Source organism: Diprion similis, chromosome 7 (genome assembly GCF_021155765.1).
Source record: "Diprion similis isolate iyDipSimi1 chromosome 7, iyDipSimi1.1, whole genome shotgun sequence".
Lineage (NCBI taxonomy): Eukaryota > Metazoa > Arthropoda > Insecta > Hymenoptera > Diprionidae > Diprion > Diprion similis.
The window spans coordinates 3,219,078-3,291,000 of NC_060111.1; the positions used below are offsets into that span (position 1 = coordinate 3,219,078).

General features: G+C 43.1%; 3 protein-coding genes across 3 annotated transcripts; 1 reads left to right on the forward strand and 2 right to left on the reverse strand.

The window, feature by feature from the left end:
- Positions 1–24,429: 24,429 nt before the first annotated feature.
- LOC124408196 lies at positions 24,430–29,473 on the forward strand. The gene is made up of 6 exons (XM_046884946.1): positions 24,430–24,508; positions 25,058–25,989; positions 26,801–27,003; positions 28,096–28,373; positions 28,533–28,596; positions 28,990–29,473. The coding sequence occupies exons 1-6, from the start codon at positions 24,503–24,505 to the stop codon at positions 29,355–29,357; spliced, it is 1,851 nt and encodes a 616-aa protein (XP_046740902.1). The 5' UTR covers positions 24,430–24,502; the 3' UTR covers positions 29,358–29,473.
- A 4,712-nt stretch (positions 29,474–34,185) lies between these two features.
- LOC124408096 (L-threonine ammonia-lyase) lies at positions 34,186–38,013 on the reverse strand. Its single transcript, XM_046884780.1, has 6 exons — positions 37,637–38,013; positions 36,730–36,849; positions 36,266–36,624; positions 36,023–36,185; positions 35,612–35,904; positions 34,186–35,001 (listed from the first exon to the last, which is right to left on the reverse strand). The coding sequence occupies exons 1-6, from the start codon at positions 37,745–37,747 to the stop codon at positions 34,635–34,637; spliced, it is 1,413 nt and encodes a 470-aa protein (XP_046740736.1). The 5' UTR covers positions 37,748–38,013; the 3' UTR covers positions 34,186–34,634.
- A 1,482-nt stretch (positions 38,014–39,495) lies between these two features.
- On the reverse strand, positions 39,496–54,633 carry LOC124407927. Its single transcript, XM_046884540.1, has 10 exons — positions 54,619–54,633; positions 54,053–54,342; positions 53,631–53,931; positions 52,586–52,680; positions 45,801–45,907; positions 45,294–45,583; positions 45,019–45,196; positions 44,026–44,195; positions 39,829–43,955; positions 39,496–39,756 (listed from the first exon to the last, which is right to left on the reverse strand). Exons 1-9 carry the CDS (start codon positions 54,631–54,633, stop codon positions 39,852–39,854), a joined length of 5,550 nt encoding a protein of 1,849 aa, XP_046740496.1. The 3' UTR covers positions 39,496–39,756; positions 39,829–39,851.
- Positions 54,634–71,923: the final 17,290 nt, after the last annotated feature.

A 71,923-nucleotide genomic window follows, 5' to 3' on the forward strand; every position in this document is an offset into this window, starting at 1 on the left:
CCGACAGAAATCACCACCGCTACCTTTCTCCAAAGACTTTACCGATCATCTTGTTCAACCGGTTCGAAGATCTGGCACCTTACGGTTATATGCTGTTTCATAATGATAACAGTATTATAAGAGCAAGAAAATTGATAGCTCCACCTGCCAAAAAAAAAAATGAAGCAACAAAATGTGCCGCCTTCTACTCCTAACTTTGGGATTGTTCTTTTTTTAGCTTTCCTCCCTTTCCTCACCCCCTCACGTTTACTGATCTCGTGTCGGTTCTTTAGACCACGCGGCCACCGTACGATGCGAGTCCTTTGTCCCTTTACCGAATTATCATTCGTCCGGTGAGCACGAGAGTATAAGCTTCGAGAGAGTAACAAAAGGCGAGGAAAAAAAAATTTGGTGTGCATTTTTTCCCATTATTTATTCATTTTTTTTCTTTTGGTTTTGAAAAAAAAAATATGAAGCCAAGTTGCCTCGCCGGCAGCCATCGTTCACCCTTTGTCATATAGTCTTGACGCAGGCAAACGATACGGCTAATTTGGTCAAAACGATAAAAAATATGCTCTAGGGTGGCCGGTTTCTTTTCTTTCTTTTCTTTCCTTGTCTTCTTCGGTGCCTTTGTCCATCCTGTGAATTGGCCGGGGTAATTAAGTGATTATCGCCGAGACGTCTCTATGAGAGAAACTGGTTGAACACCAATCAGGAACACCGATCAACCGCGGGTCGAAATGTTGGACCTGAATTTCGGCGAAGCGTAAATTTTGCCATATACAATTAAGGCCAGGCGAAATTGTTTGCAAAACCGCAAGCTTGGATATTTCGAATCCAGATACAGTGATGCCAATTATTTCCTATATTAGCGGTATCGACTGATTAGAATCTGTATCACCGTCTAGAGGTCTATAAATTGTCAACGGTTACAATGTTGTCGTTTTGGGTGGTTTGAATCGCTTTGAGATCAACACTGACATTCCACAACGACTATTAAATATCATCTCTGTGAGGTCTTTTGGACCGGAAATTCCCAAACGGACGGACCTTTTAACGGCTACACGAACAGAGGGTGAGATCAGCACTGAAACTAAAAGACCTGGAGGTGTGATAAACGAAGCCAAGAACCAACGATCCGAGTCTCTATGGCGTTGAATCGGCGATCGCAAAAGTCGAAGAACCTTCCGCAGACCCTGTTAGCAGTCTGACAAATGCTTTGCCCAACAACCGACTCGTCCTTCCGATTCGGAGTGTTAGGATTGGCCCAATAAAACCTAACGAGCTGCCATATAAGTCCAGGATTATGGTTGTATTCCTTCTAGTAATTGTTACCACTACTGTTTATTAAGATTGTTTTGAAGGTTTCCTGACGAGATCAGAGTTGCTTTCTGCATAGTTTCACTCGAGGACAATACATTTCTGCAACAACGCCCTGCAGGATGTAATCTGGAATTGATGTACCTCAACTGCATCGAGAAAAAGACAAAGCGAGATTGTTGTACAGAGTAGAATGTTCTCAGTGCCTCGAGCGTGGTTTTGAAAGGGAGTTAGAAGCGAGCTGTAAACCGTGAACCGTAAATTTCTGCAAACTATGGTGTAACTGGATGCTATGGGGAAAGAGCGGGATACTCGGATCTGGAAATTGCGTCAAAGTGTGGGATAAGTAATTATAAGTACGCGTTTCAAGACGGGCGTTAACGACGCAATCGAGGGAGGCTGATGTCGTTATCGGAATTCCAAGACTCGGTTCCTTGTCGTTTGTGCATTACGCAACCCGCCAACGTGCAAAAAGCGCTTTCGTCAAAAGGAACTGGAAATTTCATTCCGTCACGGGTGGTTGCAGGGATCGAGATGGAAGGAAGGACGAAGTAAAAGAAGCGAGACACTGCCGCGAGACGTACTCAAGTAAGAGATATATTGAAATTTAAATACTCGAGTGCAGCTCGAGGTTTTCTACAGCTCGTAGCTCTCCGAGCTGCATAAAGAAAGTAAAGTGTTAATGAGCGTAATTTGCACCAGAGATTACACTACATCTCGTTCAGTTTTTTCTCAAACGGATCACCGATCCTTTTGGTGCTTAGAACAGAGCCAGCTAGTCTCTCGATTTCACCAAATGGCTAATCCCTCGGGCGAATCTTACGCCTATTATCACTTCGAGGTAAAAAGAAGAAGTGAAAGAAGATGAGGGGAGACGGACGGAAGAAGGGATATCGGAGGTGTCGTAACCTTCGCTGTAATAGAATACACCTCAACGAACACTCGAGACTCGTTTGTCGAGCCTAACGACCGCCTTCACATCGTACTTCCTCATCTTCTTCCGATCCTAAAACACCAAGAGCGAATTCCACGATGGTTTATGACGTCGGTTCACCATGGATGTCAGCCAAATTCACGGAAGAGGCAAAGCTGGTTCCGTGGTCGTCAAGCACCTGAGACCCATGAGGTGGTCCGAGAGAATCTCTCGCAACTGCATGTTGAACCTTTTATCAATTTGTTACAGAAAGATGTGTACTGGACCTCGAAGGTATAATACTGGATGTTCGTTACAGCTGGTAACATTAATGTGGAGAGGAATAAGCCGGGTCCATTACTGAGGGCTCCGGAGGCGGATGGAGTGGCAGGACCACGAGGCAAAAAACGAAAAAACCGAAGCGACTAACTGGAGTTAGAAAATGCGCTGCAGCTGCCAACGACCTAATTGACTTATTCCACGGAGAGACAATTGCCTCGTGCAGTCTCGACGGAAAGCAACGATCCTTGTTGGGTTACACTCTCTTTTTCTTTGCTTCTTTATTTCATTCTTTCCTCACATAACCGGTCATTTCGATGTCCCAGTGTGCATAGGTGAACCGATGGTTCGTATTCTCGGGATTGAATCGCTCTTTGACGAAGACGAGGTGTAATTTTCACCTAGCACTCGAGTCTTCATGTGGTAACTTTGGGGAAACTTGGGTGACGCCACTCCCTGGCTCGACGTTCGGTGTCGGAAAACCCTGACGGCGTTGTAATTAAAGAGCTCCCTCATGCTATGCCGCCATGTCTCGAACGGTGTGCATACACACACGTGGCAAATGGTGACAGTGATTACTGCAGTTCCGCATAAACGGCGTGTTTCACGGGTTATACAAGTCTCTGAAACAGCTTCCAGCCACTACCTGCACCTCCTCATGCTCCGGCTCAAACTCCGACGAATAGTGTGCGGTGGACAGAACCAACGGTGTGTGTATTATATGGAGCAATTACTTAATCGCATCCCGGCTCCCAGACGTCTTGATGAACTCATCATCAGCCCGTTCTTGTCTTCAGCTGCACGCCAGAGGAATTGAAAAGCACGAATTATACCGACGAGAAGTTCGAGGCTGTGTCGGTGCAGCTGTGAGCATGAAATTTTCCGGGAAGACTTGGAAGCTTTGGTAGAATCTCGTGTGTGCATCATGCGTCTGGAATGGTCGGGAGTGAGTAATTATACCCCGTAGTGAGAAAAAAACAGATGAGAACCAAAAATGGAAATGAACTGGATCGTGATTACTAGTGCCAGTGGGCAGAGGTGTGGGGTGAAACACCTGCTTGATCGAGGGCTGCGGTTGATGGTAATTAGTCGATAGATCAAGCGTCTTTGAAGTTGTCTGTGAGCTGCAGGACGACGATATAACGAAGGCGGGCTTGTGCCGGAGATTATAAAAATTCGTAGCAAGTAGTTTCGGTCGACGAAAAATTGTACTGGTCGAGATCGGCCCGGCAATAAATCGTCAATTATTAAATCAGCCGACGCGATCGGCGATCGGCTGTATTGAGTAATTAAAAAATCCATACACGCCAGGCACGCGGACGCCTCCTGGAGGCCGGGAAAAGACGTCGACGAGGACTAACGAGCCCCGACGAACGAGAACCGCCTTTGAATCGTCGATCGCCCGCGGCCCGTTGGACCGACCTGGCGCTTCTAATTTCGAGTTTAAGATACACCTCGTGCAGTCGCGCGGTATTAAGTCATTACAGCCGGGGCCCGGCCTAATGATACCCTTGCCCGAGAGACGGTCCGACTAACCAAGGCCCGTCCATCAGACCGTCTCTGGCGTGCCTCGACAGCGCGGGTTCTCAACTGCGTCGAGCCCCGCATAATTTTACGGTCAAAGCCCACACAACCAGAGAACAACAGATCGACGATGCAGCTGCACGTCCTGATCCAGGACGAGATAAAGTCCCGAATCAGGAGATCGAAGATCCTGCCATCGCGCCTGGTGGTCCAACGATCGATCGGCGTCGATACCGACAGTCGGTAATGTCACTTCGCCTTGCGGATTACCATACGTCGATAACTAAAGCGACTCTCGTTGTCAATACGCCCGATAATGGAAAAGAGAAGTGTCACAGAGCTGTTTCGCCAGGTGATCGATCCATTCCAACTTCCGGAATCGTTGATATAGGTATGTCAGTTTACCGATCCCGTTGAAATTCACCGTTAGGTCGTCACTGGATCGTTTCAGTTCGAGTACAACGTTAAATTCGATATCCTGGACCAAGATTGCATGCGATTATCGGCTCGAAATCGGCCGCTTGTGGCCGGATTCCAACCGATGGACTGGTAGTTTGGTTTCGCGTTATCGCTGGCTGATCGAATAGGCCTGATAATTCATCTGTAATAAAGATACGCGATCGACAGTTTTCCACGGCATGACGACAGATTGAAACTGATCAATCAGACAGCAGACAGACATCTCGCTAATCGCAGCACTGATCTGGATGAGATGTATTTTGAAAATTTTCATGTATCAAATCATATAATTTTTTTAAAGAATCCATCGTGTTATTTGTTGAAAGCAATAATCATCAGGTATATGACTAAATCAAAAATCATGTAATCAATTCCACGGTGAATTCCTTTAAAGCATTCTGTGATCTGACACGCATGAAAATTTTCATCAGGAAAGCGAAACATCGAAGTTGAATAAGAAACTCTGAGCACAATGGTCGAAGTATCGTTTGAAACTGCTTCGGCGAGCGATCGATCGATGCCTGCGTTTCGCGCGAGCGAAAAAACGTCGAAAAATACTCAACGTTGTTGCCGAAGGTTCGGTAGGGGAAGCTTTTGATCGCGAAAGGCATTAACGCCGGTGGGCCGCAACTCTTCCGGCGTTATGAGGCCAGCCGGGGGAACCCCTGGGTCGTCATTTTCACTCGAGCCGACGTAATTGCATGCTGCTGCCGGCGGTAACATCGTCGTCCGTTGGGATAACGCAGTTACCTCGTTGTTTCTGTCAGCCTATCGCCGCCTGTGTGCCGCTACACGCCAACACGCCTATATACATTGAAACTGACAGTGTACCCAGCGCACACACACACACATACACACACACACCTATTTGTATTTGTATATATATACATATACATATATATATTTTAAACAATAATTACTGATCGGATAAGATTTCATTAAGCCAAGCTGAAAATTATACCGGGTTACGAGATGAGATTATGCAAATTATTACGAGATTGGCACCGCTTGGGCCGTTGCAGAATATAACAAACCAGTATTTACCCTACTTCCATTCTGAGTCTCGCGTAGTATCTGATTACCCAATCATCGGATAATTAATCTCAGAAATGAAAGGAAAATGAGAGGAAATCGGCGAAGCGTGATAAAGTTTGTTATTCATAATATTTACAGTATAATCTCCATAATGTTTATATCTTCTTCTTCATTTCGTCGAAAGTAATACCTAATATTCAACACCTCAGCCGTTAACACCAATGCATTAATAAGTATCTGAATTTTCTTTCCATTCTCTGGGTTTTTAACTTCGGGAAATATGACGGGATCGGGGAATATCGTGGAGAGGAAAATTCGAACACACAGCAGTGGTGCATTAATATCGGGCACTGACAACGGCAGCAATACGTCTCTATCCGGAAATGCGATTTTTCTCCTTATCTCCGGGCTCTATAAGTTCTCTGCCGTTGAGTCTGCAATCTCGTCGCAGAGCTGCAGAGCTGCAGAACGTGGAACCTGGATTTTCAGTCTAACCCGGCGCACTCCACGCCAGAAATGGGAACAAATTTCATCAGCATCAATCCCGAAGCCAGACGTCATATCGGTCGAGAGTTTTCCGTCTATTTAATCGAACAATACGGATCGGAAGAGGGTGGAGGGGGGGGGGGGGGGGGGGGGCAGAGTGACTGACAACTGTACGCAGTTTTAATAGACGATACATCACATTCGTTTTATCTCCGCCGGCTGAACTTCCAGTGGCCGATGGAAGGAAAACTTCCATATCAATTTCGTGTTTCCTTGTTTCGTGAAAAAAAAAATCGGCTGATCGGGGCATAACCGGAATCACAAATTATTTAAAACTACAGCGATGTTGTCGACTGATCGTTATGGTGGTTGTTTTTTTTTTTTTTTTTTTTTTTGTTTTCGTTCGTTTCCTTTCCACTCTGCGAACCCTTTCCATCGCGTGCGACTAGTTTTTGACCTGCTGATTCACCCATCAACGCTATATACTATAGCCATGTTTCACGGGCAAACGGCTCGATGGATTGGGACTAATAGACCTCGTCATCATGATGATGGTAGATATAATGTGCCGACGGTAATTTGCCACACTATCCCTGTGGGAAAAAGCTGAAACAACATCGCTGATCGATCTCCGTGGAAAAGTTTATTTTTCATAAATATGCCTCAATCACTCTAGGGAATGGAACTGATCAGAGTTCATTGAGATCATTCCATCGCGAAAAATTGTCCGATCAAACGAGCATCTCGAACGGCGGTAATTTTTTTTTAATCTGCAATTCCCAAACCACTGTAGAAGTGGTTAAGTATGTACCAGATGTACAGTCTAGTTGAAAAAGAAGAAAAAAAATTCAGAAATCAAAGATTAAGTCATAGAGATACGAAATCAACAATTGATCTGAATTCTGATAAGTTTTATCAAAGAACCAATCTCTTGATATGAAAGAAAAAGAAGAAGAAGAAAAAAAAAATGATCACCACGAATATGGATCGGTATAGTTGAGTGAATGATAATCTATGGATGGATTATATTATCAAGCACTTGTTTTGTAGTGCCAAATTTTTATTGCTCGTCCAATTACAATGAATGATATCTCAATATATTCGTCAATCAATTCCGCGCAAATCACCTGATAAGACAGAAGCAGAGCATCAGTCTACTGGGTAATATAACCAGCTATACATACAAGGTAATTTTTAGACAGTTCATTTGCAAACAAAACGATCTCTGATCAACAAAAACCTGACGAATGGTGCAGTTTTTTGATTGAACGAGAAGAAAAACATCATTAATATGTTCCTGAGGTCGTAGAAATCTTAAAATGAGTGATTTTTTTTTATCTTCTAGTTCCCACATTACTAAGGTGGGACGTACCTTTGATCCAATCGAACCTAATTAGCCTTATATCCGTCGATCCAGACGTGGTTTGAATCGAATCATACACCTGAAGCATCCTCAAAGTGGACGAAACAAGTACAATTAAGTGCAGTCAAGATTGTCAGCGTCGCTAAATCTCAGGCTTCGGTGCGAAAGAGGTTCAGCCCTTGTTCGAGTGCTCATTTGCCTAGTCAAAGGCGACTCCCTTCAGTTCATTTCGAGGCGTTCCTGGAGGAGTTGTCAGGATACATCCCGGTTCGCACAAGACACGCTGAGGCTTCGACGAAGGGGAGCATCGACGGATAAAGCGTTTCCCGCACCACTTGCCCACCCTTGTCTTAACCACCACCTCCCGGTGAGACCTGAGAGTAATACCGTGTCGTCGCATCCCTTTCACCGCGGGGATGAATTAAACGCGGTAAACAGGACGTGGCGCCTCGGTACAGAGAGTACCGGGTACCTTCTCCTTTCCGTTTCCGCAAGTCTAGTCCTCCCACTCGGTGAAACCTCGACTAGATAATGCAGGTCCTTGGCGTCTTACTCGAGTCCCGATTCTCCGTATAGCGAGACCGGAAACAGCGACTCTCTCCATCTCTCTCTCCCTCTCTTAATACCAACAATCTGTTACACCCGAGCTAATCCTCGCGCCCTCCAAGCCTCATGATTTAATCCTACTGTTTTTGCGGTAAATTCCGGTAGGCTATGCGAAAGCTAATCCTGCAGGCACGGATTTATAATGCGGATGTTCACCGAGTGTCACCCTGGACGAGGTGTACTAAACACAATTCCCCTTTTGTTAATCGACCAAAGTTTACCAATCCATGTACCCCAAGAAGTGTGACCGAGTTTTGGCGTATTTTAATTTTTACACGAGAAGAGCGATTGTTTTTAGTTTTAGGCAGTTTAAGGGCGTGTTTAGTTAACGCGTGTTTAAAGGCTGACCAGGACCCCAAGAAACTCGAGCGTAGGCAGAGGACGCTGTTGCAACAACCTCTAATTTCCTCTCCGTCCGTTTCAACTCCTCCCCAAAGCCCACTTTCCCATCATCCCTTGGGCCATTCGAAGCTCTGACTTCCTCGCCCTTTTTCTCGTTGCCCATCCCCTGCAGCCGGTTACGCGTGGAAACAAATCAGAGACTTTTTTATTGCATCTACTAATGGGAACCCGGCTCGGCACGATGCTCCGAATCTCTACGAACTATCCGGTCTAGTGATACACTTTTTACGGAGCCTGTAAGCCGGCTGGGACTTCCGAATAAAAGTTTGACCATTCGCGACGCGTCACGATTGCGAATTCGATTCGAAGGATTGTTTTCCAAGCAGTATGTACTCGTGCGAATTTCGATTCTCTTTCGATAAATTAAAGCTGACGTAATGGCAGTAGGTGAACAATTTTATTTAGAGTTGGAAGAAGGTCAGCAAGACGACATTACCGACGTTATCAATTTTTTACCGACATTACACTCATATATTACCGGCATGCGCGAAATGTCGCCAAAATGAGATTTCGTTGTTCTTCATAATCGAAAACCAGATCAGCTGCCATTTCGTCATTTCTCCATCAAATCTCATGGGACTGGACTCAAAATGTGTGTTTCATCACCACCGAGTGGCATCATACCGGATAGGTCGATCCATTCAGTGCAACTGTGAAAATTTGGCCAATTTCTGTGAGTGGTAACCAATCTGTAAAATTTATTTCAAAGTTTTGAAAAAGTAAAAAGACGCTCCACTTTTTGCCAAAATAAGGCATTAACTGGCCAAGTTTCACTCTGATCGCTTGATCGGTATAGGAGTTTTGCATCCCCGCGTTTTCGAGGTGTACAACGGGTCTTTATAAGCACCTTAAGCCCAAACCTCGTAAAACGAAATCAACTTCTATGCTATCCACTATTAATTGACAGCCCAGTAAAAATTCAGGTTGACATGTAGCCAAGAATTGACTTGAAACACTTCATCAGTGTCCGGAAATTGGTTGACTTGATTTTAGGCCTAAGCCTTCTAAAATCAAGACGTGCCTTGTTTCCAAACCGAGCTGTTTCCGGACGCATGCATCAGGCAGAACCGTCAACTTCTCATGGACCATAAAAGTAGATGTAAAATGTCTTCATGACTTCCTAGCTTGAAGCGGGGAAGTAATACCGGTAGGTAGGTAATACGGCTCTCTTTGGGTCGGCGTGGCTGCAGCAACCGGCACGTGGCATAAACTTTATGATGATGAGAGCCGACGTCCCGGGTTCGAGGACGAGGGCGAACCAGCGCTGCAAGCAGGACTGCAAGGCCTCCTGGGATTAATACGCCTCGAGTTATCATCTCCGCTCATCAAATTATCCCCGGATATAGCACCCTCCCCCCTCATTCTGGAACAGCCCTCCTCCTCCACTCGGAAATTTCTTTTCGCGTAGTCACGTACTCTTCGACCGCGGAAAAACCGGCAGGAATATGTGTGCAAGTTCAAGCACCTGCGCCTCGACTCTTACATACCTCCTAGCCACTTTGCCGGAATTACTTGAAGCGTTGAACGATCTCACCCGATTTCAAACCCCCCTTCTACAGTCTCGCCGGATGCAAAGCGCCGAATTTGCAACACAATCACGCGCCGACATCCCTCGATTAGCCCCTTCAACAGAGGGGTCTTTGCCTCCTCGTTGATACCAGGATCTGCTGTTCACCCCTTACGCGCCGTTCAATCCTCCTCTTCTTCCCTTCTCGCCTTCCTAAATCAGACGGATTATTTTTGTTTTTTTTTTTCGCCAGCGATTAGGTGTAGTAAGGTAAAGGTATCAGTTATTGACTCTCTTGTTTTCCAAAATTATAAATTATGAATTTCTCAATAACTAAAGCCAATTGCCAGAGGGTTAAGGACTACAAATTCATTTTTTGATAGTTTTGGAACTAAGGATTAAACAGATGCAATTAAATTTTGTAATACCATGATTGGATTGACTGAATAATATGACCATGTTTTTACTCCTGCATCACCGATGATCACCTCGTGATAATTCAAAGTCCAGATTCCGATCACAACGTTGGATTGACTCGCACGAGGTTGTACTGAGAATACGAGGTGACGAAGAATCAATCCAAGAACTGATCTGATGAATCTGGCTGCTCCTTGTCACGTGTAGAAAATAGCCAGGCAATCGAGAAGATGAATTTGGATGTCCGTTGGCGCCGGGCATGTTTCAAAGGAACTGTGCTAATCACTTTGATCGGCGTGGCCGGAGGGTGCACGTATATCGGAGGTCGAACACGTCGAGATAAAGGAGGCGCGACCGTTGACGAGGGGCAGGAGTTAAGGGAGCTGAAAAATAGCATCTCGCTGTATAAGAGGGATAGAAAGAGAAAATCTCCCAGAGATCGACGCTGTGTATAATCACATTAGCGGCTCCATTAGCCGGCGACTAGCACGAAAATTTGCCGCACGTTTGATCGCCCGCGGCCTGCAGAGAAACGCGAAATGAGAATCGAAAGGCCATTCATCCGTCTTTCTAACCAAAAGCTTCTAGAGGTTTTCCTAATTACTCCACTCAGGATCCTCGGCTCCTAATTCATCCTCGTCTAATTTCAGCTTATGCAACGTGATTCAAATGTGATGAAAATCCGAGGGTGAGTTGTAAGAGGAGTTAGTGAAAAAGGCACGAATGGATTCATGAAAGAAAATGAAAACAAATAAAACTTGATGATATTTTAAGGGGTGGATTTTTCCTCTAATGACAAGTTGCTCTCAATTGTAGTCCGCATTCCACGCCAGGGAATCCTCTCTTGGGATCGAATTTTTCCAGCCATCTTGTAACGTCCTGATGCTGCCACCGTTCGCGGAGTGAATTATGAAATATCGAGAGGCGGATCACCGAGGATACACACTTACAGAGGTACGGAAGTTGTTGTGAATTCAAAGTCGAGTTGATGTCGTGTATATTGATTATCCGTTTAGCCGGCCAGCACTGCAATGCACCATTTTGGTAGGCCGGTACAGAACGACGTTGTATACCTACCGTCAGCTTCACCGGCTAACCACCCTTGCATTCCGTGAGGTATTCGCCGATGCGTTTTCCACGCCGCAAGTCAAGTCTGCGAAATCTCGATCATCGCGTAGCTTTTGCCGATCACGAGTTGAGGCTGGTTTCTTAATTCGGATTCAAAAAACGCGAAGTGATAGATAAGGGGTAACATCGACGAGCTAAAGCGACTGAAAAGTGTTCTGTTCCCTTTCGTTTCTGGTTAAGGATGCTTTGGATCCATGGTCCGAGTAAAAAAATCTTCGGCAATTCGTTATTTTCACGTTTAATGACGGAGTGAGGATAACGTGAAGAACATTTGTGATGACATAACGTAAATTTTAGCTTCAGTTGATGACGATGACGTCAGTTATAGACTTCAGAGAAAAAGAGCGTGGAATAACAACTGTCTAGAGGGTTAACTCAGTCTATGCTCAAGTCTATCTTTATAGTTAGCCTCTCTCTCATTGGCTTGATATACTTGTCTCCCTTGTCTCAAATTGTCGATATCTTAGCTTGTATCGTCCAAACTTGCTCAGAAACATTTCTATCGCGTAATAAAGTGGTTAGTTGATTGCCGTTCAACATCATTGACGCGAATAAGATTTCCGGTGATTTTTCTAACGGCTCTTTTTCTCTTCCTAACTTTTTATCCGGACTGTGGGTCCGGTTCATCCTTAATATTAAAGAGCAAGGATGGTGTTCCGGTTCGTTCTTGTGCGCGGTGCGATGCCGATCGTAAAACGAAGCTTCCATTCGTTCGTTCGTTCGTTCGTTCGTTCGTTCGTTCGTTCGACCGATTGATTACATGAATTATAGATGCGGCCCATTTCTCTTGATAGTATAGCCCCTCGTTTGAAACGCCGTCCGCCTTTCGATCCTGCAGAGGTACCTCACCTCACCTCACCTCACCCACACACAACAGGCGTTCACGTCCTTTCCACGTCGTTAACGCGTCCCAGGAAGAATTAAGCTCCCACGTTTACTGCCCCCGTCTTATTCCCGTAAATACCGAGGAGTTGCCGCTTCGCGCTGAGCCATTGTTCCAGCCTCGATTCTCGAACTTTTGTGTGCTTGCGCTGAATCGATTCTTCAGAGATCCCTCTTACCGTTCACCAGTTTAGATCCTTTTGAACAAAGGTACCCACGTTTTAGTTCAGCGGATAATTGTGTAAATTTCCCTCCTCTTTCCTGCGAAAATTGCACGCGTCTATCCTTAAAGATCGCCAAAAGGGATAAACGATTTTCGTGTAATTTGAGCGATTCAAGCCTGTCGAGGAAAGTTTGGAAGCAAATGGAAGTGAAGAAAAGCTTTGGATAAAGTAAGAGAAGAATAGTTTGCTAATTTCCTAGAATCTATTCCACTATTCATTAATTCTAATCCATTTCAACCAATATTTTTATCCCTCACTAATCCAAGCAGTCTTTGATTTTCCTGCCAGTGAAGCTTTTTTCTTTCATGTCTGGCGAAAGAAATGTGCATAAAAAAAAAAGGAAAATCGAAATCTCACTGTGCAGGGCAATCAAACGATATAAGATAAAAACCCCGTCAGTCAATCATTAGAATATTAATGATGTTAACCGCTCGTGGGTGCAAAGTACAAGTTCAGACGGCTCAAGTACCCGACTCGTGTACAACGAACGAGCTTTTCACCCCCATCCGGCACTCGGAGAGCGTTGCACCCTGCAGACGGTGCAACAAGAGAAGCGGCAGCAGGGTGCCATGGGTACTTTCTCGTTAAAAATGCACGCGTCGCAAAGCCCTCTCTTGCCTTAACGTCGACACAGGTTGTCATGCGGTCGCCTTGTAAGCTCGAACCCCGAGGGATCGATGACGACGCGAAGAGGTGAAAAATTTTCCCGTTTCGTAGAAGATGCGTCGCGCAATGATTCTGCTTTCGCCAAGTATAGGTATACGCATGGGGTGGTTCTTGAAAAGGTCAGTTTCGATTTCCGAACACCTCGTCCCCCAATCGGCTCCAGATAATCAAAAAATAATTCTCCAATTTTTTCAGATTTTTTATCTTATTTCTAACCCTAAGAGGGTGGATTTCCGGGGCAGGCACATCAAGTCTACTTAACGGATTTAGACGGAATTTGATATAGAGGGGTTTTTTGGATCGCTGATTCCGAATCTGAACTCAAAATTTTGAAATTCAAAATGAGGATCTAATATTCTCGAACAAAACATAAAACGTCACTTGATATTGCTGTATTGGATCCACCATTTTGAATTCTGTAATTTCGAGTTCAGATTCATAATAAGCGACCTCAAAAACCCCCGGATATCAAGTTTCATCAAAATCAGATAAATTTTTTGATTTCGCTCCACCATATTGGATCCTCCATTTTGAATTTTCAAATTTTTGAGTTCAGATTCGTAATCAGCGACCCTAGAAACCACTCCGTACCAAATCTCATCTTAATCCGTTCAGTAGACTCGATGTGCCCCTGAAGGGGTTGAATTTAATCCACCCTCTTTGGGGCACGAGTTAAAATTGAGATAAAAATCTGAAAAAATCAGGAAATTATTTTCGAATCTCTTGCCCACCGATTCGGAGGGCGTGCAGGTAAAATTTTGAAACCAACCTTCACAGACAGGTAAGTTTTAAATCACACCCTCGTGTTTGATTCGAAACGCCGAACGGCAGCGATTTTCGCAAGACTCGGAAAAAGCTGCGGACCCCAGGAGCTTCCTGCACGTCGCGATATATCAGTCTGGGGAAAACCGGAACCGGAAACCGTCAATCATAGGACTAAGTTACCGCCACCGCGGCCAACTCAGCCCCCTTTCACCCCCGGAAAAGATCCCCTCGTATCGCGCCGTATGCGGCGAAGTATATAACGTACCAACGTATAAACTAGTTTGTGAACCCCGTTCCGCATACCGGCCTTAAAATATGCTCGCCAACCCAAACCCATCGATTTATGCTTTTTCATCGTTTTATTTCATTTTCTTCCCCAGCTGTTTACTTACCTTTTCTACAATTTTTTATTCCTTATCTCAAACCCGAACCATAAATAACTGACCACCTGTCCGACCTTCTAATACACGGACCTCGTACATCTTTTATACTTTCCCTCCCTTCTGCGTACACATATGCGGTAAATACATGAAGTATTGCCAAGGGTTGACCGTAATCGCATATTTTTTCAGAGCCGGGGTTTGACTCTCGGGAATTTTTATGTCTGCATATTTTTTTTTTTTTTTTTTTTTTCTCTTTTCTTTTATTACCCTTTTTTACAGTAATTGGATCGCTTCGTTCCAATTTAATCTATCGTAAGCACACAATTCAAAGTGATCTAAATACCCAGTATCTTGGTAATGATAATTCGACAGAGTGAGGGAAAAAAATAAATAGTTACAAACACTTGCTACTGCTTTATTTATTTATTTATTCATTTATTTTTGTGATTTTACAGTATTTCATAGAAATCTTTGCATTAATCAAGCCTTCACCGACTGCGGCACGGTTACGTTTTCCTCAAATTCGGTGACTTTGTTTTGGGCGGATTTTTGAGCGGAGTTAAAAGTGTTCTGCATCGTTTCTTTGGCCGTTTCGATTACGCGAGTAGCCTTCTCCTGCATCTGATCGAGCGCACCTTGAACTTTCTCTTTAAACATGTCGTATATCTCTCGCATCTGGTCCGTAGACTGCGGTGCTGGTTTTGCTGAGACCTAAACACGTGCAATAAGAACAAAAATTTTTAGTCAACCACTCGGTTCTTTTCTCTTCTGAGAACCGATTCTGCAGCTGGAATAACTTTACAGCTTTGGAACAACCGGCTTTAGACTGGCCATGAGCCAGCCCTCGAACTTCTCGTTCTTTCACTGCGGGTTCAAAGTTTATAGAGAAAAAAAGGAATGATATCCAATTCGAATTTCGAAATACAAATTGAGATTTGTGATCGACGATTTAAAAGCCCTCGGATACCATTTTACATGAAAATATAACGATTTTTTTTATTTTGAACCACTGTAACGGATCTAACATTACAAATTTACAAAAAACTTTCGCCTATGAATTCCTATCAAAATCGGAATATTTCCAGTTTTTTTTTTCTTCACCATATTGGCTCGCTATTTTGTATTTCAAACGAAAAAAAAAAAACAAAATAACGTCGATTCGAAAATTATCTAAACTACAAAACGTGGGGATCTAATGAAAAATCAACTTTTCATTTTCAGATAAACGGGACGTTAAAAATATCGTGAAAATTGTCTTTTCGAAATGCAGTCATCTTACCTCAAGGAGGAAATACGCGGTCAGACAAACCAGGATCAGGGACAGTTTCATGGCGCTCAGATGTCGGATCGAGAAAAGTAAAATAAACGAAGTACAACAATCGTAGCCGAGAGAAAAACTGTCGAGTAAAAACGAGAGCTGGGTAACGACTGAGCGTTAATGTCAAGCCGCGAATCTATTTATCTATCCTATTTTCTATTATGTCTATATGTAAAGACCGTGGAGTAAACACCGTTTCTGTATATATACCTGCCGGGCCGGATGTGGGAACGATTATTAACTCGATAAGCACTCATCAAACAATCCGCTCTTCGTGCAAACGGACGATCGTTTCAAACCGATACCCACAACACATTCACGCACTTTTGCCCACAGTATTCAATAAAACTCAGCACATCCTGCCTCGCAACGTTTGTCAAACGGCAAACACCTCTATCTGTCGAGTTCCATTGTGCCGCAAAGGTATGACGTTTGTTGTTTCGAATGAAATTCGTCAAGGTGTTTACTTTTGTTTATCGTTTTCTAATCTTCGTTTTTCAATTTTTTCATTTGTTTTCACGGGCATTCGTCATCCGTTCCGTTAATTAATTGATTAATTAATTAAATCGATGTCTATCATTTGATCAAGGGTCTCGCGTCGTCCTGTTGCTCGAGTATTTATCCCAGAGTTACGTTTTCCTGACGGACTTTGGGGAGAATTTGGTGCAGTGAAAAGTGGTGTGGAGCGAGGTAACCAGAAAGTACACGACTAATCTGGCTCGTGTGTATGTGTAATGTGGAAAAAGTAATGAGCTAACGAACCTCAAACTCCAAGGGATTTAGAACGTCGCATTCATGCCGCCGCAATTAATATCGGGGGAGGGATTCGAGTCGGTATATTTCAACGTCAACGAAAATACATCAGTGGCTAAACACGGAATTAATATTAACGGCTGCTGCGGGGCGCGGGATGAAGATGACGCATTGGTGCTGCGCTGACACCAGCATCCGGTAACCCTGAAGGTGCCTTGAAAGTCCCTTTTTTTATTCCTGGATCGGGCTTTGTGCGCTACTCGAACTTAGGGTACTTAGCAGTGGTTAAGTTGCTGTCACTGAGGCCTCTCCTTCTTCTTCTTCTTCTTCTTCTTCTTCTTCTTCTTATTCCTTAGCGTAAAGCAAGCCTCGGCCAACATCCGTTCGTCCGTGACTTGAAGAGGACTCGGAGTAACTTGACACTGGTTTCAACATGACGTCTCAATCCCCTAAATCACCCTTCCGAATCTCAAGTGGTTGACTTTGATACTCTTTTGATGGACCAGATGCAGACGATCTTGACATCCGATCAAACGGGGCTGCGTCGAAATCCGAATTTTTTTGCTGGCGAAACATGAAGTGAAGCAATCAAACTTTTTGAAGAAACATCAAAGTTTCGAATGAGTTTCGGAACTTTACTTTTCTAAAATTTTCTATATCGTAATTTGAATTTTCGTAACTTTGAGCCGTTGGCTTTCGTTGTAATTCTTCGAAATTTCATTTCTTTACTTCAATAACCGAAAAACTAAAAACCGACGAATCAATTCCACTCGACAAACGTCAGTTATTCCTCACTTTTATCACCATCGTTCAGCCAACAGACTGCGATCCATGATCCAGAGATTGATGTATGGGGTTACGGCTGTTTCGACTGGTCCCGTCGTCAATCCCGTCGATTAAACCAATAATTCTGTCTCTCTGATTTACCGTTTAGTTCCCGACTCTCGAGATACCACGAAATCTATGGAACCCCGCGGTACGTAGCGTCGTCTAGGGTCGAGAGTTTCGGGTGAAAAAAATCGTTGTGTACACCCCTGAATCAATATATAGCAGAGGGTTGTTTGCGGGGCAATACCAGGATCCCAAAGTCCTGAATCGACCCAACTTTCATCCGATTCAACGCTGCAGGCGATCTTAGATCGTCGATAGAAGCCTGCAGAGATCAGACTGGCGTTTAAGCCAAGGATCCAAGGATTGCTCCAAGTCTAAAGTTAAGTTCCGCTGCTCTCACGCCGCGGGGGTTGATTAGCGTCCAGTTTCCCGGATGGCTGGTCCACCTCACGGTGTACCTAGACCATAAAAGGGTCCAGGGTCCAGCAGCGAGATGGGAGTCTGGAATCCGGACCACGCGAGCCACGCGAGCCTCAATTTCGCATCTCATCGATCATCCCGTCGGTTTATGCCTCTGCAGGTTGATGGCCTGCACCTCCTCGTCCCGTCCCGGTGCATTAACGTATTTTGCGCATTGTTCCCCGGATCCATCCAACTCCCTTTTCGCGCATCGATCACTTTGCGCCAGACGGACCTGCCGTAGGCCCTCCAGCTTCTCCAGCGCACCCTGAACAATTATGGCTTATGTATGTATATATATATATATACGAGTATAACTACCGTGCAATCGGCGAGCCGCAATCCATTCGAATATCCGGTAATATGCACGTTAACTTATAGCCTTAGAGGTATAGTGATGGTTTCTCATCATTGGTCTCTAGTGACCAGATTATTGAAACGATGATTAATTCTTGTCGTTGAAACCAAGGTTAAGGGGTTGCATGGGTTTTGAAGGTCCGGAAAATAAAAACAACATATTTTCTCCAATTTTTTAATTTGTTTGTTTTTTTCATGTAATAAAGGAATTATTTTATTCAAATTTTGAGCGTATAAAAGGAAAATATTTAAACAGTAATTTATGAAATATTCATCGAAAAATTTTTAAAACTCAGCCATTGAGAACTGATTTTTGGAGAAACACGTTTCATCGCGTTGGTCGGGTAAACTCACGATAGCTTTATTATCTGAAATAAAAAGATCTATTATTTTCTGTTAGTAGACGAATATAGCTCGCGATTGAACGAAGGATTAAAAGAAGAAAAAAAAATGAATGAAATTTGAATTTTTTACAGAGCTGCATGCAAAAAATTACAAGATTTCTGTAAAATCTAAACCGCATGTGTTGTAAAATAATTTGCGATTGAAGAGAGAAAATTTTTTTTTTAAATTCTTCGAAAATGTTTAATTCTCGAATAGTGTAAAATAGAAGAAAAAAAAAAAGAAGCCAAATCACAACTCAGTAATCCGCGGAATAAAAATATGAGGAATTTTAACAGCGTCATTTTTCACTATGTACAATTTTCTTATTCTTACATTCTTATTTTGATCTTTTTCCCAATATGGGGCTGAAACCTCGTTAAACCAGAAACGCGGGTATTTCGATGCGCCCTGCAAAGATCCAGTTCCCACTTTCGGGTTACGTAGGTACCCGTCGTCGTCGGTACGAAAGTACGTGAGAAAATTCTCAACAGAACCGGTGGGCGTGTGTGTTTCCTTGGATATATATATTTTTTTTTTTTTGGTTCTTTCTCTCTCTCTCTCTCTCTTCTTATTTGGGAGAGCGAATTTTTTTTCTTTCCTTTTCTTTTCTTTCCACCCCTCCACGCTGCAATCCTTAGTCAAAGTCTCGGCTGGAGGATGCAGGGTGGGTAGGTAGGTGGGTGATATCTTGTGTTCACGACGCCCTCATGTATACGACTACCCTCCTCATGTCGCCCCGACCACCACCTCGCAGTTCACTCTTCACCCGCGGCAGAAAGTGCGTCACGTTCCTGGCTCTCGCTTCTTGGTTCCACTTTTCTTTTCTTCTTGGGGGTGGATTTTTTTTGTTTTTTTTTTTTCGTTAATTTTTTTATTTCGTTTGTTTTTGTTCTTTTTTCATTTTTTTTTTTTTTTTTTTTTTTTCTTTCTTTCACTCTCTCTCTCTGTTTTTCTCTCTATATTCTTATTCCTTTTCTTCTACTCGAGCCTGCCTCGCTATAGCTACTCGTACGGCGAGAGTAAATCTCTCGAAAAGGTATTCATCCGGAGTTGACGACACATCTCAGTCCTGGATTATCCCGCAATCCGAATACTCTCTGCAACCAAAATGTATAGTCGCGAGTATTTCTTTTATTCCTTTCATCTTATTCTCCTTTCTTACGACTTCTTCTCTTCCTTCGTTCTAAGATTCTGAAAATTTAAATTTTTAAATTCTGAAATTTCCCACAAATACCCTGCGTAACTGTATACATAATTTTTCAAAATGAAAAAAAAATACTGAAAAATTTTTACGACATCACGAAGGGTTGAGAATCGCCTTAATTGTTCCGAACGTTTTACTTCATAGACTCGTGTTGCGTGGAGAAAAAAAAAACATACATGCACATCGTTCCGAGGGAAAAAAGAAAATTTTATTCTCTGCCGTTGGCGATGTGTAAGTAAAAAAAAAAAAAAAAAAAAAAAAAAAAGACTGGACACACACGAAGGAGAGAGAAGGTGATGAGAAAAAAGGTGAAAAGACAAAAAAAAAACAGAATTAACAAAAAAAAAACAAAAAAAAACAGCGAAACGGACGATGAACGAGCGCCCTAATATCAACGGGGTGGGTTACAAGCTGGCGCTAATTACAAGGGTGTTTGTATTAATGCGAACGTTAGCATTCCGTTGTCACGTCGCTCGTCGAGGTGTATAAGTATATATATATATATATATGTATACAGAAGCGGATGTGCCCTAAGCTTGTCGGACAGACCCAGGTGGAGCAAACGACTCACGCACGATCCCATTTTTTCCTCGAAAAAGCCGCACGAGCCCCTTTATGTCATACGTATGTATGGGGAATTCCATGAGAACCCAAGCAGCTTCTGACACTCGGTATTTTGACTTTGTTCGAAATTCCTTTTGCAATTTTTTCAACTCTGAAACCGTGTCGTGAATTATTTTTTTTTTTACACTTTTTACACAACTGATTAATTATTTATAAATATTGAGAGTGATTTTGAAATGGACCTGTTTTAGAACTCGGAAGAAATTCTCAAAAACTGTATTATCTTTTGCCAAGAATTTCAAGAGACGGTTGTTTTCAATTTTTTTTTTTTCCTCTTTTTCACTAGCACTTTTAATTTTTTTTTTTTTTTAAACAAACGAAAACATTGTTTAAACGGTCTGAAAATTTCTGAATAATTCTCAAAACTTGTATTTCAGAGAAAGCTGAAAAAAATTGAGGATAAAGTTTCAGTGTTGAAAAAAATGCAAAGAAATTTTTTAACAAAATCAAAAAAAAGTGCGGTTCAGACGCTCGGCGAGCTCGCACGGAATTCTCCATATAATACTTAGAAGTTCTAGGTTGTACGTACATACATGTACACCTATAATACACATATACATATATCTATACGCGCGATGAGGTTAAAACTTTACCTAATCATACAAGAACGAAATTACGCAGGTAGAAAATTGCGTAGCTAGTATTTCTTAAATACGGTGAAAACGGAACGAGAGATATCAGAAAAAGAGAGAGAGAGAGAGAGAGAGAGAGAGAGAGAGAGAGAGAGAGAGAGAGAGAAACAAGAAAGAAAAAGGTAAAGAGGAAAGGCAGAAAATAAACTGAAAAGAAGTAGAGAGAATAATAATAAAAAAAAAAAGTATACCTCGCGTTACAAAGTGAAAAAAGAAGAAATCTCTTTGATGCAAAAAAATAAATAATAATAATGAAACAAAATAAAAAGAAAATGAAAGTGAAAATACAGAAAACTCTTCGCAAAGAACGTGTACGTCGTGGTGTAACACTTCCTGAAAAAAAGATGACAAAGAAAAAGAAAATCTTCTACATCGTCAACGTTTTATGTACTTGTATTATATATATATATATACATATATATATGAGCGATGTAACCGACGTGTCGTAACGTGATATATACGTAATTTTTTTAAAGAGATTTTCCCCGCCTCTTTTCTCCTGTAGGTATTTAGGTAGAATTTTCTTTTCCTCGTAGCTGCATATTGTATATAATTTATATTGTATATATATATAAGCATAGCATTCGCGTTCACAGTTTTGGCGAAACTACCAAACTTGGTTAAGTAATATCCTAGTTTTACGAGGTCACGAGTCATGGTGGTTATCATCCTCGCACCGGCTTACGTAATTTCCTCCCCGGTAAAATGAATTTAACATGTGCCACGTTTTTGCGAAATTTTACAAATCCAACCGCGAGCGAATTCTTCCTTCTCGCACAAATTGCGAACCGGCCAATATACAGTCTCCAGCCGGAAGTTTCGCTATTTATACTTCCGGAACTTTTTTTCCTTTCATCTACATGAAATACCCAAAGTTAAGGTGAAGAGTGGAGGGGGGGAGGGGGAGGGGGTGAAAACACCTGTAGATCAGACGCGAGAATACGCGAAACGTCTTGGAAAATAATAGTTTTCCGCCACCGTGTGTGTGGGAGGGGGGGAGGGGGGGGGGTGAGAATTTTATTATCGACGCGAAGGAATAAACGCGGACGGAATCCGGATCGAAATGTACTTTCCGCAAGCGCTTCCTTTTCTAGGTTACATACCTATACAATATATAAAACGCGGGCGGCAATCCACTTCGAGAAGGAAAACTCCAAGACCGTTCGATCTTCAGTGAAGCAAGGAGTGCATCTACCACCCGTGCCAACAGTCGAATAATAAATAATATCGCATATAAATGCAAATTGGCAGTTGAAGATATTTACGATAATGGAAAAATTTAATCACCCTCCAGTTTTCTGATGTCGAAATTTATCCAGTCCAGATCCTCGTGATCGTCGAACTTGTAAACAACATCGAAATTTATCTTTTACTTTCAAATTACATCTCTCATACGAAAAAGATTTCTGACTGTTCTTCTTTTCTTTTTTTTTTGTTTGAAAATTATTCTTTCTTATTTTTCATGTCTTTTTCGATTATTAATTGGCTTCGTCTGAAAAGTTTGCTAATTAAAAGGTATAACAAATTCACTCGATTCTTTGTCTCCTTCACGTTTCACGTGACGGGTATTAATCGAGTGGAAATTTTCACCAAGTCAGTGAGAAACTATTAGAATCCATTTACTCGACGTTAATGCGTTTTCGGGCACCGGAATTATTATCAAGGTTTCGCATGAAACTCGCTACGCCGGTTTCATCAACTTGGGCTTAGAAACAATGCGCTCAGGACTTGGGTAAATTCAGAACGTTGACTTACCTTTCTCAGTGTTCCAACTCCGCAGACTATCGTCTTTTATTTCTATTTCTTTTTTGCACTTGTCAAGAGTTTCAGTCGGATTTCGTACGCTAGACACACTTCATTTTTTACTTTAATTGTGACAAAATGAAGATTAGAAAAAATCGAGACAAAATTTTTCTTGTAAGTGAGTAAAAACATCGGTCGGATTTAGACAAGTGGGAGATAGAATTGAAGAAGCGAAAGAGGCTCGAGAGAGAGAGAGAAAGAAAGAGAAAGAGAGAAACGGGGAAAAATGATTTGCCGTAGTTTTCGCGGGGGAAAATCGCAGCCCAGCGGATGGTTGCGGCATTGTTTTGCGCGAAGTATGTTTTTAACGAGGAAACTTTTGGGAAATAAATTCAACGAATGGTTGGCGGCGGGTTTCCCGGCTTGAACGTAATCTCGAAAACTTACTACGCGTCCAAAGAGCTTACTATTTTATTCCCGCAGCGCTTACAACGACACCACCGTGCATTCTAGTATATATTTACAACAACGCTACACGCTGAGCAGAAAACTTTTCCAGTTCCGTTCGCCCCTTGATTCGCGCAACTAATAATCCCGAGGTACGTACGTTTTGCTCGAAACTCGCTCCATCTGATTGCAATATCATACAATAATGTAGCTACCGTTGTGCCATGTTTTATCGTTCCGATATTTCAATCCACGTTTTTCCGGACGTTGTTGAACCGGATGAAAACAGAGAAAAGTTGCTCATATTTGGACCCTTTTTTTTTACTCGAATAGATTCGAGGAACTGAATGGTGAACGGTTTTACTGTTTCATTTTTTCAAATTTCCCGCCAAAATTTCGATTCCTGTTTACACGGTGATACGTACCTACCATCTATGTATTCTTAGGCAGTTCTTATTCTCGGACAAATATCGTCTACTGCTAGATAAATCTCGTACCTATTCGCGTCGTTTCAGTTTTTGCAAGGATATTGCAATGTATTAAAATTTCCGATATTCCGCTGCTCGATAACCTCTAGTTACCATTCCAGCATTTATTTTTGCTCCATTTTCAACCACTAAAACTCCGTTGAATATTACGAAAGTTTCAAGTTATAGCAAAACAAAGTCGATTCACTTCCGTATGTCTCTTATTCGAAGCTATATCGACGTTCTTGGATACTATATTATTATTTTAATAATATGCAGTTAATTTTTTACTTTCAACCTCGAAGGGATCATTCATTCAAATCTATCATTTCATCGAATTTACCATCCGAAGTTGATTTCTCCTTGCATTCGCTCGCTCGATTATTTATTTATATATTTATTTATTCATTTATTCTCGTATGACGAGTCAGGTATTCGGCTCAATTCCGCCTCCCGACTACAAATTGCGAAAGAAGCAATAATTTCGAATCGCTTCTCGGCGGGGGTGATAAAAATTCCATGTATGTACCAACTTGGCGGAAGTTTGAAGTGGCACTGGAAGTCACGTTTGACCGTCATAGATCCGTGATAAATTTTCAAAGATCCGACGTTTTCTGAATTATTATCGAGCCACTCTCGGTGCTTTTTCAAGCTTCTCAATAAACCATCCGTCAATCTTTAAACTGGATCGAATGATCCGAGTGCAAGTGATGATCGGCGGCTTACTGTCTACCGGAATCGCAGATCGCGACTGATCCGATCAAAATGTGGATCCCTAGAGTGCCTTGACGCCTTTATTATCACCGAAGATACCGTCCTTAACCCGGTTCTGGTATCTAATCAGGAATTGGGAGGGGCCGGTTCGGTAGTCGCAGTGCTGATTGTAGTTTTGACCGAGAGTGCCAAGCATCTCAGAGGGAGTAAAGGCGCGGAATATTTTCCACGATGCAGGTACGTGCAGGATGAAAAGATTTGGCGAAAATACTTGCGACGAAAGTCTGCGACGACGAATGGAAAGCCTTGAATTTTTGAATTTGTGCGGACAATCTAGCTTGGAAGAAATTTTTATTTCTCCTTGATAAACGGTTTCTTGTGATTTATTTATTCTTAGTTTTTTTTTTTTTTTTTTCTTTTTTTTTTGGAACTGTGTAACATTAGTCAGATCCGCCAAATAATTTATCAGTTATCCAGCTTTGCTTCTAAATTACGCGATGCTTGTCAGGCGGTTACAAACTGCCTAATTATCGCATGAATATTACGTAAGTTTCGTTGTACATGTTCGAAGATAAGCCGAGAAACTACGTGAGCTGAAACCAATTATTCATCGTTCATTGTTCGAGCGCGAATAGTTCGGTTGCAGGCTTCACTCTGAAATTCATCTATGGTGACGTCGAACGTTTTTGTCAGAATGGTGCAAAGATCTTTTGAAATCACTTGAGGCATCCGATGTCACTGACTTTCTAAAACAGGAAAACACTTTCGCAGATTCATGCTTCACGGAAGCTGCTGCTAGTCCTGGTGGTCCTGGTCTCCGGAGTGTCGGGGTCCTCTGAAAAGGATCAAGATGTCTCAAGTCCCAACTCAATATCCGCGAAGACGTTACCAGCGATGGAAGAGAGCGAAGGGGGATTGAAGATCGACAACGAGATCAGAAAGAGGTGCGAACCGCAGCCGGACTATCGATCCTACATAGAATGCCTTCTACAGGAGACAAAACGGAAAAAACGGCAGTGCGGTCCGACGTTGTGCGGAGGTTACCAGACCTGCTATGGAAGCAGTTGCCTCTCGTCGAATCAGCAACAGCAGCTAAACTGTCAAGGAACAGAATGTGCGCAAAATGGACAGCAAGCCTGTTCAGGATTTGGCTGCGTCTTCTTTGGCCATAAGTGCCAAGGAAAAGGCTGCATCCAGATCGGTGAAACCTGTTACGGAATCGGCTGCGTTCCTCCTCAAATTGTTCAGATCAGTACTCCTGGTCCGGTTAAAGAAGGTCCGAAGAACGATGGAGACCAGCCTTCAAGTAATAATATACCCTTGGGGCAGAATAGAGAACCTTTGAATGACGGTGAAAAGGTTCAGGACGTGCACCAGGAGAATCCTGACGTGTCCGCACTCCGCAAGGAGATTGCGGAAATTAGAGAACAGCTTAGATCCGTCAAGGAGCAGAATGACAGGTTGATAGAGATCACGGAAAAGGCTACGACGCTTATACTGTCTGGGAACGAGGAACGGGAGAGGGACAGAGATAGGGAATTCGACGAACCCATATTGAGCCACAACTTGACCACCAGTATAGACATCAGCAATTACGTAAACAACACGAACGTCATCAACGTGCCTTCACAGCTTCCGAATAACGGTGCTGATCATCGTCGGGATCAAAGTGAGCACAACGAAGGCCGGGTTCCTGACTTCAACTCCAAACTGTCACAGTGAGTGAATTCATCATGTCCATAAAGTCGTTAGACCTAAGGTCATAGTCATGGCCAGATGATAAGACTTGATTCATCGATAGGGTGAATTCATCGTGTTCATAAAATTGGTGTACTTAAGGTTCTAGCTGATCTGTTTATAAAAAAAGACAGTTTAGATGATTCATATGGCCTGCGTTCGAGCTTACGAAATTCAATTTTTCAGCTGCACTTTTTCTTAATGTGGGTAAATATCTCTCCAGACCATTAGCACAAGGACTAATTTTGTTTTCTAACAAGGAACATCAGTTTGGTGTCGTTGAGACTCATGTATGTTGTAGAACATCAAAAACTAAGAGACACATGTTTTTTTTTATCTGTGGAAAAACGGTTTAGATGGGTGAAAACGACCCCCAAGATGAGCACCCAACGAGGTGATTTCTTGATGCGTTTGAGGCACCAAACTGATGTTCCTTGTAAGTAAAAACTCGACAGTATAATTCACCGATCTCGTATTTTTATTTCGATACAATTTTCAACCGGAATAAAATCGATTCTCAATTCTACCGAAATGATTTTTTCAAATTGGAGATTATTGAAGCGATAGTTAAAAACTTTTATTCAATTCACAGACTTCTAGATTACGAAGTACAGAGTCATAATTTCCGATGACTCAGGTACGAATCATCGAGCTAAATAATGACGAAGCTTAATTCGTCGATCGCAAAGTCATCGCCTAATTAGAATGTGTTGTGATATTGCACGAGTGATGCTGTTCTCGACAGTGCTATAACAAAGATGAAGGTTAATTGTGATCTCCGATGATTTCTAGGCTCCAGGGTACCACCGGAAATTCCGGCACCGAGAGCAAGTCACACTGCTGTATCGTCGTGCGGCCAAAAACGTGCCGCACTATCTGGCAGCCTCCGTATTTCGTCTGCCGACAGAAGAAGCATCGGACTTGTGGATCGCATTGCTATGGAAAACAGGTCGTCCATAGTCAGGTGCGGCCGGAGTGCGTCAGGAATGCTACTGGTGAGTGTGTAATTAGTAATATGCAAAAGTACCTGCCAGAGAAAGAGCTTGAATAAGTTTAAAAAGTTTGAGGATAATTTTGTAAGTGAAGAATTTTTTTTATGAAAAACTCGTTACGAAATTAGGAATTCAACGTTTTTACTCAAGTCAATCTATAAGTTGCAATAAGATTGTTGTAACTAATGTGGCTGTTTAAACCTGACGATGTTTAAAAGTTTATTAAACTTAACGAATGGAAATTTTTATTATTTATCTTCGTTTTTGTATTTATGTATATATAGATTTTCTTTGTGAAAAGATATTTATGCTGATTTACTCTACATAAATAAATGAATAAATAATATAGGAAAAATCTTCATTATACTGAATTTAACTGCGTCACATCATTATATTAACAAGTATCAAATAAATAACGTTACTTTATCATCTTTCTTTGCCGAAAAATTCATAGTCATTAACGTCGTCATAATTACATAAAAAAGGATCATTTTGTTCGTCAATTGAATTCTTCGTAAATCCTTGGAGTTGAATTTTAGATACATCCTGCTGAATAACAAGTTTATCATCTATTATTTATAACATGTAAATTACGTCAGCCCGCCATCTTGAGAAAATCATGCAATTTCTTTAGAATCGCAGGTAAAAATTTGCAAACAAGGCTAAAAACGAGAAAAATAAAAATCGTCATTGTTAAATAAGGTTTCGAAAATCCTGCTTTGTAACTTCTTGACTACAGATTTTATAACTAACGGTATTTAAAAGTCCATAATTATAACGATTTCACACATCGTAATTCTTTTTTTTTTTCTTTTAGAAGATAATTTGTAAAAAATTTCTACACAATCAAGTGATTTCTCCGATAGTGATAATACAATAATTAAGTGTTTAACAACTGAAATTCAGTGTCCGCAAAATTTTTCTTGTTTTTCCTTACATTCCATGTTCAGCTTTTTTCGGTCTCACTTTTCCAGCCCTTATTCTGTCGGGGATTTATTTATCTATTTATTTATTCTTCAACCCATCCGCACGTCCCACATGCTTCTTTTAACGCTGCATCTTCTGCGCTTCATTTTAATTTTTCACTCTCCACAGAAAACTGCGTCAGCTATCATCCCACTCCGTACGTGCCAACTTACCCTGTGTATCCAGCTGCCAGCTTTTACCCTCCGACACCGACGTACTATCCGGTGGTCGGAGCTGCCCAGTATTATCCAGTCTACGCACCGGCTTCGGTGCCAATTTATGCTCCAGTCTCAGGGCCGATTTACGGACAGCCATCATCGATGCAGTATCCTTCGCAATCGGGGTCCTGGAACCTCGACGAGGACTCCGATTACGTGGATGAGTGCGAGGACTGCGAAACACCTGAGGTAATCTAAATGCAATTAAAGTGATCACCGTTCATTCATCACAATTTTTTTCGTTTAAGTCGTCTTGATCCTTCCGGGGAAAATTGGGAATCGATTAATCGTAATCCTTTTTGCATAATTTTCATCGATTAACTTATCACCGACATCACTTTTTCCCAGGATCAAGTTGTGACTGAAGAATGCCAGGACGGGACTGTCGAATGTAAACCGATGGTGAAAAAAGGTGAGCGAATCCGTTACTGCCGAGAGTGAAAACTCAAAAAAGAGTTCTTTTTTATCGATGGAAGAAAAGGTTATAAGATAATAATATTTAATTAAGTTATTAGGCATATATTTAAGTATAATACAAAAAATGGTCATCAACGAGATATTAAAAAATCTCAACACTCGAGCAATTTTTTAATACTTCCTTGATAACAATTTTTTGCATCGGTTCCTTAAATATTATTATCTTATTACCATTTTTTTTTCCATCACAAAAAATCACAAAAAAAAAAAAAAAAAAAATTATCAATAAAAGCGTTTTTTTTTATTTTTACAAGGGATGTCACCCCTTAAACCTGTCTCAAAAATCCTGAGGGACCTCGAATTAGTCTTACGAATAATGAATTTTTAGACCAGGAAGGCCATCGGGACAACTCAGAGGACAGGATGTCAGTTGCGCAACCAGGACGCGGCGACACGACGATCGGGAACTCCGTCGCGAAGAGGAGACCCGATGATCGGAATACGCCGCCAGGGGAATCGGAGGTCGATCCATTGGCCCAGCTTCACCAGGTGGAGAAGGAGGCTCAGGCCATCAAGAAATCGGAGGATCAGCTGACCACCTCTTTGGGGATGCTGGAAGAAGCCGTGGAGTTGAAGAGGCTCCAGGAACAGGATAAAGCCCCGCGCAATCCGAAGGGGGGAGGATCTGCACCGAAGATCGACGGCCAAGCCAGCGAAGAAAAGCAGCCACCCTCAGCCACGATTAATCCAAACTGAAACCGTTTAGCGAATGTACATAATTAGCATAAAATCATTATCAAGGCTGGGATTCGTGATCTGACGAATTTGCTCACGATTTATTCCAGTCTTTATTGCACAGAGAAAAATTTAAGTTTTTTTAGATTCGCGCAAGATTTTTACGAAACGGTGCAACCGTTATGATAACGACCTTTTTTAAACGTTGGTGGAATAAGAACATTACGCAGTACAAATAACTATAATTCAATCTCAAAATCATGTCTATAACCATAATTGCAAAAAAAAAAAATATATAATTTTAGGAATTTGACCATGAAGGAAAAGAGCAGTGATGCATGCACACGCTAGATTTTCTTCTTACATCTGCACAAAGCTAATTTCAACTTTCTATCCATAACTATATTGACACACTTCGGTTATGGTATAAAATGAAAATAGTTTCCGACTTTATAGTCAAACCACGGCTATAAATTTTTCTCTCTGCATCATTCTTCATCCCCCTCCGGTGATCTAACGCCGATATTGTACGACTCTGCGGATCGCCAGGGGTTCGTTATATATCGGCCATTTCCGGTCGCGGTGACGCCGGAAATTGAAGCGAGAAATCCTCGCGGAGAAAGAAAATACACATCTCCAACAATTAGAGAAAAAGAATGTATAATCGTGTTTTCTGGTATTTTCCTTTTCATTTTATAATAAACGCTGATCCGAATTCGCTTCTTTTTTCACGGTTTGTTGTGCACGTTTTTAGCCGATCGGTGACCGGAAGTAACCGCGTTCACCCGCCGTTATGACTTTACGAGCAGCGTATATTAGGCGTGTTTAACTTTGAAATTGAATGGAAAAAGGAAAAGAGAAAGACGAATGAAACGAAAAAATTATACATATAAAAAAATACATCCCTGCACATTTGACGGAGGGTTTGAGGCGCCCACGTGCCCGGGAATCGTGGTTGTATATAGAAGGAGCGGAAGTAGGTTGGAAATAAAAGTTGGCGTAAAATTGCTTCGGCCGCAGAAAGAAGACGAAGCTTCGGTCTGCCGGGGAAGGTTCGTTCTTTGGTTATTTTTCTTCCCGGCATTTATACGTCTTCCGTCTTTATATCGCTAATTCCTTTACCTTTCGTTTCCCACTCCTCTACGTCGACGTCGTCGTCGTCGTCGTTCTCCTAAAACAATTTACAACGGCTTAAAATCGACCCCAGCCTTGGTGGGACGCTCGGTTGGTTGGTTGGTTGGTTGCTTGCTTCTCTTGACTTTATTGTCTTCATAAAACGTCTCCCACGGATTTATCCCCTTCTTTCGTTACTTCCGTTGGGCATCCCTCTTCCCTTCCTCCTTCCCCATGCAGAAGCCATTCGTACTTTAACCGTGTATATATCTGCCTAGCGTGTATACATACCTTATACTCGCTTAGCTGCAGCTTTTTGTCTACAAAATGGTATAACAAGAAGCTGACGACATGCCGCCCTGCTGGATATCTTAACCGAACTTTTCCGCCTCGTCGCTGATGCTATGCGGCAAAACACAGCGCAACGCGTATGTCTTTATGGCTTAGGCTTTTCCCGCTATGTTTTTCTGTCATTAATTCAGACTCTGGTCCCCACCTTTCGACCCCCTTTTCACCATCCCTGCGACGACGTTTCAAATTTATAAACAGCTTGGGGGACGGCAGTTGTGCAGCTTTTTAGCGACACCCCCGTGTCCCGTTCCCTCCGAGGGGTGGGACTGGAATTCCGAAATTGAACAGTTCCAAAAGCGCCGAATTCCGAATTTTTTGCTCCTCACCACCAAAAAAAAAATTCCAAATTTGACGCTTTCGGAACTTCAACCCCGCCCCCCGTCCAATGGGTCAGAATTATGGGCAGCCTCGTTTCTACACTAAAACGAGACAAAATAGACGCTGTTTCCTGATTACACAAGAAATAGGCTGAGATAGTTGATATTAAAGTGTTCGAGATCGTTTGAAAATATGTAGACTATCTCAGTAGAAGAAGAAGAAGAAGAAGAAGAAGAAAAAGAGGAAGTGGAGAAGAGAATTTTCACCAGGGAATAGTTCGATCGAATTCTCGGTGATAAATATTTTCCCCTGAATCGGTATAAATTAGAGTCTCTCGTCCGAGGCGAATAAGAAACTGGCAAGCAATCGTTCATTCGGAAGGGTTAGACAGTAGGCGAAGTAGTCGGGGGACTGAGCAGCCCCCCAAGGAGATTTCGTTCTCGTCTCTATCCGACTGGTTGGCGTGACGTGTAACTGCGTCTGGAAATCGTGACGTGAACGGAAAATAAAGTATCGCTACGATATCGGCGATACTTGTTGCTCGGATAAATCTTTAATCGAGCTTGCGATGTACGAAACTTTCTGGGGTGGAGGGTGGGAATGAGAAAACACAGGGAACGTTATCGCGCAGCTTTCCTCTCCTTTTTTTTTTTTTTCTTTCTTTTTAGGCGATATTCATATTAGCGGGAATATGTGTATAGAAAAGCGAGGATTTAATTCGAAACGAAAAATGTTTCGCCCCGTTTTTTTCCAATACGGATGACGCTCCTCCCTGCAGAAGCTAGACATACCCCGACGAGCTTCCAGACGAACCCCAAACCTACCCCCACCCTACACTCTCTGCTCGCCGGCAATAAAAGCGATTTATCGATGCCGCAAAATGGCGGCCTCCGCACCCCTAGCAAGTCGTGCTTCATTTCGCTGATATTAAACGCTGTAAATTCATGGCTCGGCCTCGATGGCAATCCGCGCGAGAGAAGAGAACCGCGGTGCATGGCTTGAGTGTTTGTTTATCCTGTTTTTGCGAAACGTATACACACCGCCTGTTTTTATTATCCGTTTTTTTTTTCTTTCTTTTTTTTTTTTTTTTTTTTTTGATCACGACTTCACCCCTTCATTTTTGCCTAAACTGCGGACCGTTATAGCGCGCAACTCTCATGTATTTATATTGTACGTTGGAAGGATGAAACGGTGATTCTGACGCTTTGCACGTAGACACATGATTGGATTGTTGCATAAAATTCCGTCGTAAAGCTCGAACGGTTTTACTGCCCTAATTACACCGAGGCGACAACGCTGATCGGATCGTATAACGCCCGTTTATTATCCCGGTGATTTACATCTTCAGCTTGGAAAAGTGTTAGGGCGGGGGCGCAATAAAGCACAGAGTTAATGCTACGCGAAGCTTTTTCGTTATACGTCTTGAGCGACGACGACGACGACGAGGACAACAACGACGTCTGCAGTTGCAATAAGCTTGCTGGAATCTTCCTGCTACGGACTCACGTGGCAGCTTTCACCTGGAAGTATCTTCGTTACTATATGTATTTTTAATATCTTTATTTTCTTTGGCTTTTTTTTTTACTATTATAACCAATTTTTATCAGCTGGAGGAAAATTTCTCACAACAAAATCCGAAGGCATTATTGCATCCGGAAATATATTGATCAACTTCGTTTATTGCCCAGGAATTGTGTACCTCCGGGAAGAAACCGCAAGCACGCTTATACTAAGCTCGAATAAAAAAAAATGCCTGACTTTGAGGCACGTTTTCAGGCTCAAGTCCTCGATTACTCGCTGCTTTTACTCCTGAGTTGACAGTAAGAGTTTGACGAACACGGCGATCCGATCGATGTTCGTTATTCTGAACAAATGAATTTTTTCCTTTACAGGTGAGTCGTGGAAATTAATTTTATAAAAAATCGTGATAATTTTTTCATACTTGTTTTTAGGGGTTGTGAGCAAAAACGGTTGAACGTAATCGAATAGAATTATAAAATCCGATTCGTGAACCGAATCGAATGTACGAGTTCACGCAAATAATTCGGATTTTTCAAATAATTTAAATTATTCTAGTTTGTTCAAATTATTTGGTTCAAATTTGGAGATCTAAATTTTTTTTCTTTCCTATTTTACAACAACTTATTATTAGTCGAATCAAATGCATGTACTGTAAAAATTATCTTATCTTTTTCAACAAATCCAACTGGAAAAGTTTTCCCACAACGAAGATTGAAAAATGTAATTTTCTCAATTAAAAGAAAAAAAAAACTGCCAAATCGTCCCTTGACGTGCCTTACTTTGGAGGGTGTTTCACCCCCTGAAAGTGTTTAATGGCAGATAAAAAAAAAATACGTGTCGCTTAATTTTCAGTATACTATAACAAATTACAAAAGAAATCAAACCGGAGATGCCGACCTGTTATACCTTCCTTGTTAGCGTAGGAAGTAAAAGGAAGCAAAAGGTGCTGAACTTTACTGCCAGCTGTTCCTCTAGTCTGCTGTTTGCTGTAACGACGAATTAAGCTGGCGAGATACGCGACGAGTTTGTCGGCAGTGGTGTCGGGGCACAATCGAGCAAGCACTAATCCCAGCTTGTCACGGGCATCAGGATTTAATACATCCAATTATGATACGAAGTTCGTTCGACGTTAAATGTAGCGTGTCAGAGGATGTGCGGGTTGTTCCAAGTCGGAGCGACGAACGCTGGCTGCGCAGCACCCAGAAGGCTCGACGTGACCGAAATCACCAAAGTCCTGGTTTCCTCGCTCGGCAGCTTGCCCCCCAGGAAATGTAACCGGTAGCTGAAACTCGTTTAATTCAATGTCCCAACCAAAAGTCGCCCTGACATTTATTACGACTCAGCCAATTCTCCCTGGCTTGCTCCCCGGGACCACGATCATCGTCTTCGACTTATTAAACGATCCAAGCCTGCAAAGTAGCCAGCATTAATTTTCTTGGATCTAGGATTAAACTCAGACCCTCTGCCGAGGTTTTTCGCCAAAGGAATAGTCCTTTCCGCCTTCTCATGGGGTATAAGGTATTTATTTTTAACCATAAAACCGTTATACTAATCAAACATTCTTTATTATTAACAAAACGTATACCCAGATACCCCATAAATAATACCCAGAGTTATTAATAACAGTTTTATCTTTGGTTACAGCCATGCAAACTATGTGTGTATAATGTATACAAAAACGTTTGACTATAACAACAAGAACTGAGAAGTAGGAATAAATAAGACTCATTAGTCACAACGTTCACAGAACTGAACGAGTTGCCTCCTCTTATCCACGATCAGTTACCATCGACGTTGAAAATACCTTCAGAAGTCAACGTCGAGAGAAAAAATTCACCCGCTGAATACGGCAAGTGAATTGTCGTCCATACACCTCCTAAATGTCGCTTTAGTTTAAACCGATTTAAAAAATATCGACGGTTAATTTGCATCTCAGTTTTAGCGTGGATTGGACGCATTTTATCAAACACGGTAGCGTCATAGCTGATTCACTTTCTAGTACCCCGCGAAGGAATGATCATCGCCGTTTGCAAGTTCGGAACTGCTGCCAAAAACAACTCTCCTGTAGTTCTTGTAGAGCATTTCCTGTAGCTGTCGGGTGTGGACGGCGTCTCTGGTCTCGCATACGACCTTCACCTCAACGCTGAATATGTCCGACATGATCCAGGCTCGCTCGTGCATGATGTCCTTGATGGATACCCCGATGTCGGCGACCATCCTGCAGAGCTCCGAAATCCCGCCTGGGCGATCGGACACCGTCACCGTGAACTTGAGGAGGCGACCCTCGGCGGCAAGTCCACGTTCCAGGCACCTGCCCAGGATCGTTGTATCTATGTTGCCTCCGCAGAGGGGGAGGACCACTCTGAAACAGATTTTACTCGATGTAGGTGAGCCGGCAACGCCCTCGAGGAGGTGCGGGCTGAGGGATGGCCCGTTTAACGGTTAATTAACTTTTACGACTATACTTCGTTTCGGGTCATTACGTAACGCAGCCCGGAAACGACGCGGGAATGACGCGCGAACTCTGGACGGAACGACTGACGACGACCCACCATCACCCTCCATGCTTCGTTCTTCCTCAAGGATCGCTACTCCTTACTGTATTCCTACCCTTTCCTGTGGGATTGAGTATCAGAAAACTGGAGAACCAGGATCCCAGAGAAAGAGGTTCGATCAGAGAGAACACTAACAGCTGAGGTGCGATTGATCATTTCAGGTGAGATACATATTATGCGTTTCAACTACTGGAAATCACATTTGAAATCAGGCTAATCACAGGCAAAAGGTCTCCAAATTTTACAAAATCGTTTTGGGAGTTACGAAACTAGTTTGGTGGGGCACTCGAAACGATGGTGACTGGAAGCTCAACTCCGTTACAGGAGCTGATCGATTTTTCTGCTAACGTGATGTTTGAAAGCTGTTCGAATCTTCGACTGCAAACTGAAATCGGGGTGCCGATGTAATCGCCTCACCTTTTTCCTTTCAGTTCGTCGAGCTGTCCTGCAAGAATGGCGGCCAGTCCCGTAGCTCCAGCACCCTCAACGATGCACTTCTCACTTTCGACCAGCTTCAAGATCGCTATCGCAATCCACTCCTCCTTGACGACTACTAGCTTGTCAATCAGCGGATCAGCAGTAACGAAAGCGTTGTAACCGACCATAGGAACGGCCAGACCATCGGCCAGAGTCGATTCGATTGGTGTGTAAGTCGGACGACCGGCTGCTCGGGCTGCCGTGAAACTTGCGCACCTCTGGGACTCGACACCCTGATAAAAACCGGTGAAAAGTGAAAGAACTGTTTCTAAGATGCCTTTCTGAGAGGAATAGTAATCCAGTATTTCAAGACATGTTGGAATCGATGCTTCCGATTCATGCAACTCTTACTATGACTTTGACATGAGGATGCAGAGTTTTTATCGCCAGTGCAACACCGGCGATGAGACCTCCTCCTCCAACGGGAACGACAACGGCATCAATGTCTGGTACCTGCTCCACGACCTCCAATCCCAATGTGCCTTGGCCAGCCATGATGTGCGGATGGTCGTAGCTGAAAGAGAGAAAAAGTGCATTACACTTGCGTCGAGGGTGAAGGTGGACGTGAAAGTGTGTCGCGAACGTTGTTCCTACCCGTTGATGTAGACGAGGCCCTTTTCCTTGCCGATCTGCATGGCGTTGTGCTTGGCTTCCCCCATGTCAGAACCCTGGACGACGACGGTTGCGCCGTGTTGTTTGCACGCCGCGATTTTCATGATCGGTGCCACAGCCGGCATCACGACTGTCACGGGTATTCCGAGTTTTGCTCCGTGGTAACAGAGTGCCAAGGCGTGGTTGCCCAAGGATGCCGATATCACTCCGGTCCGCTTCTGCTCGTCCGAGAGCATCAGCAACGCGTAACGAGCGCCTCGTTCCTTGAAGCTTCCCGTGGTTTGCAGGAAGTCTTTCTTCAGGTACAGTTCCATGCCCATTGAATCCGACAGCCGGGATCTCTGTTCGATGGAGATTTCGGGTTAGTGTAAAAATAAGTGATGCTTGTGCTATTGGAAGTGAATCGAAGACTTTTGATTGAGCGATGTACAGCGATATTCACGTACAGCACATGGCGTGTTGATTATCCCTGACTTGACTTTGAACGCTGCTGAGGTTACATCTTCAAAGGTGATTTTTTGCGGACTTCCTTCGACGCAGTAAGGGTCAAAGACGGACTCATCTCCCTGTAAGATGAAATCTTTGTAAGTACCTACATCCGAGTGTGAAACACTGAACAACTGAGATAAGCCCGAGCTATGTTTAGGCAGTAACTCTCCAGTTCCTTGATTTTGCCACCTCCTGCTGTTTCATATCTCCTTGTTATTATGGAATATTCAACGCCAATAGTCTTTTGTCACCGCGCGTATTGACTCAACGACTCAACGCTCGGTACTGATAACGGCGTAGAATGTGTCAAAGGTTGATGCTGAATCGAAAAAATCGGTAATCGTTACTTACGCCCATCTCTCTTTGCTCAACGCCTACGCTTCACGTTGTTTGTCTTCAAAATCAATTTTGCAGCAAACGTTGCTATTGTATACAGTAAATCCGCACTGTTGGCGGATAATCGCTTATTGTTAACAACCTTGGAATGTGGATATGCATTGCAAAAAGTAATTGACAATGCCGACACAGTTCCTTGACGTTAATCGCTACTTTGTTATCGGTATTTCACTTTTTGTTTACAATACTTTGTGAAATACGAATCCGAGTATTATATACTTTCCAACTGTATTAATCTTTTGTGAAAACGATAAGTCAAGAATTCATCATTATGTACTTGTAACGTGAAATCGCGTTGGAACGTGCGAGAACCGATAAAGGTGTACGTCGTAGGTGAAATTTTTTACTCGTCTGTCGCGAGAGGTGATGCAAAATGCGAATAGAAAATTGGAGCTTAAATTATCCCGTGTAACAGCCTCGCCCTGCAGGAGAGTTTGATGAAGATTATAAGGGAATTAGATAACTTACCGTAGAAGTCGAGGAGACGGAAATGTTGCTAGTGCTCGAGTAACTCTTGTTAACTCCATTTGAAGCAAACAAGTCAAGAGGCTGACTTGGAAGCTTATTCAAATCCCTCATCTCGCACCTTGTTTTCAATCTTCGTAGGTAAACTTTAATTACGTTATTGAACAACTAATAACCTGAACTTCGGACGAGATACTGCGCGCGGGATACGTGTTTTATGGAAAATTGCCTCCGACGAATATAATCGCGAACCTTCTGACCTTAGCTCGAGTCTCTTCTTCCCGAGAAACTTTACTACTGCTGCACTTACGGATAGGGTCCGGTTATTTGCTCTTCTCCGTAGCGACACGTGCTGTGTCACGTGGCGGTCACTTATCGTCATCGGCTGTTTCTCGGACGGAACTTTTTCGCGATATATATATGTATACATAGTCTCAACATGCCTCACCAGCACAACATCGACTTCGACCTTATCAACTATTATTTTGCAACACGGTTCACTGCCAGCGTTTTTTTTTTTTTTTTTTTTTTATTTTTTTTAATGTATCACAAAATTCTCGTACGCGACGCGCTTTTTTCGACTATACAGTAAAAAGTCATGACTCGATCGAGCGGGGATGAGATTCCTAGTCATTGCAATAACGATTGATCGTGAATACGCAAACAGTTGCAAACACGTGGATGGAGATAAACTCGCTGAAAGATTTCTTTGTGGAGAATGGCAAACGAGAGTGGAAAATTTCCATTCTCAAACGCTGTTTGTAAACCATTGAGGTGAGGATCTTTTGCTAGTGACGGTCAAGCCCACTTACCGAATTAGCATGATTCCAAAATTTTCTATGTTCCATTCTTGTCAAGTAGTCAGACGTATAATCGACACAGTCGCTCTCGTCGGACGTCAGTCTGTCACTCAATAAAAAAGCGCCTGTATAAAACCGCAATCCAACCAATAGCTAAGAAACAATGACCTCGGCTGCTGATAACTAGCCAGAGAAATCTGGAAAAAACCACATTGCACGATTCTCGAAGTCTCGCTGTATAACGATTACTTAAAATTCGGTCATTCCATACGTACACATGATGCAACTCTGACCCCTTCTAAATGTGTAGACCTCAAATATAAGCTTAGGCTCTTACTCGATTATCGAATATTCAACCACTAATTGTGTCATGCTGATAATTTAAAGCGGCGAATTTGTTACATCGTAAAAATTTACTGACTTTCAAGGAGGCGAATAAAGTTCTTTGTCAAAATACACATTATGAATTAAAGTTTACGCGAAACATTGTATGTGAGGGTGGAAGGGGGGCGGGGGGTATAAAATACCGTTGGTAGTAGTAATTAAAATTGCGCTACATTGAAGACTCAAACTTGACCGTGTCTATGTTTGTTGGTTTAATCTTGAAGAGATTGCTTGATAAAAATATAATTTATTATATTTCGTAGGAAGATAACTTCTCTGGACCTTAGACAATGACGCTGTATGAGCGCTGTCTCAAAGTGTTTAAATTCGTCGTTAAAAATTGAACCACTGACCTCACCGTAATATTATCGTAAATTATCTGTGAGAAGAGAAAAAAAAAAAAAGGAGTGATTAAACCAGACTGCGGAAAAAAACGTGACACACATTGCATCACGTGCCACTCGTGTATATCTTTCGAAAAAAATTGATAAATTAGAATAAAAAAGAAAAAGAAAAAAGAAGAGCATATTTTCTCAGATCAATTTATTGATATACTAATTTCGTACAAATATAGCGTGGTATAAATTTATAATGAGAGGAAACCAAGAGAAAAGAGTATTTTATCACATTTGAAAGTTTTCAACAATATTGCAACACAAATAGATAATTTTTATTTATCAGAAACACACACAAACATACGATAATATAATATAATATAATATAATCTAAAAATAAGGCACGAGTTTTGCGAATAGCAGATACACTATACATCGAGCAGTATTTGAACTCAGTAATATATAATCTCATCATTCTGTACAAGTTCTCGCATGCGGCTGGAACGCACACTGTGAAACGTGTTTAAGCGAGACACACTCAAATCTCTTCTTCGCTGAATAAACAACGTAATTCTCACAACCCCAGCTCCATTTCCGTGACGTTTAATAATAAGACTACGTCAGAAAATTGGCTACCAGGGTTAACACTTGATAACATGCAACACCATTTGCTCCTGCAGGGAATGACCTCGAAGCATCTTAACGTGGACTCGGTGCCTCGCTTCTGCTACGATGAACAATCTGCCGACGTTCGCTGACGAGCTGCATCAACTTCGCTCTCGGGCTTCCTGGGTACCTGAACCCGTTCCTGACGCTGGCCACGGTGTCGATGGACTCGGAACTGGCATCGAGTTGATCGCTGGAACTGGTCCCACCATCGCTGCGATATTCCCTTCCGGAAGACTCCCTCCCCGCTTCTGGAACCGCTAGGAAACATCTTGGAGCCTCGAGGTCACCGGGCCGCCACAGGACCTTCGGTTCCTCTGGGTCACGGTGCCTTCTTCGTGGCCTCGGACTCTTCACCCTAAGGTCGGAGACCCGCGTGGACCGCCGAAAGTAGGGCTTCGCTGACCTGGCGAGACGTCGGGGGCTCGTCGCTTCCATCAACTGCTGGAATATCCTGGTCTCGACGTCACTCGAGAGCTTTTTCGGGCTGGAAGATGGCGTCTCTTCATCACTGACACAGGCGAGCTCCTCGAAACTGGAGCTGAGGTGTTCCGGACGATGAAACGGAGTCTGGCCTGAGTCTACTAGATTGAAGCTAGTAGCAGCAGACTCCAAACTGAGGCCGTACTTCTCGAAGAGGAACTTATCGTGCTGGACCGCGTTCTCTATGCAGTTCTCCAGCTTCTCAATACCCCTAAGGCAGTTTCTATACGAGTCTATCGGGACGTTGAATTCCTCCTGCTTCAGGTACTCGTCCGTGTCGTCCTTCAGACTGACTCGTCGACCTTGGTACTCGATAAAGTCCTCGTCTCCGGCGTTGTGGAACGTCATACTCGCGCCGAAGAACTCGTTCATGGTGTTCATGTTGTGGACGAAGGCGGTGGCCTCGTCGAGGTACGAAGCGAACACTTCCATCCTCGCGCCACAGCATGGACCATCCTCGTCGCTAACCACCGCGTTTTCACACCCATCCGAATCGCTGGTCCCCGACTCCCCACGCTCACCGAACAACAACGGCGTGAACCTGACCCTCTTCATATCCAAATCGTTACGCTTTGCCTGCACAGCGTCGGATTCCTCGTCTGAGTTGTAGAGCGGCCCAGACCTGACCGTCTCCGAGCTTTCGGAAATGGAGGATATGTCGTCCCTGAAGCTGGCCTCGCTCGCACTGCAGTCCTGCGGCGTCGAGGCGTTCATCTTCAGCGTCTTGTCCATCAAACCATCACTGTCCGACGAAAGCGCGTTCTTTATTATCGGCTTCGGTCTGCGAGCCTCGCTTCCGCGCGGCCGGCTGGACGGCTTCGAGTTTGAAAAGGAAACCTTCTTCTTCAGGTTACCCCTGCAGCCCTCTTCGCTCTCCGGAGTCTCGATCCGGCTTATGTCACCCGATTCTCCGACAATCGGGACGAAGCAGCTTCTGCCCAGGACTAGAGTCTCGTAATCGTGAACCCGAGAGGTGTCGACCGCCGATACCATCAACCTTGGTAATTCGATCGCCTCCTCAGCGAAATCTTCCTCGATCCGAGACTCGTATGGCTCCTTTTTCGTATGTGCTACAACGTCCGGGGGGCAGAGAGCTTCGTCTACTCTCAACGTGCTTTTTCCGCGCGTTTCTTCCGGGTCTAGACTGTCGTCAGAGAAGCTTGAATCAGCGTCGATACCGCTATTCGCAAGCATTTTAGCGACTAGAAGTGGCGACTTTAGCTCTTCAGCATCGAGCTTCGCGCTGGGTTTCAGCAAATTGTACTTGGCGTCACTGGCCGAAGTCAAGACAGAATGTGAGGGTAGTTTTCTCGATGTGGTATCAAAGAACTTGAGGTCTTCAGTCCTAAGTTTTCGCCAACACGTGTCTCGCCTTGACTGCCAGGCGATCTTTGCGTCGAAGAAATTCATCCCCTCGATTTCGGTGCTCCTCTCGCTTGTTTCTGGACCGAAAGATGTTCCCACAGAATTCGTCAGTTTCAGCGATGTCTTCGGAGTAATGTGCTCGGTCAAATCCGGCATTAGTTCAGCTGCCACGCAGCGGTCATTGACCTTAGCGCAGCTTTTCGGATCTTCGAAGATGTTCTCGATCCTGAAAGTCCTTCCATCGCTCTGGCAAGACGCTGACCGCGTTGCGACAGTCTGCAACGATTCAGCAGGCAGAATGTGGCTCGTTTTTAAATCCTCATCCACCACGCGCGGAGACTTGCCCTGACCTTTGTTCTCTGTTTCGTCGTCCCTGACCCTGGCTGAAACCTTTTCCTCGGCCATCGAAGAGGCATTCGCTTCCGTCACTGCAATTTTAGAATCGAGCAAATTTGGGGACTCTATAGTGATGCTCAGCATATCCGGTAAGGTGATGGAAATCACGCTGCGCTCCACACCGCAGGAAACTGGATTTGAATTAACCTGATGACAGCACTCTTGTGGGCCATGACAAACGTTAAATCCTTTGTGACAATCAGCCAACTTTTTTGAGCAGTGTAAAGGACGTTCAGTACAGGTTTGCGACGCGGCACAAAATCTAGTCTGCGAAAACTCCGCTGTTGTGTTCGTCGAGTTCTCCGCGTAGCTTGGCTTTCGTGGAAACGCCCAAGTTTCCAGAGTGTCATCGTCAGAGGTTGCGTCAAAGTCACGATCCTCGGTGACCACTCCAGCGTCTCTGCAACGCACTGTTTTGGAGAACCTTTCGGTCAAAGTGGCCATCTCCTTGACTCTCGTGACTGGAAAGACTGGCAAGAATTCAGTCCCAGTTTGTTGGCAGTCTTCACTCAAGTCAGTGGTGACTGCCGCGTCTTTGGTCTCCACCTTGGGGTCATCCGTGAGAGATGCAGTGTCCTTGACACGAACTGTGGACGCAACGTCGGTCTGGGTGTCGGCGCAGGTCTTCCTCCGCTTGGCCAGCATCTTCCGCGATATCTCCTGAAGCTTCATCCGCGTCGCGTTGGCCAGTTTCACTTCAGAGCCCTCCCGCGACCTGAACTCCGTCCCTTGACTAGCAGCCAGGGTTTCTTCCGAAGGTTTCTTCGTCGAATAAAGCCTCTCCGTGACCGCGGCAACGATCTTCGCCCTCCTGTTGGTCCTCTGGATCGGCGTCGAGGTCCTGCAGGGCACCTCACTTCCAACCGACCCCTTTCTCGTGGTCTTCAAGGCCGACGTCAACGCGGATTCGTCCTTGCTTACCCTCCGCTTAGGACTCTCAGGCTCCTGTTTACGTGGCGGGTTGTTCCAGATCCTCTGCTGGCCCACCTCCTTCGACGACTTCTGTCTCTGAACGTCCTTGTCCGACTCCAACTTTTTTGGTGAGCCTGGCGTGATCGAACCTCGAGGACTCCACGTGCGCTTGACCTTTCCTCCAAGGCTTGTGACGCCCACCTGCGACTTTCCCTTGTCCAAATGCAGGTTCGTGTACGATCTTTGACCCAGTCCGATCCTCCCCGCACCCTTTCCGGAGGAAGCGAAACTCTCCGAGGAGCCAAACTTCTTCGAGGTGTTCAAACCCCCTGACTTCTTATTTTCTGCTGAGTCCGTAGCGTTCGGCTGCTTAGCGTATACCTCTTCTGATCCAAAATTTTTTAATCCCACCTCGTTCCCCTCCGCTAGGAAGTTTGGAACTCTATCGACTAGGTTTTCGATCGAACGCGATGCCAGCTCTTCGAGGTCACCTGCGTCGACGTCGACCGAACTTTCGAGGATGTTTTCACCTGTGATTTCCTCTATCTGTACCGGTCCACTCTGGTCGTCTTCAGGCTTTATAAGCACCGCTACGAGAGTGGGAATGTCGACCAGAGCCAAGGCGTCCACGCGGTCGTAACTAACGGTTGAGATCGTCGTGCGGTCCTGATCCTTCTGAGGATCGATCCCCTCTTCCGAACTGCTCAAGGATTTCAAGGAGCCAAATCTACACGGTGGGGAACTTGACTTGTCCTCTTGGGGACGCTTAGATGATAAACTTTCCTCCGAGCTGTATTTACGGTGCAAAGTCGACCCCGAACCGAGTCGTGAAGAGGTCCTGTGAACAACTTCGATTGGTTTGCTCCTGATGTCTGGTTTCTCCTCGGACGTCTCTTCACCTCTCTCTGCATTCTCCAACAACGCTTCCGCTGCCGTTTTCTGCTTGCAGCAGCAGAAGGTACCGGATTCTCCGACGACCTGCTGCAGTTGAGAATCCGAGCATAATTGGTAATCGTAATCTGGATAAATTAAACAACGAAACAAGACTCACCTTTTCGGATAGCAACGATGTTAGCCTAGAGATTTCGGCTCTAAGCTCCCTGATCACCCTGGCCACTGGGTCCTCGTTGACCACCGGACGATTGATCACGCTCTGAGCCCTATGGGCAAAGCGTAGAGTGTGGGCTGTCTCGTTGTAACTTCCGCTGGCCGGCGATATCGCTGTAATGCAAATCAACATCTCGTTAAATCTCAGGTATCGTTTATAATTCACATTGTTTATTTAACTCATCATACAGTTAGACGTTCATTTCACAGTCATAAGATCAACTGGCGCTTTTCTGCATGCTTGATACTCCCTTCTTGAAAATTACCATTTAAATATCTGCGCTTAATATTTATAGTGCGCAATTCTCATGCAGTTTACATACTTGATTATGACTTTACACTGAGTAGTCAGAAGCTTGCGCGCTTCTTATAATCAGTGAGGTATTTCCACTGCAGTCAAGTCGACAATGTCGGAACTAATTGATCAATAACTACAACTAAGTTACGGTTTTATCGAGTTAACTCGCTCTTTGTGCATACTAGGTGTATTCCATACTTGTATCGTCTAAAGTTCTTTTAGTGCATTGTACTAAAGAATAATCTTCATATCTTTATTCCGGTTGAAACAGCAGACAGTCTGCTCTAAGTTCCTACGTTTCCATCACCCCTAATATACATATTCGTCTAGTACTAGAGTATTACAGAAATTGCAACTAGGAGTTTTCTACCATATTGCAGTATTTACCAATTCCCGTACGATTTTCTCAACTCTTTACACCACGCACTATCGAAATTTATTCAATCACTGCGTGTAAGCTAGTCTGCAAAATGATTCATCAATCGAATTACAATCCTGTAGACATTGGAGCATGAATGCATAATATGTAGTTGGTAAAGCGGAAATCTGATTGAATTTGCGCTTTTTAATTCATCCCAGGAGACCGTTCATCACTTCATCGATGTGTAACCTCACACAACTAAGTCCAAAAGGACTTACTGGCGAGCATGATAGTAGTAGCATTGCCACCAAGGGCATCCTTAAGGATCCAGGTAAGCGCGGAGTCCCTGTAGGGGATGAACCTTCGTCCAGGTCCAATTCCAGTGGTACCCCTATCCGCGAGTGCTGATATCACGTTACCCAAGGCCACGAGACTCTTGTTGATGTTCGCACCCTCCTGAAATGCAGATCTCTTTTATTTTCGTGGAAAGTTACTCGCGCTTGGAGGAATAAGAGGGGCAATTGGACGCCATTACACTAGTTTATGGACTAGCCTTGAGCCGATGGAGACCGTAATTACTATTTCCGGCCCTCTCACTACCGGCCAGGTCCACCAAATGAAGTCGAGCCCCTCGACCACTGTGCTGCTTCTTTTCTATGCCACTGCTGGTACCCGCAGTGGAGTTGCTATTCTCGGACCTGGACGTCAAAGATACCGTCAGCAACGCGTGGCTTCTGCTGCTCGTCGCGTTCTGTGTCGTTGACGCAGTCTTTCTCGCTCTTGTGCCCTCCTCTACCCACGACATCAACGAACCCAGGGTGGACACCGTCTGACGAGTCAGTCCTGCGAAAAACGTCCACATCCTTCACCATGTTCCAACAACTTTATCAATCTAACACGGTAATACCTTATGTCGAATTTTCGAATTGACCACTTAAATTGAGGTAAGAAGATTTTACCTCATCGACACCATATTTTGCAGTGTACAGGCTGCTTCAGGTGCAGAAAAACTCACCGCCATGATGAGAAAAAAATCGTGGAAAGTATGGTCGACTCTTACCTTGGACGTAGGGTCCCAGTCTGGGATGTTCGCGAACTCTGAGCCCACTGGAATTCGTTGATGGTTTCAGCAGATCTCTCACCCTCTCGTTGTAGATCTCGAGATAGCTGCGGGCGAAGGTTATACAAGTAATTATTAACCACCGTCTGTGATTTCAATCACCTTATCGAGATAATTTATAATCTACAGTCTATGCGCACCGTCGTGTTTTACGTATAGTAATGAGAAATTAATAATAAATGTCGCGGCCTTGACTCCGGAATTACAAGCCAACGTTCGAGGAATAGCTGCAGTGTCTTTCCATCGTTTAACGTTTCCAACCCAGAGCTGGATTACTTATTGAAAACTGGATAGGTGCATCGTCGAGGAGGCACAACCGAGAAAATCAGTTGAAACATCAGACTGGTCGAATCTATCACAGCGAAAGACTAGCTTCTGCAGCTGAAGACGTTGACACCCAGCAACGAAGAAGAAGCATCCGAGAAATTGCTACGATGAGTGAATTCCTTCGGCATCACTTTACTCCCGTCAATCCATCGCCATTCGTAAGTTTAATCGGAACCAGAATTGACGGTTGATATTAGCTCCTGCAATTCCAGCGATGATCACGCGAATCGAAAGAACACCCTCGCACCGATTTCCGCCACTGAGAACTTGGTGAAAATTAGATTTTATACACCAAGAGTCGAAGTCAGAGGAAGAAGAACTCTGGAGATCAGCTTCCTACCACGTGCCACTTTCCCACGCGGCCCTGATACAACGAGTTAACGTAGCTCGACCCGGGTTCCCAACATTTCACAGGATTCTAAGCCGGCGCTTACGACGACGTGCTTTAGGACGCTCGCGTGATGCACCGCGTACCTGCGACTTACACTTTCCATATATTTCCACCAGCTACCCTACGCGTGTAATGCGCCACTTTGCCAGAGAAATTGGATAACGCGATAGCCAAGGTCACCAGCTCCCGTTCCTGATGGTGTGAAAATTTCAAACTCGACCTAGTTTGAGACAGCAAATATTCCACAAAGACACTCAATTTTTTGATGAACAAGTCTCCATTATTCAATCGCTTAACAGTATGCTTTGTGATCCTTATCCACCTTATCCAATCCTTAAATTGATTCTTGATCTGCTTAATCCAACGATTAGTTAACACTTCCAAAATACCTAGCTGACACTGAGTAAACAAACGAGTAATCGTATAATCAGCTTCGGGATAAATTTGTTGCACCCACCAAGACAACTATGTATATACATCCCTATCGGGTATCAACGGTCACATATTTTGAGGAAGCTAGAAGAAAAAAGGGTAGGAAACGATCGCTGAAAGGCTGAGCGGTAAAACTTCTCAAGTGGCTTTCGGCCGCCCCTGTTCACCGATATCAATACTCGAAAATTAGGAAGTCGAAAGTCCGACTTCAACTCGGTAGGGTGGTGGGCCTTCACCCTTATTCGCCGGCTCCCAGGTGAGGCATAACGCTAGACGACTGACACCCCGGGGCTTCGTGTCTGTCGGGTATTACGCCGGTCTCGGGAATAAGAATCGATCCCAAGGTGGTGGGAGCTGGATGGAGATTTTTCAACACGGGAGCACAGAAACTGCATCGTACCAGGGATTATAAAACTACTTGCCAATGCCGCTGGGGCGCATGCACAGCACGGCGCAAAAGACTAGGGGAGAAAAAAAAAAGAAGAAAAATGAGAAAGTAAAAGAGAAACAAACTCTCGACTGAAGTTAAACTCGGTACGGAAACTTCTATACATAGCCTTCTAGCTCGACGGGTTAACTGACCCACCCCAACTAATTCTGACCGGCTACCCTGAGGTTGTACACCTTCTGATTGCACAGCCCGCTGGGTGAAAAGCATGACGAGGATAGTCAACGATGATCTTCAGAATTTAGCAGACTAGATACCTGCAATTTTTTACAACAACGAATTTCAAGGCTCTGAATACTAAACATCGTTTTGAATGGATGATGAAATGCGATCTTGACTATGAACTCGGCCGCATTACTGAAATGGCTGATTGATCGATAGAGTTGCTATAGGTTTAATTTCATCCTACTGCACAATTTCGAGCGATCAATCCGTAGGCCGATTCTATGTCATTGCTGAATTACACCGAATTACAGACCCGATTAAATTCGCTCTGGAATTGTATGTTCGGATTATAAATGAGGTTGCAAAACTTTGCAAGTTTAAATTCAAGACGTTATTGTTTATCCGCGAATCTCAGATATCCTTCTAGCAGTTCATTTTCACGGACTTACCGAAACCTTGGTACTAAACAAATTCGTTATTACAAATATAATATACCTTAGGTAGCCTTATTCGTTTATATTCAAACTTCCTGCTAGCTGAAACACGTTTCGCCCCGTCATCGCGTTGCATATGCACAGGTGGTTTTCACTGCAGAATGAAATGCCGTTCACTGAGTCATTACAAAGTGCAAAAAAAAAAAAAAAAAAAACACCGGGTATCACTTTCACAGTATAAAAAAAATTCAACTTGCATATAAATAATTTATTCTACAAAGAAACGTGGTCCTCATTCATATAAAATGTTGGTAGCTGCTTTTGAATCAGTATTCCGAAGGGTGAAAACCGAATACCGCAACCCCTATACGTACACTTGGCGTCAGTGATTGTGAGACGGCTAATTTTTTGAACCAGTCGGTTACGTTGGCAACGCAAAATAAGCCAGTTGGCAACGCTAATTCTACGTAAACAGAACGTATTTGTAATATTATTGTAATATAATTTTGTAATATTAAGTTAGATTTGATAGTTATGGGATCATTTAATGTTTACAAAGATTAATGCCGTCGAATCTTGTATTTAAGGTCAGATTCGACAGCCACGAGTTAGGTTAGGTTTAAAAAAATGTAACCTAATTCACGGAAGGCCGGTGGTGGCGCTGCGATCCGATTCTCCATTGCCAACGTAACCGACTAGTCGGAAAAATTAGTCGTCTCAGAATCACTGAGGCCAAGTGTACTACGTATAAGGGAGCCGAGGGAGCGGATTGCAAACATCAATTTGTCGGGCTGCGTTATTTCTGCGGTTGTCAGTCGATCGGTTCGGAATAGATGATTTAAAACTGAAATGTCGCGTCATTGAGATTACAGCTTCATATCTCTCGCGCTCCCGGCGATCCGATTGGTGTAATGCAATTTGACGTACTCGGCAGTCCGCGGTTCGAAACCCCCTTTGTTTGACCGTCTATCGTTGCCAGCGGGATTGTTTGTCGATATTTCGAATGGACCGCGGTATTTCGCCTGGGTATATAGGCCGCTACACGTCCGCAGTATCCGACCGTTCAACCAATTGTTTAATAATACTATTTCATTCTATCCATCCGCAATATTGCCCGGATAAATATATTACAATCCATCAGAGTACCGCACGCGTCGCTGATTCTGATTTGTGCAATGCACAGCTAGTCGAATGAATGCCTGCCTCACGCATCCCTTTCCCAAATTCAAAGCACCGATGTGAAGGGGTGCGGTGCGATATTCGTTCATTCGGTATTAATAGACTGTGATAAAACCCTGATTAACACTATCCATTAGCATTTATAAATTCTCGTCCAAATGCGCACCCTCTTCATCACCGAGGGGGAAATTCGTTGGAACAATATCGAACCTCCTCTATACTGCACCTAGACAAATCAACCCCACCTCAACTATTGCCCAGGTATGTATATTCACTGTTCGATGGTACCGCAATTTTGCGGCAGATACTATCTGCAGTACAATTATTCTCGGTATTCCAATTATTATTAGAGTTACATTTCTCCGCCGATCGTTATTCTCATTTTAATACCAAGTTATTTTAGAAAATTTTCTTGATCGAAACAAAAATTTATTTCATTTTAGTAATATATATATATTTTTTCTTTTCCTTTTTTGCTAAGGTAATCAGTAAAGTACAAAATTATATATTCATATTTAAATAAAATCTATTTATCTCAACCGAAAATATATATCTAGGAACCGAATTAAAAATTGATGGAATTTTACTAGGTAACAATTAGAAATTAATTGAGAATCAAGGGTGCATAATTATGCGTGAAAATATTTCCTCTCTGACTAATATTCACCTGTGAAATAAACGAGGCACCGTGTTCGCGGATATTTTGTTGCTTCTAAAGCCACCTCACCCCCGATAAGGGGATGCGTCCGTCTAGGGTTGCGAGCCGCGAGGTACTAAGCCTTTGGAAACATTCTCGGTCTCCAATTCCCCGCCACCTTGGCGCTCCTTTCACCGAGTTCACGCCTCGCCCCGGTATCCTTACACCCTAAGGATCACTGCACGCGTTATGTGGTCTTTAAAGTAAAACACCGATATCCAGGCACGAAACTCCGCTGAATCGGATCTAACTCTCGTTAGAATATTTCCATGCAAAGTCGCAAAATTCTCTGGGAATATTGTCGGAATTACCAACTGAATAGTGAATTTTTAGGGCGATTGGAAAGGATAATACATTTGAAAGTTCTTCTTTAGAATGCGAGTAAACGTTTTTTCAAAACTCTTGTTAATTCATCTTTGATACATTGGCTAAATTTTTTATTTACCGTTTCAGACAGTTCAACGACCTTTTTAACGAAATTGATCAGGGGCAGGCTTTTCGTGAATTTGGACACCCCGTTGGAAACATCCTAAGCTTTGGGGCCATTCAAATATTAGCTGACGCGAAAACAGGGGTAAGCCATTCCGAGAAATGTTATTAAATGTTACCCTATAGTTTTACGAGTTCCAGGCAAGCGTTGCACTGTTAGAAAAATTTATCTAAACATAATGTCCCAGCAGTTCTACTTTATGTTTGTGTTATTTATTACATTTTTCGTTAGTTAATATGACACAAATTGTTGTAATTTTAACACTTAAATTGTCATATTAAACTTTTCAAAAAACATTAACCAGCGTTTTAAAAAAAAAGAGAGGGGAAAACAAGCAAACATTATCATCGTTGTCACTAGGAGTGAGATGCAAAAATTTGCAATAAATAGATTAGCTAATACTTGAATGACCCCTTTCGGATAGCAATAAGGGTAACAGGAGGTATTAATTGCAATTGCAAAGCCCAACGGAGACCTTGACCGAAAGCGGAAGACTGGGAATCAGCAAAACGAAGGCAGAATTGCAGGGCTGCATGTCTATTACGCGACGAAGGCTGTTTCGCATAGTTCAGAGCTGCAGGTAATCCGAGAAGTTCAGAAACGTCGCGTGAGTCGCGAAAGCGTCGAGCTTCATTATCGGGAATCTCCGATATTCCGCGTCGTAATTTACGCATCAGACGAAATTTGCGCGTGTTGCACACGCGTCTGAGCTTCGCTGATTTTTGCACAGTTCCTTACCAGGAGTTGGAAAATTAATGAGCGTGGAAGCGCGTGTTTTTCAGTGATTACGCTCTTCTGCAAAAAAAAGCTTTTTCATGTTTAGTTTCAGAGTTTTATTATTTATAGTTTCAAGAATATTTTAAAACTTTTTACATAGAAATTAATAACAAAATGGCGGCATGGCGCATATCGTTTACTACTTATATGCGTCATGCCGCTATTTTGTCGTTAATTTCAATGAAAATTTTTGTTTCCGAAACTATAAGTAACAAAATCTTGAAACTCGAATTGCTTTAAGCGTTTTCATCATATCACGTAATATATACGTGATGACATGAAATTAAAGGCTGATCTAGATTCGGCATTTCATCACTTTTATTTCTACGATATTTTTATTTGAAGGAGGATTTCGTTGCAGAACAGTGATTACCGATTGCGCCATGCTGTATCAGGAGGCAAGGAATTACCGTCGAAAAAGTTTACACAATTTCGATAGAAATATTGTCGATACGGAATCGTTGCTGATGTTTTATAACAACCGAGTCGACGACTTGAACTGGAAGTTTGTGAGCCCAGAATGCATTTCTTCACTTATTAATGCAGTAAATTTCTCGGAACGAGATAACATCAGAGGCACGTTGCAACCGATTTCCACTCCCCCTGCTCTCCGAGTCCCCCTGTATTATTGCGAAAGTTTGACGGGTGTGCCAAAGTTCGACGCGTTCAAGCTGCGTGGTTAGAGTTGCACCTACCTACACACGTGCATCCACACTGCACCGTAAATGACAAATTTTGCGTTCAACTTTTCTGCAAAGTGCTATTAGGATTAATTGTACCATTAATCCGGTAAGCGAGATAATATCAGGAGCACGTTTCAACGAATCCTGATTTTCAGGCGATAGGTGCTACACGTTACACACGAGTTTCTAGAATTTCGTGACTATGCAGTGAAGTTCGACTTCATGGAGAAGAAACTTTTCCGTACGATGAAAATTTATATTAATTTTAATACGAGTTTATTAATTCTCCAGATAACGCAATTCCACTTTCAGCGTCGCCGTGTTTCCAGCTTATTTTTCCTAGCTAACTTTCCGCAACAACCGATCTCCCTATTTTTTAATTTTCTCTTATTCGACTATACCTTCTAGCCACATTAATCAGAAGATTTGTGCCGAACATCAAGCCGCGGAAAATAAATCCACAAATTCATTTCTCGTTAATAGTAATGAAATTTGCAGAAATTGAACGGTAAGCCTGAACCGAAAAGTTTCTCTTCAATATCTCCGAGTTCTCTCTAAATCCACGAGTCGGAGAAACTCGCGAGCTTAAAACTAGTTTAAAAATAGGGGAGCTGACGGTGCAGGTTGATTGACGACCTGGAACCCTTTCGAATCGTCGTAATGACGGAGAAAAACTTCTGAAAAGTTATACAGCCGACTCACCTGACCGCGGTATCATAGTAATTTCCCTTCTGCTGTTCCTCGAATATCCGGAAAAAAAGGCCCTCGCAGAGTCTCGGTGTGAGTCCAGGATCGTTCTGTTGAAAATAATTCGACAAGCCGTTATTTCTGCATTTTTCATCAACGCCCTACGTGTGGCGTGCCAGAGCCAGCTAATTCAACTTTTAATCAACCGACCGCGTTGTTTTGCTTCCCTCTCCATCGATCCGCTGATCCTAGCAATTATCCTTTTTATCACATTCCCAATTAAACGGGTAAATCATACAACGCTTTTGCAGCCTGTGCAAACTGGACGACGGTATGCCGATCATTTCAGAGGGGGGGGGGGGGGGGGTCTACCCACATGACGCGCTAGAAAGAAGGTGATTTTTAGGATATTTGATTGTAAGTTTAAGCTAACAAGATAAAAATTTTTTTTGGTGTCAGCGAAAGGTTTTCACAGGAATCATAAATTGATTTGTTTGGCGCAAAACCGATAACGATAACTTAAAAACTACTAATCTGATTGAATTTTTCATCTGGTATGCGTCTTCTTTAATATCATCCTCGTGATTTAAACCAATATTTATAATTATATTGTCTGGTTAAATTACTGTAATTGCATAATTATTAAGGAGATAATTTGTGGAAAAAAATTTACACGCTAATTCCTAATTATGCAATTACAGTAATTTAACCAGACAATATCATTATAAATGTTGGTTCTAATCACAAGGAAAGTATTAACGAAGACGCACGCTCAAGAAAGAGTCGATCAGATTATTAGTTTTTAAGTTATCGTACACGTCAAATCATCACGCAAACGATTTCGCGCCAAATAAATCAATTTACGATCACTATAAAAACCTTTTTCTTAATCGAAAATAAATTTAATTACTTTCGCTTAAACTTACAATAAAATACCCGAGAAAATTTTGAATGGTTCAATTGGACGATTTCTTTAGAAAAAAATCCTAAAAACGACCTTCTTTTCAAGAAAACCTTCTTTTCGTCGCCCCCCTCAATAGCGATTGGCAAATTCGCTCACCTTGGGACCCATCATGGTATAAGTTTTGCCGGACGCGCTTTGTCCATAGGCTACGAGACAGGCGTTGAATCCGGAGAAAAGCGCGTCGAGAGCGGAAGTGCCGAGGCTCTCGTAGACCTTCTCCTGGGTCGCGTGTCCCTCGGAGTCCAGGGTGGCGGAGTTAAAGCAGTAGTCGAAGCCGTAGCGTCTCGTCCGCTTTCGACTGTCGCCAGCCTTGCTGGCCGAGACTTTTAGGTTCGTCAATGATACCTCGGTCCCGTCGGTGTGGACCACTATCTCTGCTCCGGTCAGGCTCATCTCCCTATGAATTGGAAAATGCATACTTTTTAGAATTTTGGAACGCAGAGATTTCGAGGCGGTTTATTTAACGACAGGCTTTATGTTGCAGGTCGGAACGGAAATCCCGCTGGTGAACGTAATACGGATTCCACCATTGGATCCAGGGAAACATCAAAATTACCGACAATGTGCGTGTACTATGGAGTATAATTGTGGCAATCTCGATTTGTGAACAAGTTTTCATGAACGTTTGATTTGGAAGTAAGACGTGATTGGGACAGTGAAGAGTGTCGGTGTAGTGGGATTGAAAAGGCAATGTTGAGTATAATGACGAGTGAAAATATTTTTCAACTGGAGTGATGAGACTTTCGAAATATGTCCATATAATGTAAAAGGTTGAATTTAATAAATTGGTATACTCCTTGACTGTCTTCTACGCAATCATCCTATCTCTAATTAAAACAAATTATGGTTGGAAAAATATCTGAAAATGATGTACAGATTTTCCTTATTATAGTCATGGCAAATTGTGTTCAAATAGAAATATTTATTAGCAAAAATTCACGCTCGAATTAGATCTTCAGAAATCCCCCCCGATCAAAATCAAAGGTATCATCTGCTGGAGGGCTAGAAGATTATGACGATACGATTGTGCTGTTTTTGTCATTCTTGAAATGACCTAATGAGAAAAGTCTGAGCACATGATTACTTCTGTTTCTTTCATTTGTGAGAATTACGATCTGCTGCGTTGAATGTAATAATCAATGGTGTTTCCCGGACTTCAGCTTGATTTCTACATGTGTTGGGGTCGCAAATGATGCGCAAATTTGCTTTCAATAAAATGATTGGATTGTACGCAGGGAGTGATTTTGGACATTTGATTGGTAAACTGGAAAATACAAAATCTAGTGTGTAGGACCAGTGGCAAAGGAATAGACACAAAAAGACGAGCAGCAAAAACATGAAGGAAATGAGTATGTCGTTTTTTGGCTCTGTGTCTTGATCCGTTGCTCGCAGCGTATTTTCCGTCACGGGATCGATTGGTATGTCGTTTACTAAGGTGGATGTACTACCAGAAACTCAGTGAACACGAAAAGAAGCGAAGGGCCAGCAACAGAAGAATGTTGATAAAAATCTGCAGATTTTCGGCTGTTACTTTTGATGCGATGCTCGCAGCCTATTGGAACTGCGCTTAACCGATTCCTCTCGAAAAATTACGTCAGAATAGTGCCTCGTAGTATTTATTGCAGCACTTGACATAGTCGAAGGATTTTTTTTGGCCGGAAAATCTTTTGTCTGGGAATCGATCCGTATGACGCTTTTTAGACTAATTCGACGCCCAGAAACTCAAAAAACACATGGAAAATAGCCTAGGACCAGCAGCAGAGAAATGACGATGAAAATCTGCAGTTTTTCGGCTGTAACTTTGCAGGTGTTGCTCGCAGCGTATCGGGACTGCGATTAATCGATTCCTCTCGCAAAATCACGTCGGAATAGTACCCTAAAGAATTAATTGCAGCACTTTTCAAAGTCGTCGAAATTTTCGCCAAAAATGCAAAGGGGTTAGCCTTGGATTTTTTTTGGCCGAAAAATCTTTTGTCTGGGAATCGATCCGTATGACGCTTTTCAGACTAATTCGACGCCCAGGAACTCAGAAAACACATGAAAAATAGCCTAGGACCAGCAGCAGAGAAATGACGATGAAAATCTGCAGTTTTTCGGCTGTAACTTTGCAGGTGTTGCTCGCAGCGTATCGGGACTGCGATTAATCGATTCCTCTCGCAAAATCACGTCGGAATAGTACCCTAAAGAATTAATTGCAGCACTTTTCGAAGTCGTCGAAATTTTCGCCAAAAATGCAAAGGGGTTAGCCTTGGATTTTTTTTGGCCGAAAAATCTTTTGTCTGGGAATCGATCCGTATGACGCTTTTTAGACTCATTCGACGCCCAGGAACTCAGAAAACACATGCAAAATAGCCTAGGACCAGCAGCAGAGAAATGACGATGAAAATCTGCAGTTTTTCGGCTGTAACTTTGCAGGTGTTGCTCCCAGCGTATCGGGACTGCGATTAATCGATTCCTCTCGCAAAATCACGTCGGAATAGTACCCTAAAGAATTAATTGCAGCACTTTTCAAAGTCGTCGAAATTTTCGCCAAAAATGCAAAGGGGTTAGCCTTGGATTTTTTTTGGCCGAAAAATCTTTTGTCTGGGAATCGATCCGTATGACGCTTTTCAGACTAATTCGACGCCCAGGAACTCAGAAAACACATGAAAAATAGCCTAGGACCAGCAGCAGAGAAATGACGATGAAAATCTGCAGTTTTTCGGCTGTAACTTTGCAGGTGTTGCTCGCAGCGTATCGGGACTGCGATTAATCGATTCCTCTCGCAAAATCACGTCGGAATAGTACCCTAAAGAATTAATTGCAGCACTTTTCGAAGTCGTCGAAATTTTCGCCAAAAATGCAAAGGGGTTAGCCTTGGATTTTTTTTGGCCGAAAAATCTTTTGTCTGGGAATCGATCCGTATGACGCTTTTTAGACTCATTCGACGCCCAGGAACTCAGAAAACACATGCAAAATAGCCTAGGACCAGCAGCAGAGAAATGACGATGAAAATCTGCAGTTTTTCGGTTGTAACTTTGCAGGTGTTGCTCGCAGCGTATCGGGACTGCGATTAATCGATTCCTCTCGCAAAATCAGGTCGGAATAGTACCCTAAAGAATTAATTGCAGCACTTTTCAAAGTCGTCGAAATTTTCGCCAAAAATGCAAAGGGGTTAGCCTTGGATTTTTTTTGGCCGAAAAATCTTTTGTCTGGGAATCGATCCGTATGACGCTTTTTAGACTCATTCGACGCCCAGGAACTCAGAAAACACATGCAAAATAGCCTAGGACCAGCAGCAGAGAAATGACGATGAAAATCTGCAGTTTTTCGGCTGTAACTTTGCAGGTGTTGCTCCCAGCGTATCGGGACTGCGATTAATCGATTCCTCTCGCAAAATCACGTCGGAATAGTACCCTAAAGAATTAATTGCAGCACTTTTCAAAGTCGTCGAAATTTTCGCCAAAAATGCAAAGGGGTTAGCCTTGGATTTTTTTTGGCCGAAAAATCTTTTGTCTGGGAATCGATCCGTATGACGCTTTTTAGACTAATTCGACGCCCAGGAACTCAGAAAACACATGAAAAATAGCCTAGGACCAGCAGCAGAGAAATGACGATGAAAATCTGCAGTTTTTCGGCTGTAACTTTGCAGGTGTTGCTCGCAGCGTATCGGGACTGCGATTAATCGATTCCTCTCGCAAAATCACGTCGGAATAGTACCCTAAAGAATTAATTGCAGCACTTTTCAAAGTCGTCGAAATTTTCGCCAAAAATGCAAAGGGGTTAGCCTTGGATTTTTTTTGGCCGAAAAATCTTTTGTCTGGGAATCGATCCGTATGACGCTTTTTAGACTCATTCGACGCCCAGGAACTCAGAAAACACATGCAAAATAGCCTAGGACCAGCAGCAGAGAAATGACGATGAAAATCTGCAGTTTTTCGGTTGTAACTTTGCAGGTGTTGCTCGCAGCGTATCGGGACTGCGATTAATCGATTCCTCTCGCAAAATCAGGTCGGAATAGTACCCTAAAGAATTAATTGCAGCACTTTTCAAAGTCGTCGAAATTTTCGCCAAAAATGCAAAGGGGTTAGCCTTGGATTTTTTTTGGCCGAAAAATCTTTTGTCTGGGAATCGATCCGTATGACGCTTTTTAGACTCATTCGACGCCCAGGAACTCAGAAAACACATGCAAAATAGCCTAGGACCAGCAGCAGAGAAATGACGATGAAAATCTGCAGTTTTTCGGCTGTAACTTTGCAGGTGTTGCTCCCAGCGTATCGGGACTGCGATTAATCGATTCCTCTCGCAAAATCACGTCGGAATAGTACCCTAAAGAATTAATTGCAGCACTTTTCAAAGTCGTCGAAATTTTCGCCAAAAATGCAAAGGGGTTAGCCTTGGATTTTTTTTGGCCGAAAAATCTTTTGTCTGGGAATCGATCCGTATGACGCTTTTCAGACTAATTCGACGCCCAGGAACTCAGAAAACACATGAAAAATAGCCTAGGACCAGCAGCAGAGAAATGACGATGAAAATCTGCAGTTTTTCGGCTGTAACTTTGCAGGTGTTGCTCGCAGCGTATCGGGACTGCGATTAATCGATTCCTCTCGCAAAATCACGTCGGAATAGTACCCTAAAGAATTAATTGCAGCACTTTTCAAAGTCGTCGAAATTTTCGCCAAAAATGCAAAGGGGTTAGCCTTGGATTTTTTTTGGCCGAAAAATCTTTTGTCTGGGAATCGATCCGTATGACGCTTTTCAGACTAATTCGACGCCCAGGAACTCAGAAAACACATGCAAAATAGCCTAGGACCAGCAGCAGAGAAATGACGATGAAAATCTGCAGTTTTTCGGCTGTAACTTTGCAGGTGTTGCTCCCAGCGTATCGGGACTGCGATTAATCGATTCCTCTCGCAAAATCACGTCGGAATAGTACCCTAAAGAATTAATTGCAGCACTTTTCAAAGTCGTCGAAATTTTCGCCAAAAATGCAAAGGGGTTAGCCTTGGATTTTTTTTGGCCGAAAAATCTTTTGTCTGGGAATCGATCCGTATGACGCTTTTCAGACTAATTCGACGCCCAGGAACTCAGAAAACACATGAAAAATAGCCTAGGACCAGCAGCAGAGAAATGACGATGAAAATCTGCAGTTTTTCGGCTGTAACTTTGCAGGTGTTGCTCGCAGCGTATCGGGACTGCGATTAATCGATTCCTCTCGCAAAATCACGTCGAAATAGTACCCTAAAGAATTAATTGCAGCACTTTTCGAAGTCGTCGAAATTTTCGCCAAAAATGCAAAGGGGTTAGCCTTGGATTTTTTTTGGCCGAAAAATCTTTTGTCTGGGAATCGATCCGTATGACGCTTTTTAGACTCATTCGACGCCCAGGAACTCAGAAAACACATGCAAAATAGCCTAGGACCAGCAGCAGAGAAATGACGATGAAAATCTGCAGTTTTTCGGTTGTAACTTTGCAGGTGTTGCTCGCAGCGTATCGGGACTGCGATTAATCGATTCCTCTCGCAAAATCAGGTCGGAATAGTACCCTAAAGAATTAATTGCAGCACTTTTCAAAGTCGTCGAAATTTTCGCCAAAAATGCAAAGGGGTTAGCCTTGGATTTTTTTTGGCCGAAAAATCTTTTGTCTGGGAATCGATCCGTATGACGCTTTTTAGACTCATTCGACGCCCAGGAACTCAGAAAACACATGCAAAATAGCCTAGGACCAGCAGCAGAGAAATGACGATGAAAATCTGCAGTTTTTCGGCTGTAACTTTGCAGGTGTTGCTCCCAGCGTATCGGGACTGCGATTAATCGATTCCTCTCGCAAAATCACGTCGGAATAGTACCCTAAAGAATTAATTGCAGCACTTTTCAAAGTCGTCGAAATTTTCGCCAAAAATGCAAAGGGGTTAGCCTTGGATTTTTTTTGGCCGAAAAATCTTTTGTCTGGGAATCGATCCGTATGACGCTTTTTAGACTAATTCGACGCCCAGGAACTCAGAAAACACATGAAAAATAGCCTAGGACCAGCAGCAGAGAAATGACGATGAAAATCTGCAGTTTTTCGGCTGTAACTTTGCAGGTGTTGCTCGCAGCGTATCGGGACTGCGATTAATCGATTCCTCTCGCAAAATCACGTCGGAATAGTACCCTAAAGAATTAATTGCAGCACTTTTCAAAGTCGTCGAAATTTTCGCCAAAAATGCAAAGGGGTTAGCCTTGGATTTTTTTTGGCCGAAAAATCTTTTGTCTGGGAATCGATCCGTATCACGCTTTTTAGACTAATTCGACGCCCAGGAACTCAGAAGACACATGAAAAATAGCCTAGGACCAGCAGCAGAGAAATGACGATGAAAATCTGCAGTTTTTCGGCTGTAACTTTGCAGGTGTTGCTCGCAGCGTATCGGGACTGCGATTAATCGATTCCTCTCGCAAAATCAGGTCGGAATAGTACCCTAAAGAATTAATTGCAGCACTTTTCAAAGTCGTCGAAATTTTCGCCAAAAATGCAAAGGGGTTAGCCTTGGATTTTTCTTGGCCGAAAAATCTTTTGTCTGGGAATCGATCCGTATGACGCTTTTTAGACTCATTCGACGCCCAGGAACTCAGAAAACACATGCAAAATAGCCTAGGACCAGCAGCAGAGAAATGACGATGAAAATCTGCAGTTTTTCGGCTGTAACTTTGCAGGTGTTGCTCCCAGCGTATCGGGACTGCGATTAATCGATTCCTCTCGCAAAATCACGTCGGAATAGTACCCTAAAGAATTAATTGCAGCACTTTTCAAAGTCGTCGAAATTTTCGCCAAAAATGCAAAGGGGTTAGCCTTGGATTTTTTTTGGCCGAAAAATCTTTTGTCTGGGAATCGATCCGTATGACGCTTTTTAGACTAATTCGACGCCCAGGAACTCAGAAAACACATGAAAAATAGCCTAGGACCAGCAGCAGAGAAATGACGATGAAAATCTGCAGTTTTTCGGCTGTAACTTTGCAGGTGTTGCTCGCAGCGTATCGGGACTGCGATTAATCGATTCCTCTCGCAAAATCACGTCGGAATAGTACCCTAAAGAATTAATTGCAGCACTTTTCAAAGTCGTCGAAATTTCCGCCAAAAATGCAAAGGGGTTAGCCTTGGATTTTTTTTGGCCGAAAAATCTTTTGTCTGGGAATCGATCCGTATGACGCTTTTTAGACTAATTCGACGCCCAGGAACTCAGAAAACACATGAAAAATAGCCTAGGACCAGCAGCAGAGAAATGACGATGAAAATCTGCAGTTTTTCGGCTGTAACTTTGCAGGTGTTGCTCGCAGCGTATCGGGACTGCGATTAATCGATTCCTCTCGCAAAATCACGTCGGAATAGTACCCTAAAGAATTGATTGCAGCACTTTTCAAAGTCGTCGAAATTTTCGCCAAAAATGCAAAGGGGTTAGCCTTGGATTTTTTTTGGCCGAAAAATCTTTTGTCTGGGAATCGATCCGTATGACGCTTTTTAGACTAATTCGACGCCCAGGAACTCAGAAAACACATGAAAAATAGCCTAGGACCAGCAGCAGAGAAATGACGATGAAAATCTGCAGTTTTTCGGCTGTAACTTTGCAGGTGTTGCTCGCAGCGTATCGGGACTGCGATTAATCGATTCCTCTCGCAAAATCACGTCGGAATAGTACCCTAAAGAAATAATTGCAGCACTTTTCGAAGTCGTCGAAATTTTCGCCAAAAATGCAAAGGGGTTAGCCTTGGATTTTTTTTGGCCGAAAAATCTTTTGTCTGGGAATCGATCCGTATGACGCTTTTTAGACTAATTCGACGCCCAGGAACTCAGAAAACACATGAAAAATAGCCTAGGACCAGCAGCAGAGAAATGACGATGAAAATCTGCAGTTTTTCGGCTGTAACTTTGCAGGTGTTGCTCGCAGCGTATCGGGACTGCGATTAATCGATTCCTCTCGCAAAATCACGTCGGAATAGTACCCTAAAGAATTAATTGCAGCACTTTTCAAAGTCGTTGAAATTTTCGCCAAAAATGCAAAATGCCTTGGATTTTTTTGGGCCGAAAAATTTTTTGTCTGGGAATCGATCCGTATGACGCTTTTTAGACTAATTCGACGCCCAGGAACCCAGAAAACACATGAAAAATAGCATAGGACCAGCAGCAGAGAAATGACGATGAAAATCTGCAGTTTTTCGGCTGTAACTTTGCAGGTGTTGCTCGCAGCGTATCGGGACTGCGATTAATCGATTCCTCTCGCAAAATCACGTCGGAATAGTACCCTAAAGAATTGATTGCAGCACTTTTCAAAGTCGTCGAAATTTTCGCCAAAAATGCAAAGGGGTTAGCCTTGGATTTTTTTTGGCCGAAAAATCTTTTGTCTGGGAATCGATCCGTATGACGCTTTCTAGACTAATTCGACGCCCAGGAACTCAGAAAACACATGAAAAATAGCCTAGGACCAGCAGCAGAGAAATGACGATGAAAATCTGCAGTTTTTCGGCTGTAACTTTGCAGGTGTTGCTCGCAGCGTATCGGGACTGCGATTAATCGATTCCTCTCGCAAAATCACGTCGGAATAGTACCCTAAAGAATTGATTGCAGCACTTTTCAAAGTCGTCGAAATTTTCGCCAAAAATGCAAAGGGGTTAGCCTTGGATTTTTTTTGGCCGAAAAATCTTTTGTCTGGGAATCGATCCGTATGACGCTTTTTAGACTAATTCGACGCCCAGGAACTCAGAAAACACATGAAAAATAGCCTAGGACCAGCAGCAGAGAAATGACGATGAAAATCTGCAGTTTTTCGGCTGTAACTTTGCAGGTGTTGCTCGCAGCGTATCGGGACTGCGATTAATCGATTCCTCTCGCAAAATCACGTCGGAATAGTACCCTAAAGAATTAATTGCAGCACTTTTCAAAGTCGTCGAAATTTTCGCCAAAAATGCAAAGGGGTTAGCCTTGGATTTTTTTTGGCCGAAAAATCTTTTGTCTGGTAATCGATCCGTATGACGCTTTTTAGACTAATTCGACGCCCAGGAACTCAGAAAACACATGAAAAATAGCCTAGGACCAGCAGCAGAGAAATGACGATGAAAATCTGCAGTTTTTCGGCTGTAACTTTGCAGGTGTTGCTCGCAGCGTATCGGGACTGCGATTAATCGATTCCTCTCGCAAAATCACGTCGGAATAGTACCCTAAAGAATTAATTGCAGCACTTTTCAAAGTCGTCGAAATTTTCGCCAAAAATGCAAAGGGGTTAGCCTTGGATTTTTTTTGGCCGAAAAATCTTTTGTCTGGGAATCGATCCGTATGACGCTTTTTAGACTAATTCGACGCCCAGGAACTCAGAAAACACATGAAAAATAGCCTAGGACCAGCAGCAGAGAAATGACGATGAAAATCTGCAGTTTTTCGGCTGTAACTTTGCAGGTGTTGCTCGCAGCGTATCGGGACTGCGATTAATCGATTCCTCTCGCAAAATCACGTCGGAATAGTACCCTAAAGAATTAATTGCAGCACTCTTCAAAGTCGTTGAAATTTTCGCCAAAAATGCAAAGGGGTTAGCCTTGGATTTTTTTGGGCCGAAAAATTTTTTGGCTGGGAATCGATCCGTATGACGCTTTTTAGACTAATTCGACGCCCAGGAACCCAGAAAACACATGAAAAATAGCATAGGACCAGCAGCAGAGAAATGACGATGAAAATCTGCAGTTTTTCGGCTGTAACTTTGCAGGTGTTGCTCGCAGCGTATCGGGACTGCGATTGATCGATTCCTCTCGCAAAATCACGTCGGAATAGTACCCTAAAGAATTAATTGCAGCACTTTTCAAAGTCGTCGAAATTTTCGCCAAAAATGCAAAGGGGTTAGCCTTGGATTTTTTTTGGCCGAAAAATCTTTTGTCTGGGAATCGATCCGTATGACGCTTTTCAGACTAATTCGACGCCCAGGAACTCAGAAAACACATGAAAAATAGCATAGGACCAGCAGCAGAGAAATGACGATGAAAATCTGCAGTTTTTCGGCTGTAACTTTGCAGGTGTTGCTCGCAGCGTATCGGGACTGCGATTAATCGATTCCTCTCGCAAAATCACGTCGGAATAGTACCCTAAAGAATTAATTGCAGCACTTTTCAAAGTCGTTGAAATTTTCGCCAAAAATGCAAAGGGGTTAGCCTTGGATTTTTTTTGGCCGAAAAATCTTTTGTCTGGGAATCGATCCGTATGACGCTTTTTAGACTAATTTGACGCCCAGGAACTCAGAAAACACATGAAAAATAGCCTAGAACCAGCAGCAGAGAAATGACGATGAAAATCTGCAGTTTTTCGGCTGTAACTTTGCAGGTGTTGCTCGCAGCGTATCGGGACTGCGATTAATCGATTCCTCTCGCAAAATCACGTCGGAATAGTACCCTAAAGAATTAATCGCAGCACTTTTCAAAGTCGTCGAAATTTTCGCCAAAAATGCAAAGGGGTTAGCCTTGGATTTTTTTTGGCCGAAAAATCTTTTGTCTGGGAATCGATCCGTATGACGCTTTTTGGACTAATTCGACGCCCAGGAACTCAGAAATCACATGAAAAATAGCATAGGACCAGCAGCAGAGAAATGACGATGAAAATCTGCAGTTTTTCGGCTGTAACTTTGCAGGTGTTGCTCGCAGCGTATCGGGACTGCGATTAATCGATTCCTCTCGCAAAATCACGTCGGAATAGTACCCTAAAGAATTAATTGCAGCACTTTTCAAAGTCGTCGAAATTTTCGCCAAAAATGCAAAGGGGTTAGCCTTGGATTTTTTTTGGCCGAAAAATCTTTTGTCTGGGAATCGATCCGTATGACGCTTTTTAGACTAATTCGACGCCCAGGAACTCAGAAAACACATGAAAAATAGCCTAGGACCAGCAGCAGAGAAATGACGATGAAAATCTGCAGTTTTTCGGCTGTAACTTTGCAGGTGTTGCTCGCAGCGTATCGGGACTGCGATTAATCGATTCCTCTCGCAAAATCACGTCGGAATAGTACCCTAAAGAATTAATCGCAGCACTTTTCAAAGTCGTCGAAATTTTCGCCAAAAATGCAAAGGGGTTAGCCTTGGATTTTTTTTGGCCGAAAAATCTTTTGTCTGGGAATCGATCCGTATGACGCTTTTTGGACTAATTCGACGCCCAGGAACTCAGAAATCACATGAAAAATAGCATAGGACCAGCAGCAGAGAAATGACGATGAAAATCTGCAGTTTTTCGGCTGTAACTTTGCAGGTGTTGCTCGCAGCGTATCGGGACTGCGATTAATCGATTCCTCTCGCAAAATCACGTCGGAATAGTACCCTAAAGAATTAATTGCAGCACTTTTCAAAGTCGTCGAAATTTTCGCCAAAAATGCAAAGGGGTTAGCCTTGGATTTTTTTTGGCCGAAAAATCTTTTGTCTGGGAATCGATCCGTATGACGCTTTTTAGACTAATTCGACGCCCAGGAACTCAGAAAACACATGAAAAATAGCCTAGGACCAGCAGCAGAGAAATGACGATGAAAATCTGCAGTTTGTCGGCTGTAACTTTGCAGGTGTTGCTCGCAGCGTATCGGGACTGCGATTAATCGATTCCTCTCGCAAAATCACGTCGGAATAGTACCCTAAAGAATTAATCGCAGCACTTTTCAAAGTCGTCGAAATTTTCGCCAAAAATGCAAAGGGGTTAGCCTTGGATTTTTTTTGGCCGAAAAATCTTTTGTCTGGGAATCGATCCGTATGACGCTTTTTAGACTAATTCGACGCCCAGGAACTCAGAAAACACATGAAAAATAGCCTAGGACCAGCAGCAGAGAAATGACGATGAAAATCTGCAGTTTTTCGGCTGTAACTTTGCAGGTGTTGCTCGCAGCGTATCGGGACTGCGATTAATCGATTCCTCTCGCAAAATCACGTCGGAATAGTACCCTAAAGAATTGATTGCAGCACTTTTCAAAGTCGTCGAAATTTTCGCCAAAAATGCAAAGGGGTTAGCCTTGGATTTTTTTTGGCCGAAAAATCTTTTGTCTGGGAATCGATCCGTATGACGCTTTTTAGACTAATTCGACGCCCAGGAACTCAGAAAACACATGAAAAATAGCCTAGGACCAGCAGCAGAGAAATGACGATGAAAATCTGCAGTTTTTCGGCTGTAACTTTGCAGGTGTTGCTCGCAGCGTATCGGGACTGCGATTAATCGATTCCTCTCGCAAAATCACGTCGGAATAGTACCCTAAAGAATTAATTGCAGCACTTTTCAAAGTCGTCGAAATTTTCGCCAAAAATGCAAAGGGGTTAGCCTTGGATTTTTTTTGGCCGAAAAATCTTTTGTCTGGGAATCGATCCGTATGACGCTTTTTAGACTAATTCGACGCCCAGGAACTCAGAAAACACATGAAAAATAGCCTAGGACCAGCAGCAGAGAAATGACGATGAAAATCTGCAGTTTTTCGGCTGTAACTTTGCAGGTGTTGCTCGCAGCGTATCGGGACTGCGATTAATCGATTCCTCTCGCAAAATCACGTCGGAATAGTACCCTAAAGAATTAATTGCAGCACTTTTCAAAGTCGTCGAAATTTTCGCCAAAAATGCAAAGGGGTTAGCCTTGGATTTTTTTTGGCCGAAAAATCTTTTGTCTGGGAATCGATCCGTATGACGCTTTTTAGACTAATTCGACGCCCAGGAACTCAGAAAACACATGAAAAATAGCCTAGGACCAGCAGCAGAGAAATGACGATGAAAATCTGCAGTTTTTCGGCTGTAACTTTGCAGGTGTTGCTCGCAGCGTATCGGGACTGCGATTAATCGATTCCTCTCGCAAAATCACGTCGGAATAGTACCCTAAAGAATTAATTGCAGCACTTTTCAAAGTCGTTGAAATTTTCGCCAAAAATGCAAAGCCTTGGATTTTTTTGGGCCGAAAAATTTTTTGGCTGGGAATCGATCCGTATGACGCTTTTTAGACTAATTCGACGCCCAGGAACCCAGAAAACACATGAAAAATAGCATAGGACCAGCAGCAGAGAAATGACGATGAAAATCTGCAGTTTTTCGGCTGTAACTTTGCAGGTGTTGCTCGCAGCGTATCGGGACTGCGATTAATCGATTCCTCTCGCAAAATCACGTCGGAATAGTACCCTAAAGAATTAATTGCAGCACTTTTCAAAGTCGTCGAAATTTTCGCCAAAAATGCAAAGGGGTTAGCCTTAGATTTTTTTTGGCCGAAAAATCTTTTGTCTGGGAATCGATCCGTATCACGCTTTTTAGACTAATTCAACGCCCAGGAACTCAGAAAACACATGAAAAATAGCATAGGACCAGCAGCAGAGAAATGACGATGAAAATCTGCAGTTTTTCGGCTGTAACTTTGCAGGTGTTGCTCCCAGCGTATCGGGACTGCGATTAATCGATTCCTCTCGCAAAATCACGTCGGAATAGTACCCTAAAGAATTAATTGCAGCACTTTTCAAAGTCGTCGAAATTTTCGCCAAAAATGCAAAGGGGTTAGCCTTGGATTTTTTTTGGCCGAAAAATCTTTTGTCTGGGAATCGATCCGTATGACGCTTTTTAGACTAATTCGACGCCCAGGAACTCAGAAAACACATGAAAAATAGCCTAGGACCAGCAGCAGAGAAATGACGATGAAAATCTGCAGTTTTTCGGCTGTAACTTTGCAGGTGTTGCTCGCAGCGTATCGGGACTGCGATTAATCGATTCCTCTCGCAAAATCACGTCGGAATAGTACCCTAAAGAATTAATTGCAGCACTTTTCAAAGTCGTCGAAATTTCCGCCAAAAATGCAAAGGGGTTAGCCTTGGATTTTTTTTGGCCGAAAAATCTTTTGTCTGGGAATCGATCCGTATGACGCTTTTTAGACTAATTCGACGCCCAGGAACTCAGAAAACACATGAAAAATAGCCTAGGACCAGCAGCAGAGAAATGACGATGAAAATCTGCAGTTTTTCGGCTGTAACTTTGCAGGTGTTGCTCGCAGCGTATCGGGACTGCGATTAATCGATTCCTCTCGCAAAATCACGTCGGAATAGTACCCTAAAGAATTGATTGCAGCACTTTTCAAAGTCGTCGAAATTTTCGCCAAAAATGCAAAGGGGTTAGCCTTGGATTTTTTTTGGCCGAAAAATCTTTTGTCTGGGAATCGATCCGTATGACGCTTTTTAGACTAATTCGACGCCCAGGAACTCAGAAAACACATGAAAAATAGCCTAGGACCAGCAGCAGAGAAATGACGATGAAAATCTGCAGTTTTTCGGCTGTAACTTTGCAGGTGTTGCTCGCAGCGTATCGGGACTGCGATTAATCGATTCCTCTCGCAAAATCAGGTCGGAATAGTACCCTAAAGAAATAATTGCAGCACTTTTCAAAGTCGTCGAAATTTTCGCCAAAAATGCAAAGGGGTTAGCCTTGGATTTTTTTTGGCCGAAAAATCTTTTGTCTGGGAATCGATCCGTATGACGCTTTTTAGACTAATTCGACGCCCAGGAACTCAGAAAACACATGAAAAATAGCCTAGGACCAGCAGCAGAGAAATGACGATGAAAATCTGCAGTTTTTCGGCTGTAACTTTGCAGGTGTTGCTCGCAGCGTATCGGGACTGCGATTAATCGATTCCTCTCGCAAAATCACGTCGGAATAGTACCCTAAAGAAATAATTGCAGCACTTTTCGAAGTCGTCGAAATTTTCGCCAAAAATGCAAAGGGGTTAGCCTTGGATTTTTTTTGGCCGAAAAATCTTTTGTCTGGGAATCGATCCGTATGACGCTTTTTAGACTAATTCGACGCCCAGGAACTCAGAAAACACATGAAAAATAGCCTAGGACCAGCAGCAGAGAAATGACGATGAAAATCTGCAGTTTTTCGGCTGTAACTTTGCAGGTGTTGCTCGCAGCGTATCGGGACTGCGATTAATCGATTCCTCTCGCAAAATCACGTCGGAATAGTACCCTAAAGAATTAATTGCAGCACTTTTCAAAGTCGTTGAAATTTTCGCCAAAAATGCAAAATGCCTTGGATTTTTTTGGGCCGAAAAATTTTTTGTCTGGGAATCGATCCGTATGACGCTTTTTAGACTAATTCGACGCCCAGGAACCCAGAAAACACATGAAAAATAGCATAGGACCAGCAGCAGAGAAATGACGATGAAAATCTGCAGTTTTTCGGCTGTAACTTTGCAGGTGTTGCTCGCAGCGTATCGGGACTGCGATTAATCGATTCCTCTCGCAAAATCACGTCGGAATAGTACCCTAAAGAATTGATTGCAGCACTTTTCAAAGTCGTCGAAATTTTCGCCAAAAATGCAAAGGGGTTAGCCTTGGATTTTTTTTGGCCGAAAAATCTTTTGTCTGGGAATCGATCCGTATGACGCTTTCTAGACTAATTCGACGCCCAGGAACTCAGAAAACACATGAAAAATAGCCTAGGACCAGCAGCAGAGAAATGACGATGAAAATCTGCAGTTTTTCGGCTGTAACTTTGCAGGTGTTGCTCGCAGCGTATCGGGACTGCGATTAATCGATTCCTCTCGCAAAATCACGTCGGAATAGTACCCTAAAGAATTGATTGCAGCACTTTTCAAAGTCGTCGAAATTTTCGCCAAAAATGCAAAGGGGTTAGCCTTGGATTTTTTTTGGCCGAAAAATCTTTTGTCTGGGAATCGATCCGTATGACGCTTTTTAGACTAATTCGACGCCCAGGAACTCAGAAAACACATGAAAAATAGCCTAGGACCAGCAGCAGAGAAATGACGATGAAAATCTGCAGTTTTTCGGCTGTAACTTTGCAGGTGTTGCTCGCAGCGTATCGGGACTGCGATTAATCGATTCCTCTCGCAAAATCACGTCGGAATAGTACCCTAAAGAATTAATTGCAGCACTTTTCAAAGTCGTCGAAATTTTCGCCAAAAATGCAAAGGGGTTAGCCTTGGATTTTTTTTGGCCGAAAAATCTTTTGTCTGGTAATCGATCCGTATGACGCTTTTTAGACTAATTCGACGCCCAGGAACTCAGAAAACACATGAAAAATAGCCTAGGACCAGCAGCAGAGAAATGACGATGAAAATCTGCAGTTTTTCGGCTGTAACTTTGCAGGTGTTGCTCGCAGCGTATCGGGACTGCGATTAATCGATTCCTCTCGCAAAATCACGTCGGAATAGTACCCTAAAGAATTAATTGCAGCACTCTTCAAAGTCGTCGAAATTTTCGCCAAAAATGCAAAGGGGTTAGCCTTGGATTTTTTTTGGCCGAAAAATCTTTTGTCTGGGAATCGATCCGTATGACGCTTTTTAGACTAATTCGACGCCCAGGAACTCAGAAAACACATGAAAAATAGCATAGGACCAGCAGCAGAGAAATGACGATGAAAATCTGCAGTTTTTCGGCTGTAACTTTGCAGGTGTTGCTCGCAGCGTATCGGGACTGCGATTAATCGATTCCTCTCGCAAAATCACGTCGGAATAGTACCCTAAAGAATTAATCGCAGCACTTTTCAAAGTCGTCGAAATTTTCGCCAAAAATGCAAAGGGGTTAGCCTTGGATTTTTTTTGGCCGAAAAATCTTTTGTCTGGGAATCGATCCGTATGACGCTTTTTGGACTAATTCGACGCCCAGGAACTCAGAAATCACATGAAAAATAGCATAGGACCAGCAGCAGAGAAATGACGATGAAAATCTGCAGTTTTTCGGCTGTAACTTTGCAGGTGTTGCTCGCAGCGTATCGGGACTGCGATTAATCGATTCCTCTCGCAAAATCACGTCGGAATAGTACCCTAAAGAATTAATCGCAGCACTTTTCAAAGTCGTCGAAATTTTCGCCAAAAATGCAAAGGGGTTAGCCTTGGATTTTTTTTGGCCGAAAAATCTTTTGTCTGGGAATCGATCCGTATGACGCTTTTTGGACTAATTCGACGCCCAGGAACTCAGAAATCACATGAAAAATAGCATAGGACCAGCAGCAGAGAAATGACGATGAAAATCTGCAGTTTTTCGGCTGTAACTTTGCAGGTGTTGCTCGCAGCGTATCGGGACTGCGATTAATCGATTCCTCTCGCAAAATCACGTCGGAATAGTACCCTAAAGAATTAATTGCAGCACTTTTCAAAGTCGTCGAAATTTTCGCCAAAAATGCAAAGGGGTTAGCCTTGGATTTTTTTTGGCCGAAAAATCTTTTGTCTGGGAATCGATCCGTATGACGCTTTTTAGACTAATTCGACGCCCAGGAACTCAGAAAACACATGAAAAATAGCATAGGACCAGCAGCAGAGAAATGACGATGAAAATCTGCAGTTTTTCGGCTGTAACTTTGCAGGTGTTGCTCGCAGCGTATCGGGACTGCGATTAATCGATTCCTCTCGCAAAATCACGTCGGAATAGTACCCTAAAGAATTAATCGCAGCACTTTTCAAAGTCGTCGAAATTTTCGCCAAAAATGCAAAGGGGTTAGCCTTGGATTTTTTTTGGCCGAAAAATCTTTTGTCTGGGAATCGATCCGTATGACGCTTTTTGGACTAATTCGACGCCCAGGAACTCAGAAATCACATGAAAAATAGCATAGGACCAGCAGCAGAGAAATGACGATGAAAATCTGCAGTTTTTCGGCTGTAACTTTGCAGGTGTTGCTCGCAGCGTATCGGGACTGCGATTAATCGATTCCTCTCGCAAAATCACGTCGGAATAGTACCCTAAAGAATTAATCGCAGCACTTTTCAAAGTCGTCGAAATTTTCGCCAAAAATGCAAAGGGGTTAGCCTTGGATTTTTTTTGGCCGAAAAATCTTTTGTCTGGGAATCGATCCGTATGACGCTTTTTGGACTAATTCGACGCCCAGGAACTCAGAAATCACATGAAAAATAGCATAGGACCAGCAGCAGAGAAATGACGATGAAAATCTGCAGTTTTTCGGCTGTAACTTTGCAGGTGTTGCTCGCAGCGTATCGGGACTGCGATTAATCGATTCCTCTCGCAAAATCACGTCGGAATAGTACCCTAAAGAATTAATTGCAGCACTTTTCAAAGTCGTCGAAATTTTCGCCAAAAATGCAAAGGGGTTAGCCTTGGATTTTTTTTGGCCGAAAAATCTTTTGTCTGGGAATCGATCCGTATGACGCTTTTTAGACTAATTCGACGCCCAGGAACTCAGAAAACACATGAAAAATAGCCTAGGACCAGCAGCAGAGAAATGACGATGAAAATCTGCAGTTTGTCGGCTGTAACTTTGCAGGTGTTGCTCGCAGCGTATCGGGACTGCGATTAATCGATTCCTCTCGCAAAATCACGTCGGAATAGTACCCTAAAGAATTAATCGCAGCACTTTTCAAAGTCGTCGAAATTTTCGCCAAAAATGCAAAGGGGTTAGCCTTGGATTTTTTTTGGCCGAAAAATCTTTTGTCTGGGAATCGATCGG

Coding starts and splice junctions, on each gene's coding strand:
- LOC124408196 (XM_046884946.1), top strand. Junction 25,990..26,800: donor TTCAACTCCAAACTGTCACA/GTGAGTGAATTC, acceptor GATGATTTCTAG/GCTCCAGGGTACCACCGGAA. Junction 28,597..28,989: donor TAAACCGATGGTGAAAAAAG/GTGAGCGAATCC, acceptor ATGAATTTTTAG/ACCAGGAAGGCCATCGGGAC.
- LOC124408096 (XM_046884780.1), bottom strand. CDS start 37,747: ATGAGGGATTTGAATAAGCTTCCAAGTCAGCCTCTTGACTTGTTTGCT. Junction 36,850..37,636: donor CCGTCTCCTCGACTTCTACG/GTAAGTTATCTA, acceptor TTCATCTTACAG/GGAGATGAGTCCGTCTTTGA. Junction 35,905..36,022: donor ATCCTCATGTCAAAGTCATA/GTAAGAGTTGCA, acceptor GGTTTTTATCAG/GGTGTCGAGTCCCAGAGGTG.
- LOC124407927 (XM_046884540.1), bottom strand. Junction 45,197..45,293: donor ACGGTCTCCATCGGCTCAAG/GCTAGTCCATAA, acceptor TCTGCATTTCAG/GAGGGTGCGAACATCAACAA. Junction 43,956..44,025: donor CATCGTTGCTATCCGAAAAG/GTGAGTCTTGTT, acceptor TCTCAACTGCAG/CAGGTCGTCGGAGAATCCGG.